The sequence below is a fragment of the Schistocerca gregaria genome, chromosome 2 (assembly GCF_023897955.1).
Source record: "Schistocerca gregaria isolate iqSchGreg1 chromosome 2, iqSchGreg1.2, whole genome shotgun sequence".
Taxonomy (NCBI): Eukaryota; Metazoa; Arthropoda; class Insecta; order Orthoptera; family Acrididae; genus Schistocerca; species Schistocerca gregaria.
Genome location: NC_064921.1, coordinates 702,238,092 through 702,310,180, shown reverse-complemented (window position 1 = coordinate 702,310,180; position 72,089 = coordinate 702,238,092). Strand labels below are relative to the sequence as shown.

The 72,089-nt window shown below is 43.7% G+C and overlaps 2 protein-coding genes and 1 pseudogene across 2 annotated transcripts; 2 read left to right on the top strand and 1 right to left on the bottom strand.

Annotated features, from left to right (window-relative positions):
* The first annotated feature begins 9,222 nt into the window (after positions 1 to 9,222).
* LOC126336332 (cuticle protein 21-like) lies at positions 9,223 to 11,679 on the top strand. The gene is made up of 2 exons (XM_049999895.1): positions 9,223 to 9,261; positions 10,956 to 11,679. Exons 1-2 carry the CDS (start codon positions 9,250 to 9,252, stop codon positions 11,592 to 11,594), a joined length of 651 nt encoding a protein of 216 aa, XP_049855852.1. The 5' UTR covers positions 9,223 to 9,249; the 3' UTR covers positions 11,595 to 11,679.
* A 771-nt stretch (positions 11,680 to 12,450) lies between these two features.
* On the top strand, positions 12,451 to 12,568 carry LOC126337349 (5S ribosomal RNA; annotated as a pseudogene).
* A 13,991-nt stretch (positions 12,569 to 26,559) lies between these two features.
* On the bottom strand, positions 26,560 to 63,108 carry LOC126335941 (cuticle protein-like). The gene is made up of 4 exons (XM_049999418.1): positions 63,073 to 63,108; positions 60,076 to 60,676; positions 28,715 to 28,773; positions 26,560 to 27,263 (listed from the first exon to the last, which is right to left on the bottom strand). The coding sequence occupies exons 1-4, from the start codon at positions 63,082 to 63,084 to the stop codon at positions 26,649 to 26,651; spliced, it is 1,287 nt and encodes a 428-aa protein (XP_049855375.1). The 5' UTR covers positions 63,085 to 63,108; the 3' UTR covers positions 26,560 to 26,648.
* Positions 63,109 to 72,089: the final 8,981 nt, after the last annotated feature.

The following is a 72,089-nucleotide window of genomic DNA, read 5'->3' as shown; positions in this document are numbered from 1 at the left end:
CTTATCTTACGAAGCCTCTACTAACTTACTGTGAAGTACTACACCGTAGCTTTCGTAACTGAAGCTACATTCGGACACCCCGGTCGGCCCGTGCATAACAGTGACACAATTCATATTCACCGAGCGACGAAGAGTTGTGGTTCTTAGGACAATGGGTTCCTGTTCAGATGGGATGCCGTTTCAATCGCGGTCCGGCCCAGAAAATTAGCTTTTCCAAAAATCACTTAAAGCTAAGAGCAGGAGGTTCCCTTAAAATGACGGGGCCGATTTCTTTCGCGCATCCTTCTCCATGTCGAGCATGTACTATGTTGTCGAGACGTTAAACCCTAATCTTCCCTCCTTAGAACACTATGTCATTATAATGAGAGGTAAAAGACTGATTATACACTCAAGAGCCAAAGAAACTGGTACACCCGCCTAATGTCGTGTAGGGCCCCGCGAGCAAGCAGAAGTTCGGCAACACGACGTGGCGTGGACTCGACTAATGTCTGAAGTAGTGCTCATGGGAATTAATACTATGAAACCTGCAAGGCTGTCTATAAATCCATTAGAGTACGCGTGGGTGGAGATCTCTTCTGAACAGCACGTTGCAAGGCATCCCAGATATGCTCAATAATGTTCATGTCTGGGGAGTATCGAGGCCAGCGAAAGTGTTTAAACTCAGAAGAGTGTTCCTGGAGCGACTCAGTAGCAATTCTGGATGGATGAGGTGTCGCACTGTCCTGCTGGAATCGGCCAAGAACCATATAGGATGCTTACATACGTGTCGCCTGTGAGAGTGGTATCTAGACGTATCAGGGGTCCCATATCACTCCGAATGCACTCATCCCAATCCATTAGAGAGCTTCCACCAGCTTGAACAGTCCCCTGCTGACATGCAGCGTTTATCAATTCATGAGACTGTCTCCATACCCGTACACCTCGATCCGCTCGATACAATTTGAAACGAGACTCGTCCGACCACGCAAAACCTTTCCAGTCATCAACAGTCCAATGGCGGCGTTGACGGGCCCAGGCGAGATGTAAAGCGTTGTGTTGTGCAGTCATCAAGGGTACACGAGTGGACCTTCAGCTCGAAAGCCCATATCGATGATGTTTCGTTGAATGGTTCGCACAATGATACCTATTGATGGCCAGCTTTGTAATCAGCAATAATTTGCGAAAGGGTTGCACTTCTGTCACGTTGAACGATTCGCTTCAGTCGTTGTTGGTCCCGTTCCTGCAGGACTTTTTGCGGCCGCAGCGATGTCGGAGATTTGTTATTTTACCGGATTCCTGATATTCACGGTACACTCGTGATATGATCGTACAGGAAAATCCATCCTTCATTTATACCTTGGAGATGCTGTGTCCCATCACTCGTGCGCCGACTATAGCACCACGTTCAAACTCACTTAAATCTTGAAAACCTGCCACTGTAGCACCAGTAAAAGACCTAACAACTGCGCCAGACAAATGTTGTCTTACGAATGCGTTGCCGTCCGCAGAGGCGTATTCTGACTGTTTATTTATCTCTGTATTTGAATAGACATGTCTATACCAGTTACTGTGGCACTTCGGTGTATATTGCAATAAACAATGCTGTCTGAAGACCATTACCTTCAAATTATGGGCCGTAGGTACCTCAAAGAGATAGCAGTATAACTGTAGGCTGCCTTTCCCAGGCACGTGACAGTGCTATGTCGACCCAGACAATACCCAACCGTCTCCATATGTAGTATCTGATCAAAAATATACACAACTTCAATGTAATGGGGATTTCAGCATTAGATGTCAGCAGAGGCGGACCCGCCAGTATGAAGTGCTACGGTGGATATTGTGTTGTCAGTAGAGAAGCAGTTACAGCAGAACTGGTCGGCCAGAAGAGCTCAGTGACTTCGAAAATGGACTATTCATTGGATGTTATCTGAATAACAGATTTATCAAGAATATTTCAACCCTCTAGCAAAAGCCACCAAAGTCGACTGTTGGTGATGTGAATGTGGTATAGGAACTCAAACAAACAACAATAGCTAAACCAAGATCAGGCAGAACTCACGTAATGACTGACCGGGGCCGCCGAGTATTGAAGAAAATGGTTGTTTGAAATCGCATTGAATCAGTGAAAGGAATAATTCGTGAGTTCCAAAGTGCTACCAGCAGTGCTGCTAAGATAATAATTATGAATAGGGAAGTAAAAGTAATTGGGTGCAATAATCGAGCAGGTCCTCTTAAGCCAGAAATTTCTGTTGTCAGTGCTAAGTGACGCTAGAGGGGGGCGTAACTGGGGACGCTACGAGCCAGTGGATGACTGGAAAAAGAGTGATTTGGAATGATTAATGAATAATTAACCTGTGGAAGTCCGATGGAAGGGTTTGCGTTTTGTGGATCCCTGGAGGATGTTGCCTGCCTCCATGTGTAGTGCGAACAGTGGAGTACGGAGAAGATGGTGTTACGACAGGGGAGTATTTTTCGTAGTTTAAGGTGTGGTCCCTTTATTCAACTTAAGAAAATTCTAAATGCTGAAGGATGAGAACATGAGAACATATTTTATAGCATTGTGTACTGCTTTCGGTAGAGAAACAGTTCGGAGACAATGGTTGTTCGTATCACACCCTGTCATAAAGCAGCATTTGTCAGCAATTGTCTGTGAACAATAACATCCTTCAAATGGACTAATCTCCCCAGAGTTCCGATCAGAACCGAATGCAACACACTTGGAATGAGTTATAACGAGACTGCGCCCCAGACCCCAATGTCCAGGATCACTGCCTTCTCCGGTTTCGGTTCCTGTGGAAGAATGGGTTGCAATTCCCCAACAGATATTTTAATACCTCATTAAAAGTGTCCCCAGAGGATTTCAAGTCGTCCTGAAGGCTGAGGATGGGCACATCCCATATTAATGTCGACTATAGATGGCATAATTTTGATCAAGTAGTGTAATCAATTTGGGCTCTAGGCCACCATTACAAACGTTCGAGTACCATCGTGTGGGCGGAAGGTGATGCAGAGAAATCTGGGGTGGAATGTGGTTCAGTGATGTTTGGTTCTCTTCAGTGAGGATCTTAGGGTTTGTGTGACATCTTGTCATCGTCGTAGAAGAGTTTCGAGGTGGGAAGAAACCAATAGATACGTCGGGCAAGTTGTCTCACGGATGGAGCAGGGTGGTGAAGCAATCGTGTTTTGGACCGATATCGCATGTTGAAGTTTGACGTCTCTCATCTATGTGGCTGCGTAGTTTCAGCACAGTATCCGTCAAATTACTGTCCAGAACTTAGGTCTACTTCTAGGCCTGTCAAGACAGGAATGCACGAGGACGTCGCGCACATCTCGTGAACACCTCCCTCCAGGACTTACGGATAAACGTGCTGACATGAACCTGATTGAGCATGTTTGGAACCATCGGGAACTCGCAATGCGTCATCGCAGCAACTGTCCTGGAACACCGCATGGCCTCAGGAAGTAGCAGTTGAAGAGTAGGGAAGACTTGGCCAGAATGACTTTACTGTCTTGTTGACACCGTGCTAAGTAGAATCTAACTATGTTAAATGAGTGGGAAGGATCAACACGATATCTCACAGATGTGCAAAATTGTGCGCTTTCGAATAGACTGCATTTATTACGGTTACACAGGGCCCAGTCACATTAATATGACCGCCACCTGTGTTCGACGTCAAGGTGTAATAACAACTCAAAGATTGCAGGTGACAACACTAGCAGTGAAGGGTACATAAAGGACGTCTGGGTGACACGGAAATTGTACAGTCGTTGAAGCAGTGCGGCAAACGGACCCGATCATTGCTTTCGGGACAAGACAGGAAGCATTTCCGCATACTGCCGTGGTTAAAGTATACCGTGCGTGGCAAAATAGCACTATCCACAATCGGCGCCGAGGCAACTGTGGTGTACCAAGGGCCATAAATGACGGGAATGAGCGACGGCTGCGGAGATGTGTACGGGCGAATAGACGCGCAACTGTTGCGCAACTGACCACCCAGATGAAGCAGTGTCTTTGTCCTCAAGGATCGTTCAGCGAAGTTGCTATGTATTGGCCTATGCAGCATGCACTTGGTTCATGTAACCATTCTGGCGATGACGTAGACCGGAATTTGAGAGCGACAGTACGCCAGTACCTCAAGTACAAGTGGCCTTTTCAAACGAGAAGGAAGGAGGGAGAGTTGTGGTCTGGGGGATGTTTTCTTGGCATCCCCGGGGGGATCTCATCATTCTGGAGGGCACAATGGATCAACACAAGAACGCATCAACTCTTGGGGATCTCGTCCACCCCTACATGCAGTTAGTTTTTTTCTCAGCACGATGGCATCTACCAGCAGGACAGTGCAACATGTCACACAGCTCGCAGTGTAGGTGCTTGATTCTAAGAGCAGCAGAATGAGTTTACCGTACTCTCATGGCCTCCAGACCCCTCAGATTTATACCCAGTCGAGAATCTGCCACACCACCTCGATCGGGCTGTTTGCGCCATCGATCCTCATCCGAGAAACCTGGCGCGACTGACCACAACACTGGAGTCGGCATGACTCCACATTCCTGTCGGCACCTTGCAGAACCTCACTGACTTTCTGCCTGCAGGTCTCGCAGCGATCCGCGACGCAAAATAAGGTTATTCATGCTTTTGACAGGTGTCCACATTAATGAGACTGGACAGCGTAGCTCTGTTTACATTTTACAGTAAAGCTATTTTTTTCAGATTCGTAGGAATTATTCTTTCGTTTCCTGCTCCCAGTGAATGAAAGATAACTCACGTTGACAAGTACGTAATGGAAACGAAACTTTTTTGAGCAAATTATGGAAATTCAAGTCGGTATATTAATCACCTCACTCTTCTTTATAAATACCCAAATATTTTTCAGCACCTTTGTGTTCTCAGTATTAGGTAATTTTATTCACTTCTATAAAATGCAAATATGTCTTAAGCACAAATTATCCTAACGAAATCAGAGCCAAACAAGGTTATGTTTGTTGCTATTGCATAATTTCTATTTTTCTGCGTTCTAAGTGGTTCAAATGGCTCTGAGCACTATGGTACTTAACTCCTGAGGTCATCAGTCCTCTAGAACTTTGAACTACTGTACTTAAACCTAACTAACCTAAGGACATCACAGACATCCAATCCCGAGGCAGGATTCTAACCTGCGACTGTAGCGGTCACGCGGTTCCAGACAGTAGCATCTAGAACCGCTCGTCCACACCGACCGGCTGTTGCGTTCTGTAGGGCCCTCTTTTCATTACTGTGTATTGGTAGATTCTCATCTACTACTAACTGATTTGGCTTATAAGCCTGGCTGACCTGAAAAATGTTTGGGCATTTATAGACAGTAGTTGCTTGCATCGTAGGCGGACCAAAATTCCCATAATTTAGTCTGCAAACATGACTTTTGCTTGAGCTTCAAAACCAAAAGATCATTATTTTTTTGACCAGTTTATACACTTTATCTTACGCCAACTGACTCATTTACAAATATATTTGAGTTGTTTCTGTATTTAACCGATGTAAGCTATTATATGTTGGTCTATGCGCTTTTTTATTAATTTTGTCCATTAAGTGGACCAACAGCCGTGTCATCCTCTGTCGACTGGCGACATCAGATGCGGTTACAGAGGGGTGTGCGTGCTATCAGCACACTGTTATCCCCGCTCTGTTGCTAGTTTTCGTGACCTGGAGCCGCTAGCACTCGGTCAAGTAGCACCGCAATGGACGTCGCTAGACCAAGAGTGCCCCCTCCCCCTTGCAGTAGGGCACAGTGCATCTCAGCCCGGACGGTCATCCATCCGAGTGTCAACTACGCCCGACGGTGTTTAGACGGGAACCAGTGCATCCACTGCGGTACATCCTTTGACTAGTAAGACCTAGTACCCAACTAAAATGGCAACGAAATACACACCTGGAAATTGAAATAAGAACACCGTGAATTCATTGTCCCAGGAAGGGGAAAATTTATTGACACATTCCTAGGTTCAGATACATCACATGATCACACTGACAGAACCACAGGCACATAGACACAGGCAATAGAGCATGCACAATGTCGGCACTAGTACAGTGTATATCCACCTTTCGCAGCAATGCAGTCTGCTATTCTCCCATGGAGACGATCGTAGAGATTCTGGATGTAGTCCTGTGGAACGGCTTGCCATGCCATTTCCACCTGGCGCCTCAGTTGGACCAGCGTTCGTGCTGAACGTGCAGACCGCGTGAGACGACGCTTCATCCAGTCCCAAACATGCTCAATGGGGGACAGATCCGGAGATCTTGCTGCCCAGGGTAGTTGACTTACACCTTCTAGAGCACGTTGGGTGGCACGGGATACATGCGGACGTGCATTGTCCTGTTGGAACAGCAAGTTCCCTTGCCGGTCTAGGAATGGTAGAACGATGGGTTCGATGACGGTTTGGATGTACCGAGCACTATTCAGTGTCCCCTCGACGATCACCAGAGGTGTACGGCCAGTGTAGGAGATCGCTCCCCACACCATGATGCCGGGTGCTGGCCCTGTGTGCCTCGGTCGTATGCAGTCCTGATTGTGGCGCTCACCTGCACGGCGCCAAACACGCATACGACCATCATTGGCACCAAGGCAGAAGCGACTCTCATCGCTGAAGACGACACGTCTCCATTCGTCCCTCCATTCACGCCTATCGCGACACCACTGGACGCGGGCTGCACGATGTTGGGGTGTGAGCGGAAGACGGCCTAACGGTGTACGGGAGCGTAGCCCAGCTTCATGGAGACGGTTGCGAATGGTCCTCGCCGATACCCCGGGAGCAACAGTGTCCTTAATTTGCTGGGAAGTGGCGGTGCCGTCCCCTACGGCACTACGTAGGATCCTACGGTCTTGGCGTGCATCCGTGCGTCGCTGCGGTCCAGTCCCAGGTCGACGGGCACGTGCACCTTCCGCCGACCACTGGCGACAACATCGATGTACTGTGGAGACCTCACGCCCCACGTGTTGAGGAATTCGGCGGTACGTCCACCCGGCCTCCCGCATGCCCACTATACGCCCTCGCTCAAAGTCCGTCAACTGCACATACAGTTCACGTCCACGCTGTCGCGGCATGCTACCCGTGTTAAAGACTGCGATGGAGCTCCGTATGCCACGGCAAACTGGCTGACACTGACGGCGGCGGTGCACAAATGCTGCGCAGCTAGCGCCATTCGACGGCCAACACCGCGGTTCCTGGTGTGTCCGCTGTGCCGTGCGTGTGATCATTGCTTGTACAGCCCTCTCGCAGTATCCGGAGCAAGTATGGTGGGTCTGACACACCGGTGTCAATGTGTTCTTTTTTTCCATTTCCAGGAGTGTATTTTAAGTGATGTGTGCGTAAGGGATGGAAGACGCTTTAACACACTGACGACCGGCGACACCACAGTGGTGTCTTGCGCTAAATAGCCGTCAACGGCAGGCGACACCACAGTGGCGTCGTGTGCGTAGTATCTCTCAGTGGTCGGTGACGCCACAGTGGTGTCTTGAGCATAGTATCGCGCAGGGGCTGGTGACAGCACTTTAGTATCTTTTTCATTCTGTTTGTGTTTTGTTTAGGTAACAATAATTGACACACGTCAACAAGTTGTGCACTTTCATCATAGCAGACGAAAGAGGCTATACGATTATTTACGATGAATGCGCGGACGTCTTGTCTGACGTTCCGGACGACTTGGCCGATTGGGAAGAAGATATTTGATATCAAAATGAAAGTGAAGCAGAATCGTCGGAAGAAGAATTCGGCGAACGCTACGGTTGCCAACTGATTCGGATGAATCAGACGAAGAAGACAGATTATGATTTACTGAGGACCAATAATAAATCTGAAGGATCTTCGGGTCCACAGACATTCCCCAAAGATGCACAGAGCGTCGTGGATTCGTAGAATTATATATTGGGAACGATCTATTTGACTATATTAGAAAGAAATCAACAAGTATTACAGTCAAAGTGGAATTGAAGAAAACTTGAAAGAAAAATGCCAAACTTGTCGACGTTACGGGACTCGAACTTAGAAAATAGTTTGGGCGTGCTATCCTTATGGGAACTGTAAAAAAAAGCAAGGATCGATGGTTGCTGGTCAACGAATGAGTTGATAGACACACTGACATTTCGCAAAATGATGTCCCGCGACCGATTCAGACAAATATTATCACTTTTACGTTTCGTAACTGATTATTTTTTTCCAAAAAGTTTAAAGAAACGTTTAATCTAAGTCAAAACATCTCAACTGATGAAAGTTTACAATCCGTCGAAAACTACGAATAGGGCATACTCATTCGGCTGCTGTGTGATTCGAGTACGGGACACATTTCCTCATTCAAGACATATTCCGGGGTTGGACAAGTTTTAGCGAAAAACATGGTTAATTATTATAACAGAGTAGAACTTGCAGAGAAGTTACTTGAAAAGAAAATTCGAGTTTGTGGAACGATACGGCAAAGTAGAGGATTTCCGGAAAAATTAAAGCGCCCAAAAGTCAATGTGTTTGAAGCTTGTCGTCAACCGAAAGGTGACAAGCGACCGGCGACAAGCGAGGTAATTCGAAATAGCGCTGCCGGCGCCAAGCGAGTAAATTTGTACGAGACGTGCGGACGACAAAGTGTTAACACTATACGTTGATTGCTGCTTCTTGCTTCGATGATATGAAACAATAACTACGATATTTCAGTCGAAACAAGGTACCGGCTTTGTATAATATACACTATGATTCAGTAAGAAATTAATAAAATACTTCTAGTGCGGATGTATCTTCATCCGTAGTATTTTCGTGCTTTTCTTCTGCATTTGAGTAATTTCGTAAAAACAAAGATGGAATTCTAGAAGTGCATTATTTATTAAACATCCACATAACAAACAAAAGAAAAGTCAGTTCGTTGTTTCAATTCCATCATGAGGTTTAGAGGCATTGTTTGGAATTAGAGGCGACCAGATTGTAGTAGATTTGTTCATGTACAGACATGAATTACATCAGTGCTAAAATGCTAGCGGAAGACGTGGAGCTATAGAAAAGCTATGTCAGTTAATAGAGGTGAGGAACGGCTGTTCGCAAAATTCTGTGTTGTCACTTGTGAGAACGTAGGAGTTAACAAGCAGCAGCAGGGCAGGGTCGGGTTTTGCTTGGATAGCAGGAAAAGTGAGACAGACCGGGCTGGAGCCGGCATGACTGGCTGGTCGCCGCAGGGTGGCGCTGCGCTATATAAGCGGCCAACAGCAGCCATCTGGTCACAAGGCGCAGCTCCCCGTCTGCCACAACCGCACCAGCATGGCTTGCAAGGTGAGACAACCTCTCTCTCTCACACACACACAAACACAAATCAGCTAGAGTAGCTCCATGGCATAGACACATGTGTTTGTTACATAATTGAAGATGCCGTAGCTGGTAAACGTTGTCTGGTTTTCTTACCTCAGCACAAAAAATGGTTCAAATGGCACTATGGGACACTATGGGACTTAACTCCTGAGGTCATCAGTCCCCTAGAACTTAGAACTACTTAAACCTAACTAACCTAAGGACATCACACACATCCATGCCTGAGGCAGGATTCGAACCTACGGCCGTAGCGGTCGCGCGGTTCCAGACTGTAGCGCCTAGAACCGATCTGCCACTCCGGCAGGCTAACTCCAGTATTTATTCGTAATGAAATGTATAGAACGGCCATAATATCCGCCGAATCTGACAGTACGGTGTGTAGCTCTCTATAGTGTGCAGGGAGATCGTATTAAAAAAATCCTGAGAAATTTGTAAAGACTGTCATACGATGAGTGCTTACTGAGGACACACACAACTGGCCTACATCATAAACAAATGTTTTTCCACGCAACGGTATGGACCGTTTTACAAGTAATCCACTCATACAAAGATCCATAATTGCAGAACTTAACTGCGCGTCAGTTAGAAAAGGTACACTTTCATACTTTTCAGCACTACATTATCGCTGTTGGAAGTATTACGTACCTTTGCATCTCCTATCACACACAGCTCTTCCAAATCTTGCAGAACATTGTGACTTCATTCCAACTTATCTTACGAAGCCTCTACTAACTTACTGTGAAGTACTACACCGTAACTTTCGTAACTGAAGCTACATTTCCAACAGACTTTTAACTGTGGTTATCACATACAAATTTGTGTCTTGTATCAGATGCGCTTTGCTTCATAATCCAAATAATGGTTCAATGGCGCATCCGGCCATCGTGATTTAGGTTTTCCGTGATTCCCTAAATGCACGGCCACCTTCCTTCCCTATGCTTCCCTAATCCGATGAGGCCGATGACCTCCCTGTTTGGTCTCTTCCCGCAAACAATCATAATCCATCTGTATTGCAATTTTAAGTGGCAGATAAAAGAGCCTAGAGAACCGTGTTACAGAAGCTGTCCCTACCTTTAGGAACTTTTGGGTGTAGGATGGTATAGATCAGATTGTAACACTCGAGGTGATAATTAACTATTAAATATCTTCCTTGACCAAGGATCAATTTCTTTCTTCTTTCTAGTCACCTCGTCAAGTGCACGTCTGCATTTTTCCTCTACCATTCTCGTCCCAACAATATGAGCAGCCGCGTGTGGTAGCCGCGTGATCCGAGGCGCCTTGCCACGGTCCTCGCGGCTTCCCTCGTCGGAGGCTCGAGTCCTCCCTCGGACGTGGATGTATGTGTTGTTCTTAGTGTAAGTTAGTTTTGGTTAGTGTGTAGGCCTAGGGACCGATGACGTCAGCAGTTTGGTCCCATAGGAACTTACCACCACCACAACAGCAAAGTGGTCGTTGCTTGTCCTAAAATCAACAGAAACAAGTAAATCTCACATCAGATTAATTTTAACTGAGTTAAATACTTGCTTTGTTGGAAAAGTAAGAGAGCAAAACAGCTCCATTTAAGAACACCCGTAATTAGTGCTGTGAAATAAGACCTTTGTCACCGGACGGAAGGTTATGTATAAAAGGCAGCAAACCGATAAGGCATTTCCTTTCAGCTTGTAGTGTTGGCAGCCCTGGTGGCAGTCACCAGAGCCGGCTACCTGGGCGCACCCGCCGTCTACGCACCTGGAGCTCCCCTGGCCGCCCGCGCCTATGCCGCCCCCGCCATCGCCGCCGCTCCCATTGCCAGAGCCTACGCCCCAGCAATTGCTGCCGCCCCCATAGCCAGGGCGTACGCCCCTGCCATCGCCGCTGCCCCCATCGCCAGATACGCCGCCGCCCCCATCGCTAGATACGCCGCCGCCCCCGCCGTCAGAGCCGCCCCTGTGGCCGTTGCCGCCTCTGCCGCTGTCGCCGCCGAGTTCGACCCCAACCCGCAGTACAGCTACGGCTACAGCGTGCAGGACGCGCTCACCGGCGACTCCAAAAACCAGCACGAGACGCGCAGCGGTGACGTCGTCCAGGGCAGCTACAGCCTGGCCGAACCTGACGGTTCCATCCGCACCGTCGAGTACACAGCTGACCCCGTCAACGGCTTCAACGCCGTCGTACACAGGGAGAGCGGTGCCCACCCCGCACCGGTCGTCGCCGCCGCCCCCGCCATCGCCGCCGCCCCCGCCATCGCCGCCGCCCCCATCGCTAGGGCTGCTTACGCTGTCCCTGCGCTGGCGTATGGCAAGGCTTACCACGGCTAGATTCCCGATGCGTCGTCTTTCACACTCATAACCATAATGTACAAATTTATATATTCGTAATTAAACATCAGTATCAAAAAAAAAATCCTACTCATATCAATTATTATCCAAGATGTAATTCTAGATTTGAGGGAGAAGCCACATTTCCTACGGAGTCGTTGAAGACATTTCGCCATGAACTTTCAGAGCACTGTTTCTTGCTAATGTAAACATCTGCATGGAAGTGGTTAGTTGCTTTCACCATCCATGAAGCAAGGCTCACAGCTGTTGCGTACAATATCGCAGGCTTTATTCCATTGATTACTGCAATACCACGAACTATATTTCACTGTTTTATTCTCTCTGTCCTCGCCTGTACCAAATCTCCCATTTTTTTTCTTTTTTATAACCTCCTCGTCCCGAGCACATTTGCATTTTACTTGTACTATTATCTGTTTGTCAGGATTGTTCCCACGTCAGGAAAGTGGACATTGCTTATATTAAAATAATCCTCTACATACATTTCATATTGTTGTGTCTCATATTTCGCAAAAAGTTCACAACCAGTATGAATGGTAAAGCATTCAGCAGTATCTATAGGATCTATGCTGCCCTTTGCATGGCCACAATCCGTGCCGATGAACGAGCCGAGTACAGGAAGGGTGACTTGGATAGACAGTGCTGATAACAAAACTGAGACGCAAAGGAACATAGTCGCTCAGCAGTACTTCATTACTGTGCTTCCTGATCTCAACGAGCTTTGGTTCATCTCAAAGACACTAAACCGTCAACCTGTTGGGTTTACTAATTCTGAGGAAAAATGTTCAAATGTGTGCGAAAACTTATGGGACTTAAGTACTAAGGTCATCAGTCCCTAGGCAACGGCCATATCATAGTGGATACACCGGTTCCCATCAGATCACCGAAGTTAAGCGCTGTCGGGCTTGTCCGGCACTTGGATAGGTGACCATCCAGGCCGCCATGCACCGTTGCCATTTTTGGGGGTGCACTCAGCCTCGTGATGCCAATTGAGGAGCTACTCGACCGGCTAGTAGCGGCTCCGGTCAAAAAAACCATCGTAGCGACCCGGAGAGCGGTGTGCTGACCACACGCCCCTCTTATCCGCATTCTATGAGGATTTCATACACCATCGTCTTGACATAACGTCAGAGGAAAAATTAAAGAGATATGAGATCCCGCAATCTTGCTGGCCATGGGAAAGGACCTCTCCCTCCAATCCATCTACAAAGGTGCATGTTGCTCAGGTGCACTGTCGTGCTGAAACCACATCCTTTCAAAGCGACAACGGGCACAGTTTCCACGAACTCTGGCAACGTGTCTGGCACGAACACCAGGTAACGCGGACTAGTCGGTCGGGGAGGCAGCAAATGCGTTTACAGAATATCGTTTCTGCTGGCCACCGATGTGTGTCGCGTGGCGATTATCCTCATTCCAAACATGTCTAATGCAGCTGATGAAAACAACATCAAAAGTCAAAGAGATCTCATCCGCGAATAATATACACTGTACGAAGTTCGGCGCTGCAACACTGCGGTAGATAATCTTTTGACAGCCGTGAACGCGGGGCTCGAAATCCTTTTGTCACAGTGCTTGGACACGTTCTTTGTAATAGGATGTAATACCTGTTACACCAGTATTCTCCCCACTGTATCCTTCGGAGTGCGCGTTTCATGAGCAAGTTGTATTGCCGGGTGATCGGCTACATCATCCAACACCATCTTCTGAAAATCTGATTTTCGGACGTGTGTTTAGCGAGAACGTTGGGCGGCTCTCTATGCGTGAACGATCCCGTCTCTCGTAAGGTGATATCCACGGAGGTAAACTTCTTCTCCAATTAGGATGGTGCCTGCTAGGAAAGGGTTCTCTGTAATTTAGACCGGCCGGGGTGGCCGAGCGGTTCTAGGCGCTACAGTCTGGAACCGCGCAACCGCTACGTCGCAGGTTCGAATCCTGCCTCGGGCATGGATGTATGTGATGTCCTCAGGTTAGTTAGGTTTAATTAGTTCTAAGTTCTAGGCGGCTGATGACATCAGCAGTTAAGTCCCATAGTGCTCAGAGCCATTTGAACTATTTGTAATTTAGTGGTGCTTTACGGCACTACCTCATGCTCCACCATACATTAAACGCACGTGTGCCATCTCTTGTGACGAGTAACGTTCCATCTTTGACCACGCGTCATGCAGTGTACACAGAAAGTCACCTCACCATGGACGTGTCACAAGTTGTCTGATGGAATGGACAACTGACTCCAGGGATAATGGTGTGCGTGTGACACAGATTAATGCCCTGATGCGATGTATGCAATTGTCACATGACACACATGCAATGAGCTAAGTTGTGTATAGTATGTATGTTTGTTGGTCAGGGGTGTACGCTGTGTTTATCTACATCTACATGGATACTCTGCAAATCGCATTTAAGTGCCTAGAAGAGGGTTCATCGAACCACCTTCACAATTCTCTATTATTACAATCTCGTACAGCGCGCGGAAATAACGAACACCTATATCTTCCCGGCCGCCTGTTCCAGTGTACAACAGTCAACTGGAATCTTTGCGCCGCGCGGGGTGGCCGCACGATTTGAGGCGCCATGTCACTGATTGCGCAGCACCTCCCATCGGAGGTTCGAATCCTCCCTTGGGCATGGATGTGTGGGTTGTTCTTCGCATTAGTTTAAGTTAGTATAAGTAGCGTGTAAGGCTAGGGACCGATGACCTGAGCAGTTTGGTCTCTTAGGAATTCACACACATTTGAACATTTTTTTAAATCTTTGCGACGATGCGGCAGAACAGCAAGCGCGACCTGCGTTGTTCTTCTACAGTATACTCTGTGTGTGTCCACAACACAATAAATATGCATTTCGGACCATTGGTTCCCTTCCTCAGTATCATCGACTGCGGACCCACCATCATCTGCTTCAGTTTCACCCAAAAGATTTTAGGTTCCTTGTATAACTAAAAAAAGAATTTTAACAACGTTGGTTAAACACGAAACATTGTGAAGGATTTGGCCACGACATTTTCGAAGGAAACAAATTTTCGTTCAGTTTCTTGAGATACATGTAAACTTAGAAAAACCTGAGTCAGTTTTCCTGGCCGGAAACATAAATTCAGTGTCCTATGATCAAGCAATTTGTTTAAGTTCGATGTAGCCATTTTCTTCTTAGAGTTCTTTATTCACTTTTTCGTAGAAGATGTTAATTTTAGATAAAGATAAGAAAACAGCTAAATTGATAAAATATGCAACTAATACCAAGATTTAAGTGTTTACAGAGGTATCCATAAAGTATCCAGCATTTAAAATGTTTAAAAGCATAATGCTGGGACTAAAAAAAAAAAAAAAAACAGGAACCCAGAAAGCTGAACGCTTAGAAAGTCACAGAAAGTTCACGAAAATTAAAGACAGGCTACAATGGTTGTTACAAATACATATCAGGATAAAAAACGGAATTTCCTTAAATACAAGTCTTTCAGATGAAATTAGGTGTAAACTACACCATCTAGTTTCCAGAATGAGATTTTCACTCGGCAGCGGAGTGTGCGCTGATATGAAACTTCCTGGCATATTATGACTGTGTACCGGACCGAGACTCCAACTCGGGTCCCGTGGCACAGTGCAGCTAACAACAGAGCTGCAGTTTCGTTTGTAAACTGTGACGGCAAAATGAGATGAGACGGGCCATGGTTCGATGCATATTACTCTGCGAAGCATTAGAGATTAAGATTGTTATACCTGCCAGTGCTTTAGTTGTTCAGTGCTTACATTGTGCAGACCAATTATACCTGTCCCAGCTAACCAGAAATCATACAGTATAAGACCTGGACAAGTTAGAGACCACTTTTGTTGGAAAGACTGACTGACGAGATATTGATTTCCACATGCCAGTTATAGTAGCAGCTAAACAGGATGTGCGACGTGTCGAATGCCTCGATACTTCTTAAATGTGGCACCATGCAATGAAGCCAGTTTCTTAACATCATTTCTTATCTCAGTTTTGTATACGGTGTATGATTATTCGAGCTACTGTACCGTAAGGGATGAAGGTTGACTGCCAAGGAAAGTGTTACTATCATTTTCATGGTTCAGAAAGAAAACTGATTTTATTGCACTATAAAGTGTCTTTACAAGTTTTGTGGTAATTAAATAATGTGTTCCATAATGTGCAATTTAATGTCTATCCTCGCTGAGGGGAAACAACCAATCCACACTGGCGAGTCGGCCACCCAACCGAATGGTAGCGTCGTGACGAGGGATGAACTGGAATCTCGCAAGGTCTAATATGAAATAGTTTTACCCTAAAGCGCAGTATGCGAACTGGCAATCGGAACCCAATACCATCCCTCCTGGCTGTTTGACCGAATTTGCATTCCAAACAAGCAGTAAGGACACACTCAAAGCATCAGCTAGATACCAGTTCTGCTCCAAATCTTCCAAACTCCAAACAGGATCTCCTACGGTACAATCGAACACTCTTCTTCAGAGAAAGGATCAAGCAAAGAGTTCGATTTAACCACAACCTCAGGGATGTTACAGAGATACATTTTTACCTTTCAGCAGGATGTAGTCTGTCGTGGACATTTGTGACAAGTTACAATGGCAGATACCCTGGATCGAGACCCACACCAGCGTTAAAAATTTCCATCATAACAAAATAGCCCTTTTGTAACAGTCTGTACCTTGTCCCGAATCACCGCCACATCCAGTCACAATCATTACATAGATTTTTGGTAGGTAATAACGTGTTCCTGTTCTTCACCAGCGCGGAAAGCCTCCGCTGTTTCTTTGCTGTCTAAATTGGGACTCAGACCTGCCGAGAACTATGATCCATGATATACAGCGTTCTGTGTGTGTCAGTGAGCTAACTGCTAACACTCTCTCCTGCAAATTTCCTTCACTTCACCTCTATCTTCTGAAATTATTCGTCATCAGACTACCGGTTTCGGTCTATAATGACCATCTTCAGATTAGGATAAGTTTTTACAAAACAGATCTGAAGATGGTCATTATAGGCTGAAACTGGTAAACAAATGACAAAAAATTTGTGGCCATAGAGGTGAAGTAAAGAGAACTTATTCCATACTAGGGTCACTGTTCAATTCGCGATCATGTCGCAGCTTGTGACTCCCTCCCGTGACAAGTGATATTCGACGCGAAAGTAGCTTGATGCCTCATATACACACGATCTGCTTGACAGTTCCTGCGCACAATACTCCATGATATCAAATTTCCAGTCGCTACAGGAGTGGTACACCCTAGTTTGGGTACGTCGCCCTCCATTGTTTCTTCGACTGCACAGCAACTAGTGGTAATTACTTAGTCGCCTCACAGCTCTTGCACACCCTTCATTTTCGGTTCGGCCTGCCGTCATTGTCACAAGCTATGGACAACAGAAGAACGACATCTCATCAGCTTACCAGCATATTATATACCAATGAGGTCCGTCCTATAAACGTTGCCTCGACGCTACACTACGAGTCCGAGTACTCTAATTGACATTTTTTACTATCATGGCACAACTACAGCCTATTCTCAAACACGTTGTTGCCTTCTACGTGCTTATGACATAAGCAGATTACAGCACTGCTGGCTTCAATGTAGAACTCTTGTGCAACACTGCCTGATGGTTGTTGCACGTCGTCTTGATGCTGCTAGAACTGTGGTGTCCAGCATTGTGCTGGTTGGAAACAAAGCGTTGATTGGTTTATATTGCCAGAATTATTTCTTGTGTGTGATGTTTCGATAACATTTAGAAATCACAATATTTCATGTCTCTGGTTATCTACCTTTACCATCGAACGAATTAAAACTGCCGACGGCGGTGGTTTCGCGGTTCTAGGCGCCCAGTCCGGAACCGTGCGATTGCTACGGTCGCAGGTTCGAATCCTGCCTCGGGCATGGGTGTGTGTGATGTCCTTAGGTTAGTTAGGTTTAAGTAGTTCTAAGTTCTAGGGAACTGATGACCACAGCAGTTGAGTCCCATAGTGCTCAGAGCCATTTGAACCATTTTTGAATTAAAACTGATGTTCATGTCAAGGCAGACCTTCTTCCAATCGGCTACCGCACCATTTAGCAAGGCTTTACTCATCATGCACAGTGCTGGCCATTCATTGCAGTTCTAACGCCGTGAAGACGACGTGCAACAAACATTAAACTCACATAAAGTGTGTTACATCCTTGGATATTCAAATGATTAACATTTCAGAACAACCGAACAAGACCGAGCAAGGTGGCGCAGTGGTTAGCACACTGGACGGCGGTTCAATCCCGCGTCCGACCATCCTGATTTAGGTTTTCCGTGATTTCCCTAAATCGCTTAAGGCAAATGCCGGGATGGATCCTTTGAAAGGGCACGGCCGACTTCCTTCCCCATCCTTGCCTAATCTGATGAGACCGATGACCTCGCAGTTTGGTCTCTCCCCCCGAAATCAACCCCAACCCCAACCGAACATGGATGGCCGGAGTAACGCTATCTACAATTTTCATATAACGAAAGATAACGCAGTGAGTTTGTCATTCAGATGTCACAAACACTTGTGAGAAGATAGTGTTGTGCCTCGTGTAAGGAGGAGGAACGTCTACCAGCACTAGACGAAATTCAACAGCGCCAGGCTCGTGATCCATCGAGAATGCTCTTAATGGATCCGCGATATTGCTGTTCTCGTTGGTCGGAATCCCACGAGTGTTATGTGAAAACGGGTGGAATGGGTCAGAAGGATCATACTCAACAGCATGCAAGATCTCAACTGGTTCCGGTGCGTGGAGCCCGAGAGGGTAGGTATAGTTGTTCGGCCTTGTCGGATCGTACAGCCACGTTACGCACTTTGAGTAGGCGAAGTGCGCTTATCTGCAGCAAGACAAGAAACTACAAGAACACTGCAACGACGTGTGGAGCACCACCGACCAACAGTTTGACGACAGTTGTTGCCGCTTCCCTCGAAGCGGCAGGAGTGGCACCCAGCTGGGTACAGACGATATCCTATTCTGTGTACAGCATTACGATAGACATATGCGTGTTTAGCCGCTCAGACAAGAACGAACGTTGCCAGACTGCATCATTCGTCGTAGCCATACAGGAACAACACGTGAGGTGATGGTGTCGGGTGCCTCTGAGTACACAACAGGATCGCCTCTAGGTCGCACATGTAATCTGGACAGCAAGTGTTTCATTTCCGACACCTTAAGGCCAGTAACTGTGCCATGCATTTGGGGGCTTCGTGACGACGACTTCCAACAAGGTAACGCAAAACTGCCTGTTATCCGTGTTGTCCAGAGTTACCTTGGTAAAAAAAGATGTCGTGTGCCTCAATGACTATCTACGTCCTCCAGCCCTCTATAACAATACATTCACGTTTGTGCGTTAACCTACGGCTATAATTGGCGGTGGAAATATATTTGCAGAGAAAAGCACATAATGATATATATCGTATTTTAGGCCAATAGACGTAACTAGTTATTGTAGTGGTTTTGAATATCTTTACTTGTCAGGGCTAAATGACTATTAAAAATATAATTGTTTTTGGATAGCTCGGTATCAATTTCCTAAGGGACCAAAGTTTACCATGCATTTACCAGTAGAATAAGGTGCAAAGAAACTATTTCGCCGTATGTAACTTCAGTCCGATTTCGACGAAACAATTTGTGACTGTGAACCATCAAAATTTGCAGAAACATAAATGAAAATTAAATCCACATGGTCATGAAGTAGTGAGACATAGGTTCTATACTAAATAATTAGTACATATACAAGTTTCATTTAACTTTGAATTTATGGCAGTCGATATATAACGATCTTTTAACAGTTCCATATACACGTCGCACAATATAGCTTCTCACATGAATCTACTGCTATGCAGTACGGCACTTTCACATTACACTAAAATAATATTTTTAAACAATAATAATACAGTGGCAAGACATGCGTGTCCGTCTCAAATTACGAGAGACAGAAGACTGAGTAACTGTTCATCGAGACTATCTCGTATATCAAAAGAATGTGTAGAAATGTTCTTCTTTTGCCCGTCTTTCGCTCAGCGGCTTTCAAAGTCAATAGCTCGCTGTATCTCTGACGGCGCTTTCACAATAAATACGTCAAATCACAGGACGTTATTTGCTAACTGTAAATGTTGCCGAGTGACTGTTCGGTTAGTGAATGATTTAAAATGGCATGGAGATCACATAATGTTACACCTCTCACCCACTGGAAATATCAGTTCTTGAATTACTGGAAGACTACTACGCCACCATTCGGCAGCCAGTGAAGACCGATGATCCCTGGAATAGGGTTGAAACAGCACTGAATGACGTACCCGTATCTATCATCAGTTAGAATCGATGACCAACCAAGAGGGAGACATTGTTGCTGCTAGAGGTGGCAGCTCAGTGTGAAAATTTCGCACCCTGAAACTTATAGCTCAAGGCTGTCCTACAGATTAAGTTGTGTATTGTCCTCACTGTACACTAAGCAGTGGTAGTCAACGTGGTCCCTAAAGCCCACCAGTGCACGTTCCAGGAGGTTCGTGGTTGTCTGCAGGCGGTAGGGATTTTAAAAAATCTTGATTAGATTTTCATAAAATGTTTACGTAAAGTGCTCGTAAGTTACTCTTATTAGATGCTGTAACTCCCTGTAACTCTGCTTTATAAACAAAGTTAAATTCTATCCTTACTTTACAAATCACCATTACTCTATAAACGGTAGGCTGTTAGAAAATTTTACCATTGGGAGAGATACAAAAGTGGGTGGTAGGTAAAAGAGGTTGGTTACCATTGCTTTACATAGAGTTTAAGAACGACATTTTAAAATCTGGAAGACAGGTTCCTTACACCAAAACAAGACCCCTGGTACAGAGCCGAGTGGAGGTTCTGAATCAGAGGCTCAGACGGTTCTGCGACCGTGTTGGCTGCAGATTCTTCGACCTGCACCAAAGGGTAGTTGGGTTTCGGGTTCCGCTGAATAGGTAAGGTGTCCACTACACGGGTAGCAGGGGCTGTGTGACGTGAACAGGCCGGTTTTTTAGGTTAGAGATTCTCGGGAAAACACAAGAAGCGCTTCAGTCACAAAGGGTGCAGGTTGAACACAGGAAAAACGTAGATGCAGGAATAACTGGTATAACAGTTGTAAACTGTCGTAGCTGTATTGGGAAAGTACCAGAGCTCCAAGTGCTAATAGAAAGCACTGATGCTGAAATCATTATAGGCACTGAAAGGTGGCTAAAGCCGGATATAAGCTCTGCTGAAATTTTTGCGAATAACCTAAAAAGTGTTCCGAAAATATTGGCTAAACACGGTTGGCGGTGGCGTGTTTGTTGCTGTCAGAAGTAGTTTAACTTGTCGCGAAATTGAAGTAGATACTTCCTGTAAGTTAGTATGGACAGAGGTCTATGTTGGCAACCGGAATAAAATAATATTTGGAACCATTTACCGGCCTCCCAATTCAGATGATACAGTTGCTGAAAGGTTCAAAGAAAACTTGAGTCTGATTTCAAACACGTACGCGACTCATACGTAACAGTTGGTGGTGACTTTAATTTACCCTCGGTATGTTGGCGAAAATACATGTTTAATTCCGGAGGTACGCATAAAATATCATCCGAAACTGTGCTAAACTCATTCCGTGAAAATTATTTCTAGCAATTAGTTCATGAGCCTACACGAATAGTAAACGGTTGTGAAAACACACCTGACCTCTTAGCAACAAATAATCCAGAGTTAATAACGAGCATCAAATCCGATTCCGGGATTAGTGAACACAGAGCTGTTGTAGCAAGACTGAATATTGTAATCCCCAAATCCTCGAAAAATTAGCGAAAAATATACCTATTCAAAAAAGCTGATAAAAATTCACTTGACGCCTTCCTGAGAGACAATCTCCACTCATTCCAAATTAATAATATAAGTGTAGACCATATGAGGCTTAAATTCAAAGAAATAGTGTCGGCAGCAATTGAGAGATTCATACCAAATAAATTAACAAACGCCGGAGCTGATCCTCCTTGGCACACAAAACGGGTTAGAACACTGTTACAGAAACAACGAAACAAACATGCCAAATTTAAACAGACACAAAATCCCCAAGATTGGCGATCTTTTACAGAAGCTTGAAATTTACCGTGGACTTCAATACTAGATGCCTACAACAGTTCTCACAACGAAACTTTGTCTCGAAACCTGGCAGAAAATCCAAAGAGATTGTGGTCGTATGTTAAGTATGTTAGCGGCACGAATCAATCAATGCCTTCTCTGCACGATAGCAATGGAGATACTATCGAAGACAGTGCTGCCAAAGCAGAGTTACTAAACACAGACTTCCGAAATGCCTTCACAAAATAAGGCAAAGTAAATGTCCTTGGAGTAGTGAAGCAACTTAAATCACTTAATAAAAGCAAGTCTTCTGATCCAGACTCTATACCAAATAGGTTCCTTTCGGAGTATGCTGATGCATTAGCTCCATACTTAACAATCATATACAACCGTTCGCTCGACGACAGATCCGTACCCAAATACAGGAGAGTTGCACAGGTCACACCAAAATTCTTGATAGGTAATAGGAGTAATCCACTAAATTACAGGCCATACCGTTAACGTCGATATGCAGCAGGATTTTAGAACGTATCATGTGTTCGAACATAATGAATTACCTCGAAGAAAACGGTCTATTGACACACAGTCAACATGCGTTTAGAAAACATCGTTCTTGTGAAACACAACTAGCTCTTTATTCACATGAAGCGCTGAGTGCTATTTACAAGGCATTTCAGATCGATTCCCCATTTCTGGATTTCCGGAAGCCTTTACACACTGTACCACACAAGCAGCTCGTAGTGAAATTGCGTGCTTATGAAATATTGTCTCAGTTATGTAATTGGATCAGCGATTTCCTGTCAGAGAGGTCACAGTTCGTAGTAAAGTGACGGAAAGTCCACGAGTAAAACAGAAGTGATTTCTGGCGTTCCCCAAGGTAGTGTTATAGGCCCTTTGCTGTTCCTTCTCTATCTTAACGATTTGGGAGACAATCTGAGCAGCCGTCGTCGGTTGTTTGCAGATGAGGCTGTCGTTTATCGACTAATATAGTCATCAGAAGATCAAAACAAACTGCAAAACGATTTAGAAGAAATATCGGAATGGTTCGAAAAGTGGCAGTTGACCTTAAATAACGAAAAGTGTGAGGTCATCTACATGAGTACTAAAAGGAACTCAAACTTCGGTTATACGATAAATCAGTCTAAACTAAAAGCCGTAAATTCAACTAAATACCTAGGTATTACAATTACTAACAACTTAAATTGGAAGGAATACATAGAAAATGTTGTGCGGAATGCTACCCAAAGACTGCGTTTTATTGACAGGGCACTTAGAAAATGTAACAGACCTACTGAAGGCCGGCCGGAGTGGCCGAGCGGTTCTAGGCGCTACAGTCTGGAACCGCGCTACCGCTATGGTCGCAGGTTCGAATCCTGACTCGGGCATGGATGTGTGTGATGTCCTTAGGTTAGTTAGTTTTAAGTAGCTCTAAGTTCTAGGGTACTGATGACCTCAGCAGTTAAGTCTCATAATGCTCAGAGCCATTTGATCCAACCTACTAAGGAGACTGCCCACAATATGCTTGTCCGTCCTCTTTTAAAATACTGCTGCGCGGTGTGGGATCCTTGCCAGATAGGAATGACGGAGAACATCGAAAAAGTTCAAAGAAAGGTAGCTCGTTTTGTATTATCGTGAAATATGGGAGAGAGTGTCACAGAAATGATACAGGATGTGGGATGGACATCATTAAAATAAAGGCGTTTTACGTTGCGACGGAATCTTCTCACGAAATTCCAATCACCAACGTTCTCCTCCGAATGCGAAAATATTTTGTTGACAGCGACTGACGTAGGGAGGAAAGATCACCACGATAAAATATTGGGAATCAGAGGTCGTACAGAATGATATAGGTGTTCATTCTTTCCGCGCGCTGTACGAGACTGGAATAATAGAGAATTGTGAAGGTGGTTCAATGAACCCTCTGCCAGGCAATTAAATGTGATTTGCAGAGTATCCATGTGAATGTAGAAGAAAGAAATGCGCCGCCACTTTGGACTCTTAAGTGCATATCTTAAGAGCTACGAGCCCTAGTTCATCTTCGTTAGGGAAACACATTTCTACCGAACTTGTCGCTCATAGATATAAGGTACGCGGGTTAGAGCCCATTTCTTACTGGACTTTTTTGCTTGTTTTTGTCCAATTACCTCCTTCCAACATATGGAAAGCAAACAGCTTTCACAACAAAGAGGACGAACACGTGAAAATAGTTCTCCAGTTCTGCATTTACGCATTTTGGAGCCCATGTTTAATGGATTTTTCCTTGTTTTTTTTTTTTTTTGTAACTAACCTATCCCCAAATATTTAAAACTCCATTTTGTAACACCCTGTATATACACAACTAGTAAAATTTACTTGTTTTTTCCCCTCATTGTGTGGCAATACCAGTGTATATCAAAAACGACGTGAAATCAATAATACTCAGGAAGTACACTACTGGCCTTTAAAACTGCTACCCCAAGAAGAAATGCAGATGAAAAACGGGTAATCACTGGACAAACATATTATACTAGAACTGACATGTGATTACATTTTCACGCAATTTGGGTGCATAGGTAGTGAGAAATCAGTGCCCAGAAAAACCATCTCTGGCCGCAATAACGGCCTTGATACGCCTGGGCGTTGAGTCAAACAGAGCTTGGATGGCGTGTACAGGTACAGCTGCCCACGCAGCTTCAACATGATACCACAGTTCATCAAGAGTAGCGGCTGGTGTATTGTGACGAGCCAGTTGCTCGGCCACTATTGACCAGACGTTTTCAATTGCTGAGAGATTTGGAGAACGTGCTGTCCAGCGCAGCAGTCGAACATTTTCTGTGTCCAGAAACGCCCGTACAGGACCTGCAACATTCGGTCGTGCATTATCCTGCTGAAATGTAGGGTTTCGCAGGGATCAAATGAAGGGTAGAGCCAAGGGTCATAACACATCTCAAATCTAACGTCCATTGTTCAATGTTCCATCGATGCGATCAAGAGGTGATCGAGACGTGTAACCAATGGCACCCCATACCATCACGCCGGATGATACGCCAGTATGGCGATGATGAATACACGCTGCCAATCTGCGTTTACAGCGATGTCGCCAAACACGGATGCGACCATCATGATGCTGTAAACAGAACCTGGATTCATTCGAAAAAATGACGTTTTGCAATTCGTGCACCCAGGTTCGTCGTCGAGTACACCATCGCAGGGGCTCCTGTCTGTGATGCAGCGTCAAGGGTATCCGCAGTCATCGTCTCCGAGCTGATAGTCCATGCTGCTGCAAACGTCGTCAAGCTGTTCATGCAGATGGTTGTTGTCTTGCTAACGTCCCCATATGCTGACACAGGGATCGAGACGTGGCTGCACGATCCGTTACAGCCATGCGGATAAGATACCTGTCGTCTCGACTGCTAGTGATACGAGGCCGTTGGGATGCAGCACGGCGTTCCGTATTACCCTTCTGAACCCACCGATTCCATATTCTGCTAACAGTCGTTGTATGTCGACCAATGCGGACTGCGATGTGGCATCTTCTTCCTGTCGGTTAAATTTCGTGTCTGAAGCACGTCATCTTCGTGGTGTAGCAATTTTAATGGCCAGTAGTGTATTACGTACTGGGCATGGTATGCGCAACTAAAATTTCTGTGTTATAGATCATGCTAACATTTTCACCTTTGTCCTAACGGACTCTTCCTCATGTGTTCTGTTCAAATTTTTTTCGAATAAGAAATTGTCATCCTAATTAGCTTGCAGTCCTCCTCACTAGTACACTGTAAAGCTTCGAAATCAGTGGGCCGCAGGCTGTGGTCTCTCCTGCTCAGTCGCATTACTGTCTATCCAGAAATTTTCAATTGTTTTCTGCACGCAATCATAGTGTCAGCAGGAACAGGTGGCGGCCGCTGGTTCACTACAGACACTTCTGTCCTGGTGATGCTACTACAGTCACCCAGCAACAATTACAGTGTGTTTCAAAATGACGTTTTAAAATTTGGGAACTGGTTCCTTATACAAAAACAAGAGAAAAGTGTCCAGTAAACATGGGCTCCAAAATGTATACCTTGAGATCTATGGGCACTTCTTCATCAGAAGACGTGTTTCCTGTAGCGAAAAGATGAAGAAGTGCTCGTAACTCTTAAAATATCCACTTTAGAGCCCACGTTTATTGGACATTTTTTTTGTTTTCATGGAGGGTACCTGTTCTCAAACTTTCAAAACGTCCTTGTACACCACCCTGTATAACACAATGAATGGAGGTTTACCTTCGTCTCAGCAAACACGGTATACAGTATCATTGTATCGATATATATTAATGGACTTACTACACGTTTTATCTCACTTAAGAGTAAACGTAGTTTATCTGACGGGGACGTAGCTATAAAGAGGTGTTGTCTGTTCTTTCGGACGTGTCGGGAAGAATAGATTCCACATGTATATAATTAAGGCGAGGACAGCTAATGATCTCCTCAGTGTAGATGCTCACTAGGTTCGAGCTCATACAGCAACTGGCGAAATACCGCGATTAATGAGCTTAGTGCGCAAGGGGCGCTACTTCGTAGTGTGTGAATAAGTTGAGAATTTCGCTCTGACAGGAGCCCTGCTAGGGTAGTCCGTGCATTGCAATAAGCACTGTGCCCGACTGGCTCAGTGGTCAGAGCATCTGCCTTGTAAGCAGGAGATCTGGATCGAATCCTGGTCCGGCACTAATCTTCAACGTTACCCATTGATTTAAATCAGTTTCCATTCGCAGCCAATGTCTGAAATTACTTTGTGGCCTTCGTATCTTCAATTTTGTTGTAAATTGTGATTCGCAAAGCAAGGATCAAATATGTGTATAGATTGAGAATACTGCGTATATAAGGAGATAGGAAGTAAAAAGAGATACTAAAAACTATAAAAAACAAAACTGATTAGTTATTAATGTGTATGTATTGAAGTGCACTTATGACTACATACATTTGTACAAAATGACAGCGAAGGAACATAATCATATCATAAATCAACCGTGGTAGGCACCACCATAGGCCAGGGCGGGGGCGTAGGCAGCCCTAGCGATGGGGGCGGCGTAGGCAGCCCTGGCAATGGGAGCGGCGTAAGCCCTGGCGGGGGCGGCGACGGCCACGGGGGCGTGGGCGACGGCGACAGGCGCGGCGGCGGCAGGGTGGGCGCCGGCCTCCTTGTGCACGACGGCGTTGAAGCCGTTGACGGGGTCGGCGGTGTAGTCGACGGTGCGGATGGAGCCGTCGGGTTCGGCCAGGCTGTAGCTGCCCTGGACGACGTCTCCGCTGCGGCTCTCGTGCTGGGCCTTGGAGTCACCGGTGAGGGCGTCCTGCACGTTGTACGAGAAGCTGTACTCGGGGTGGGGGTCGTACTCGGCGGCGACGGCGGCGGGGGCGGCGGCGACAGCTGGGGCGTAGGCCCTGGCGACAGGGGCGGCGTAGGCCCTAGCGACGGGGGCGGCGTAACGAGCGATGGGGGCGGCGTAGGCGGGGGCTGCAGCGTAGGCGGGGGCGGCGTAAGCGCGGGCAGCGAGAGGTGCACCGGGGGCGTAGACGGCGGGGGCGCCCAGGTAGCCGGCGTGTGCTGCCGCCACCACCACGGCGAAGATAATGAGCTGCACAAACAAAGCGTGCATAGAAATTTTTTGTCCATACCTACCAATACCTCATTTATGTCGTATCAAGCAAAAATGTAGAGCCTGAACTTATCCACTTCAAAACTGTGTTATGCAATACAATTGCAGTAGGAGGAAGATGAAATTTAACTGTCGCTATAGCATCAAGATCGCTATAGGCACGGTAGGAGAAATACTGGGAAGGAAATGACGGCTACTGATGTAGGATACACTTCTACCATTCGCCCAAAATCTTTTAAGAAAATTACTAAAAATTTAAATGAGTTTGTCTGAAAAGGGATTTGAACGTCACTCCCTTAAATTCCAAGTTCTTTATTTTTTACAGTACCTTCTTTTTATAATAATCTTAATCATTTTGACAAATATATTTCGGTGGTATAGAAAGAAAACATACAGGCAAGCAGGAATAAAACTGTGATGACAAGAATAACTCGACGAAAAATCTGAGAGAGCAACAAACAAAATAACCAACATGAAAAATATTCACTTCTATTTTGTCACAAATTGTGCTGTGGACAGGTTACTTGCAAGTTTACAAACACTGTCTCACTTTTTTTTTTTAAGCTGTGTTGCAGTATCAGCTATGGGAACCGAGTAAAATGCATTTCTTATGGCACGAAACAAATAAGGATTAGAAATGAACTACCTGTTACTTACTGTTCCCTTTTGCGTACGTATGCACGGAAAATACGTGTATCTAAGTCATAAGAGTGGCAATATAGACGCTTGTTTCATGTGCTGCATTTGCACGCATTATATACTGACTACGGTGTTTTGTCGTTTTGGCTTGTTCAAGAATGTGATAATTACCCGTGTTCACAGAAACTGAACAAAAGAAATTAAACCCAACCATGAATTTTCGTCGCTTCTTCATTCTAACCGGTTCTGACTGTCATTCTCGGACGGGATTAAACCGAGTGCAAAGCTTTTTAGGGTTCGTTACACATATTTCTTCAAGCTGTTTATTTTAAAACAATTCCTGAGTGCAACGGATCTTTCAGTAAGTAACGCGTTCAGTACAGAGCTTCATGGGTCGATTGCTATCATTTTACTACTCTGCGAACACCGTTACGTTCTGAAGTTGTGATCTTGCATATGATGCAGTTGAAGCATTCTTACGTTACTATGTTTAACACCAACTGCAAGGATTCCGAATTTCATGAGGAAGAAAAGCTTTGTTTTCTTGGATCAGCCTGACAAACCTATGTCCTGCCTAGGCTGTTATTCAAGTGTCTCCTTCGTGTTGTGGTGCATGCGTTGAATATAAACTGAGAACTTATAGAGATGTCGCAGCACGACAGACGGGACAGAGACGCGGACCGCCCGCGGGCAGCGCCTGAGTCAGTCATTGAGATTCTGGCGGTGGCTGCCTTTTGGTTAGTCAGTTCCCGCAGTGGAGGAACGCGAGAGAAAGCTGGGCGTGGTCTCACCTTGCTGGCCATGCTGCTGTGTTGTGTCGCTCGCTGTCTCTGTCCTGTCACTGCGCCCGCTGGCGCTTATATAGCCCCACCTTGTCCCACGCTGTCCCGTGATTGGTCGTCAAAGGTTTCAGCCGTTCACCGAACAAAACCCGGGGTGCCCCTTTGCACTTTTCGCCCGAATACTTTCAATAACAGACCTATGTCTCTGGGTGGCACAGTTCTCTAAGCAAGGCGCGGAACTTTCGCCAGTGATTGAGCGATGATTGATGAAATATATTTTCCTTACATTTTTAACAATATGTTAATTGTCAGAATGAATTTTCGCTCTGGAACAGAGTGTGTGTTGATATGAAACACCCTGCAAGATTAAAACTGTGTGATGGACTGGGAATCGAACCCATCTTTGACTTTTGTGGGTTAGTGCTCTACCTACTGAGCTACACAAGCATGACACGGCACCTCTCCTCACATTTTACTTCCCCCACTAGCTCAACTACCGTTTAATCTACAGGGAAGCTTCAAATTTTTTATTGTTATCAGCCGAAAATAAAATTCATTCAGCTTTGGAGATGTCCTCAGAGTCAACGTTCATTGTTGTACGTTGCCAATTATGGAGCCTGAAACCACGAAAAAATATTATTGGTTGTACTTAGCCGTCACGAGGCCGACACTAAACTGTTCTGTACCGTGACAACCAATTAATGGGAAAACTCCGCTTGAGAACGGGGATATGGTTCCAAAATAGTTTTGTGAATAAACAAAATTTAAATAGCAAAAAATAGTTTAAATGGCTCTGAGCACCATGGGACTCAACGTCTGAGGTCATCAGTCGCCTAGAACTTAGAACTACTTAAACCTAACTAACCTAAGGACATCACACACATTCATGCCCGAGGCAGAATTCGAACCTGCGACCGTAGGGGTCGCGCGGTTCCGGACGGTAGCGCCTACAACCGCGCGGCCACAACGGCCGGCAAACTGACGATTCCTAAATTACAAGTGACGTTAGCGCAGTAGCTACGGTGCAGCTTGAATTGACAATTGTGAACAACAACAGATGTGGTGTCGACCAAACAGCCGTGAGCAGGTAGTGTTCAGTAGTGAACGTGCGGCCATAGAGTATGAACGTTGTTGTACGTCAAGTCACAAAGGAGAAACACTTCTATATCAAGCGTTCAGGTCGTTCTACAGAAGGTTTGAAGAAGAGAAAAGTGTGTGCAAAGTATGTCCCGCGCACCCGAACAACTGCCATGATTTAATTGAAATGTAGACAATTCTGCGCTGGAAAATATCATCATGCGTGATGAGACTCGGTGTTACCAAAACGAACCTATCAAAAACGACAGAGTGAAGAAACTCACGTGTCATAAATGACATTCACACCAATGTGACACGCGAATTGAATAATATCCAACCAAAGAAAGAATGACTTTTCGGACAGATTCACATGGTTGTAGCAACGTTCTATCAATTGTACTCAAGCGAGGGGGCGGGGAATGGGTGGGGGAGGGGGGGGGATGGATGGGAGGGGGTGGGGGGGAAACGCTGGCAGGACTATGTAGATCACCTGGAGCGCTGGAACCACCTTTAAACTTTTCTTTGCTTTTTATTGATCAACTAGAAACTCCTTGGACTGACGTCTGGAAAAGACGCCTCCTAGGTTAAGAATTCCAGTCTTTTCCTGTATACTCGTATTCATATTCTCTCACAGCTGTTTCCATTCGTCGGTAGTTTTAATGTAGAACATTTTCAATGTGCAACTGAGAAATGTGAAGGACACCTCATTTCCATTGAGGGAATCTCGAAGTTATGCCATGCATGTTATAATAGTTTTATTTTTCTTTTCTTTATTGCTAGCCAGGGTACTGGCAAAAGTAAAGCTGTGAGGACGGGGCGTGAGTCGTGCTTGGGTAGCTCAGTTGGTAGAGCACTTGCCCGCGAAAGGCAAAGGTCCCGAGTTCGCGTCTCGGTCCGGCACACAGTTTTAATTCGCCATAAACTTTCATCTCAGCTCACACTCCGCTGCAGAGTGAAAATCTCATTCTGGAAACATCCCGCAGGCTGTGGCTAAGCCATGTCTCCTCAATATCCTTTCTTTCAGGAGTGCTAGTTCTGCAAAGTTCGCAGGAGAGCTTCTGCAAAGTTTGGAAGGTAGGAGGCGAGGTACTGACAGAAGTAAAGCTGTGAGGAGGAGGCGCGAGTCGTGCTTGGGTAGCTCAGTCACGGGCACGGTAGCTCAGCGTGTTCGGGCAGAGGGTAATTTGCCCTCTGTAATAAAAAAAACTGAGTTAACAGATCAACAACGAACTTAAATGGATGCGCCGGCACGGTTGCTCAGCCTGTTCGGTCAGAAGGTTAGCTGCCCTCTGTAATAAAAAAACTGAGTTAACAGATCAACAACGAACTTAAACGGATGTCTTACCACGTCCGCCACGAGCAGATGCAACGAACAAAAGCGAACAAAATGAGATTTTTAAAAAAAAGTTGGTAGAGGACTTGCCCGCGAAAAGCAAAGGTCCCGAGTTCGAATATCGGTCCGGCACACAGTTTTTATCTGCCAGGAAGTTTCAAAAGAAAAATTGTTAGAGAAAATGAATTGAAATCACTCTTAATTGGGAAATGAGGTTTCCTTAGAAAGCAAATATTTGTTGAGATGATTCTTTACCGTAGTTTCTGAAAGCGATCGCAGATAATGAGAGGTTCCATTAGCACCACGATACATTACGGCCAGCTAAAAATTTCACAGATATTCCGAATTAAGGTGAGACATTTTCACAATAAAAGAAAATATCTCCATACGAAAGTAGTGGCACAGAACGGGGGAACAGTGTTTCTTATATCAACATTAAGAGCAACACAATCAGCATCAAATTAAAGTGTCAATATTCTGAAGGAGTTGAGAATTATTTGAGACTAAAAACTCAACGATATAATTTAATGCTGCGATTAAATTTATCGCTTTAAACAAAAGAGAGTAATGTTCACATTCTTCGATAGCAAGATTTTTAAAAGTTTTTACTCATAAGTATATGTTCACCTGTAAAGTTTTTGCCTCTCCATATTAGTCTGAGCTGAGCCGATTTGTTAATTATTCCTTAGTTTCGAGTAGGACTTCTGATAACTGAGTTGACATAAGTCTTTTACGCCTGCGTTGCGTGTTGTGAAGTATACACATAAAAAAAATGTTTTGCATCGCCTCGGTTCCGAGAGTTCCAGAACCTGTACAGAAAATTGTAATAAAGGTCAACATAAATATCATTTCCTCCGTTTCTCAAATGGTTCAAATGGCTCTGAGCACTATGGGACATAACATATGAGGTCATCACTCCCCTAGAACTTAGAGCTACTTAAACCTAACTAACCTTAGGACATCACCCACATCCATGCCCGAGGCAGGATTAGAACCTGCGACTGTAGCGGTCGTGCGGTTCCAGATTGAAGCACCTAGCACCGCTTGGCCACCGCGGCCAGCGTTGATATCTTTAGGCGGGTTTAGTGACATCTCTGAATAGTCAAAGGAACTGTGTCTGTGATACAATATCCAAAGTCAACGTCTATCTTCAGAAGTTCTGGCGATCGAGGTGATGAAAAACCTTTCTTTGATGTGTGTGTAAGAGAGAGTGGGACTGTGTAGTAGGGCTTAATTTAATTTTAAACTTTCATTAGGGAACTATAAGGACTCGCAATTATCCTGGAAACTAACGTGAAAAGTTAGGTGTAACGATTTGAGAAATCTTCTGTTATAATCACTGTAGATATTTCTGGTATGCTGGAAGGCAAGTGTACGGAACAGTAGCGGGACTTCCTGTTAAAACACAGTGTGACGTCTTGTGCAATGGCCCACTCTGTTGTGATATCTTGAAGTAAATAGGACTCTGGTTTACAAGCCGAAACTGTACAGTGGCAAAAAACTGTAGAGACAGATAAAGACTTGAGCACAGAAAGCAGGTTCAAATGCATGTAATGTGCAGTAGCTCGCCCAAAACAGACTAGCATGTAGAGCAGTGTAAGACTATTCTCTCGACTGATGACTATAACTGGAACAACAAGAACTGAAAGCAACAACACACGATATGACCAAAGTAATCGAAACACGATAATAGCACTAGTACAGGAGAAAAGGCAGTTTTCTTCCACACAAGAAATCTATAAGCATGAAACATTGCATTCCTGAAACACTACGTTCAGAAGTCGAGGCAGAATATCAAGAACTATGGAAAATAGAAGTTATTGTAAAATAAGTTTCTTGAATTGAAGATGGGGCATATAGTAGGAAATGTATGGAAAATATTCGTCAGATGGAGACTAATTTGCTGGGGTATAAAAGGATTGATAAATTATAGATGACTGTTGAATAAGACAATAGATATCGTAGTGGAGTGGGAAGACCGTTGGTGTAAACTATGATTACAAAGTTTACTAATGATTAAAATCGTTGCAGAAATCATCGATTACTTGTTAAGGACTTGGCACATCTTGAAATGTCAGAGTAGGACTTCGCTATGCTATCATACTAAAAAAAAAAAAGTAAAATGAAACACGGAACACATTTAAGAAACAGTTTATGCAAAAGAAAATCGCAATTCAAATTCATCCACTCAAAGGGAACCATTACTGTCAACTTTTAACACTAGCTTATTGATGCTGATTGACATGTCCTCATACTAACATCAGTATCTTTAAAATCAACTTTGATGATTATCATATATACGGAGATATTTACTAGCAAACTTTCTGTATAGCGGAAGTAATAGCTTACGTTTATAGAATATAAATATCTGTTGGCTGGAGAAAAGGGCCTTTCACGGGGATTAGAGAAAAAAGTGGCTTATAGACAGTTCAGAATGTCTGCTTTCTTTTGCGAATACCATTCCTGTGAGTCTTTTTCCTCGGATATACATAAAAAGTAATATTTTATATCAGCTATCTATTTATTGATGTAGTAAATTTTCTTGAGGTGTTGCAGCTTAATTTTCAATACCTAAGTGGCTTATTGCTTTCCAATTTTTATGTGTTGTTCGTTCTGTCCCTTTGCTTTCTTTGCAGGCCCAGCCAGATTGCGTTTCAAATCCAAGGGATGTTTCCTTTGTTTAATTACATTTAATTCTACTTTGAAATTTCTCTTCTTTCACGAATAAGTATATTTGAGTATTCGCCAAGTGTGGAATATGTTTGAAAGCAACGTTACATCTGAGTGCTAGTTCTTGTTTTTCACTGAATTTACATTTCCTCTTTGTATTTTATAGCACATGATAAACTGGCTTAGCAGCATGTAAATCACATTTTCTTCACTGTTGTCCTCTTTCCTACATTACATTTCGTCATAATGTTTTTCTCGTTCACATTATCGGAACATTCCTTCACTATGTTTTAACTGGCCATTTTAAGACATTTAATTACAAATTCTATGAATTACACGAGCAGTAGGGAAAAAGAAAGCTGTCCGTTCAAAGTCTGGATTCCTTGACGTCTTTTACTATCTTGGATACAATTTCTACCGTCGCGAACACTACACAGTTCCTAATCAGTAGCCAAACTAAATATACAGTTTGCACAGATTTTGCTGTTCCACAAATTAATTTTTTAATACATAGCAGCAGAGTTTTAGCCTCGCTTGTACTCAAGCTCTAAATACCTTTCTCGGCCTAAAAACTAGTAATGGACTATTACACGTCCTCGGCATCTCTCGGCCGTCGCGGGATGTCAATAGTTTATTCATATTTTAATGATTTAAGCTCTTCGTTTCATACGTTAAAAATTATTCACAGCCTTTTTTATCCTTATCCTAAATTTAATTTGATAATTAGTGGCCGTAATATTTGCAGCCAGATATACTATCTCATACTGCGTTCCACGTTATGGACTGCAGTTCTCACGGCATTCAATTTCCACCCCATCCTGGCCCCAACCTACACTGTCAGATGTCGTTCTGAAGGGTACGTTATTTTAAAGGGAACGCTCTAAATCCATCGATAAAAGTTCTGGGATTTTTTGAATATTTTTTAAGTGTTTTGGTATAAGGGACCCGTAGTGTCCGGTCGCTCGCTACAGAGGAACAATGTAATTATGGTCTATTTGGTTTATTATCCCAGTTACCTTTGTTTCTGTGAAAACACCTTCATAACAGTGTGTTGCAGCTCGGGTACGAGAGGGGCCGATGACGAAATCCGAACGCTTGCGGGTACCCACAGGCTCAGCAGCTCCGTTCATCGATGGGGCAATAACCGGCATTTCGAGACATTCCGAGGCGCTTGACGGACCGCTCAGCTGCAACGAGACCTGCTCTGTATTGTATAAAAGCTGATCAACCGAACATGTTTGGTTGCCGACATAGTCGGGCTTCGAATCGACGTCCGTTCTGTGTTAGTTACCGTTGTGAGGTCGCCAATGGTCTTGCTGCTGCATGCCACCGCCGGATGGGGCGAGGGTCGAACCGAAGCCCTTCTAGACACCGAGCGGCAGTGCGCCTGCCAGCACTCACAATCGTTTCAGCTGGGCGGGACGCATCCGCGCCGCCAGCAGCATAACAACATAAGGCTGCCGCATCTGACGAAGCACTGCTGAGATATGCCGACAAAGCAAGGTTTCGGCACTACAGGGGCAGCAGCAACTATCGTCATCTGGCGAGGAACTTAGAAGTACATAGCTTCAGTACAGCGAAGCAGCTTCAATCACCTTATAAAGGCAAGGCCTCCGGCCCAGATTGTATAAAAGCCAGCTTCCTTACAGAGTATGCTGATACAGGAGCTCTATACTCAGCAATCTTATACAGCCGCTCGTACGACGATAAGTCCGTACCGAAAAACTGAAAAGTTGCAAAAGTCACACCAACACCCAAGAAAGGAAATAGGTGTTCGTGTATGAGAAAATCAAACATCTGGCATGCAACTTCGATACTGTTGATGTATCTGCTCATGTGGTACATGAGGATCCCGTCGTTTCTGTCTTGTTGATCGCTGTCTTTGGCTATTTGAAATACTGCCATGTCACTGCCTTTGTTCATTTTTGATGGATTTCACTAAACTGCATTATTCCACGTTTACATGTGCTTGGAACATTTTGAAAAGTACTGTGTTATATGGTACTATCCACTGATTATCTATTTCCAGTTCGTCGCTGCCTCGTATTCGTATTTATACTGTGAATCCACCGGTTTTGGGTGATCGTCTTCTGTATTTGGGATAGCCATCAACTCCGGTTTGTGTGTCGTCCAAGTACGGCTTTGGGATTTTTTTTTTTTTTAGTTTTTCCTTCACTGATACGTAGCGAATAAGATTTAATTGCCCGCATGGTCATGTTTTTCAGTACTGTGTAATACTGTTCCTGACTTTTTTGTGGTCTGGGAAATTCAGCTTGGATGATTTTGTCGATATCTGTGGTATAAATTCTGTCGTGTAGCCTTATGAGATTGTGTGAGTGAAGCAGTCCTCGTTTTAGCCATTCGATTGTTTACATCCAGCATCTAACGGTTCCAAAGATGTGATATTTTGAGATTACTTTAATAAATCTCATTTGTTTTTGTCGGAGATCTCGGTCTGTTACGCTGTGTCGATACATGGGGGGCTTGTCTGTATCTTAGTTGTTCTTTGATTTCTGGCCACGACGAGTTGCATGTGAATGTTATGAAGAAGTCAGAGGTCCAAATTTTCTTATGCAGATCAAGGCATCTTGAGTGTATTCGTTCATGTCTCGGACATCCTACCTCTAATGTGTGATGAAGATAAGATTATGATTCTTCCAATGCCGTCAATGTTTCCATCATCTGTGATTACGTCTCGAAAGTGGATGTAATCTTCCGTGCGTAGTTTCTTCTGATGCAGTCTTATGTAGGGTATCCGTTCCACTTCCATTTTTGCATCCATTTCCACCACGAATTGTTGGACTAAACGACGAGTGATGAAAATGTGATTGTATGTTTCATTGTCTCTGATGATTTACCGGTAAGCCTAGAAATCCTTGGAAGTGACTGGTTTGTTTGTTTATAAGCCTGGTTCAAATTGGATTTGTTTCACAGTAAAACGATATCCATTCACTCCGCGCAGAAATATTAGCAGATATTCGAGGGAATCATATGAACGGTGTGTCTCTCCAATGCGCTGTAGTCCTTCTCTGCTTCACGGTGCAATTATGTCACGGCTTGTGCTTTCATTGTTCACAATTACGACGGCGACTTCGTCTATCTGAGGTGCATAAACCGACGTCCGTGTTCTCCAGGAGGTCTTTTGGCAGCTCGTATTATAACTTTGTACTCATCAAAAATCATTCGGTATAGTGCTGTTTTGAATATGTAAATCAGATGATTGTCTTTGTGTAATCTTGGACTACTTCTCGCCTCAATCCACTGATATTTGTGCATCATTGACCAATTTCTGTTTCTTTATTTCCGATAAAATATACTTGTGGAAATTTATTTTCTTCACTGGGTAGTGGTATTAATGAATCCATGTTGTGATAGATATGTCCTTGGATGGAAAAAATCATCATCAATTTCCTCTCTGTTAGTGTTGATCAAAATGATACCGAAAGAAGTCATTTGAAAGCAGGCGTTGTACACTTTTACATTTTGAAGAAAGTGTTTTGATTCTCCAGTTTCCCCGGTTATGCAATGAAAAAATTCCTACGGAGTTGCTTCCAGTGGTGGTAATCGGATTTTTTCATTCATGCAACAGAATCCTGGAGTTTCCCTGCTGAACTTTCTCGCGTTTCAAAATTGATGGATGTTATGTTTTTTTCATTAAGACGTGTTTATATTTGTTATATGCTTTCGTCCGGTTTTAATGAATGCTTCATTTGTTAGGTTGTACTGTTTACTTGTCTCTGTCCGCGCTTCTCGTAGGGTGGCTTGAGTTCGCAGTATTTTATAATAAGATTGTGTCGCCATTCTTGATTCTCCAATCCATTCATTCCGTTGTTCTTCGGTTTCTCTGCTCCTCACGGCGCTCGTTCTCGTTCGTTGGGAACTTAAACGTGCCTCGTGCTATTCGTCTGTTTCGCTTTCTCTTTGTTCTTTTTGTTTTTGCCGTTTTGCTTCATAGTTGACAAGATCTCCTCCTCTTTCACGTTTGGGTATTGTCTAAATTATGAATCAAATCAGCTTTTTACTAACAAATACAGTACGTACACTTTACACACTTTTCACACTTTATTGTCGATTTATATTCAGTCGCTGTATCTCTTTGACTACTCACAATTCACTGTTTTTTTTTTTTTTAATTCACTGCACTAGCTTTACGGTTTCCCCCTTCATCACCGATAAGAAACTGACTCTCGAGGCCTCAATGGTTCTTGCTTTAAACACCCCTACTAATGGGTAGCCCCACCATTTGCGAATTTCAGAACTTGAGAAAAAGGCCATTTGAATCAGAACGTTCCAGAACATTCACAACAATCGAAAGTGTTCTGGAATCTTCCACAATGATCTAGAATGTTCCGGGATGTTCCCGAAAATTCTGGAATCTTCCAGAATGTTCCAGAACATTTCAGATCATTCTGGAACATTCCAGAACATTCTTGAATGTTGCGGAATGCTCTCGTATATTCTCGAATGTTTTGGAATGTTGTCGAATACTGTCGAATTTTTTCAAATGTTCTAAAAATTTCTAGACGGCGAAACTTCCCAGCCCTTATTTCTCCAAAAGCACGTCATCCTTTCAATTTTAATTTATCGTTTATGAACACGTTAAAATAAAGCAATATTACCGCGGGTGCTTGAGATACGAGAATGTTGTTGTAACACGGCGCTAGTGACCCGATGTTCACTGTCATGTTTCTTAGTTAGAGAGCGTAATTAAATAGTAAATCCCGACGGCTGCGTTACATCTTGAACCATAATACTCCCTGAACAACCTCAGACATTTTGTCGGGTAGTTCTGGCTCGCCCTGTATACGCAAGTTAGCACCCCTTACTGGAGAAAATAATCCTCGACTGTGTAATCGGTGTGATCACAAACGTCGAAAGTGAGGAGAAGTAAGTAAGCAATTGCCAGAAGCGATTTAGGTAAATCACGGAAGACTTAAACCGACTTGACTGGTATTCGAATCATGCGTGTCAGAGGCCAGAGCCTGTAATTAACACGCTATCTCTTTCAAAAAGTTTATTTGGAACTTAAAATTCGTACGAAATCCATTAGAAATACTCGGAGTAATGATTTCTCTTCCACCAGATCATTGTACACTGTTACGAAGTATTTACTTATTAACACTAACCTATTCTTGGTAATAGGCTGTCTGCCCTCAGTAACATTGCTCCACCACATCTGAGACGACAGGAACCAGTGACCTGTGAGTGGGATAAGATTAATAACTTTGGGCTATCCCAAAGGCTCGCAACGGCCGTACAGCAGTGGATGCACCGGTTCCCGTCAGATCACCGAAGTTAAGCGCTGTCGGGCGTGGCTGGCACTTGGATGGGTGACCATCCTGACCGCCATACGCCGTTGCAATTTTTCAGGGTGCACTCAGCCTCGTGATGCTTCTCGACCGAATAGTAGCGGCTCCGGTGAAAGAAAATCATCATAACGACCGGGAGAGCGGTGTGCTGACCACACGCCCCTCCTACCTGCATCCTAATCTGAGGACGACACGGCGGTCGAATGGTCTCGATGGGCCACTTATTGCCTGAGGACGAAGTGCCTGCCCTTCCCAAAGGCTACCTGTCTAGGAAATTGTGCGCAGTTCACCCAGAATGCGTCTCAAGTCAAGGAAACTATTCTAGGCAGCTCGTGATATCCAACCACTCAAGGATACATGTAAGAACAACACCAGCATTCGTCGTCGCGGTCCTGAAGACCCCACATGTATGTGACGCTTGCAGCCTATAAGAACCTGCTGGCAACTGAACAGAATCCGACGGGTACCCGGAGGAACTAAATCCTTCATGCACAAATTGGAACTTTCAGAGTCCCTATTGTGTGAATGTGAAGCTTCACAGCACGACGTTGACGACATTGTAGAGGAATGTTCCAAGAGATGATTCAGTGGAGGCTGGAAGGATATCGTCAATGGCTCCCCAACAACAATGGTATGGATCAAGTCTTTTGACACCACTCTGTAAGATCTATTGAAACCAGAGCTCTTAATTCTCTAAGTCTGTCTGTTGTGTATTTATATCCATACGATAAATAATAACAATAATCTATTACTGAAGCATAAGAGTACTCATGCCTTCTACGAATGCCTTCTACGCCTAACGATTCAACGAATCTGGCACTGTTCACTTTCAGCTTTCCTATATCAATGGAGCATCTGCCACGGTACTTCTTGTTTGTTACCATGCAGCGCGTGCACAATCCTATCCAACGAAATGGTTACCTGGCTGTAGGAGCACAGTTGTCTTTCCCTGTAATTCGAAGGAAAAATGAATGGAAATTATCATGTTCCCAGTGTTAAGTTGTCCGGTTGTTTGACGATTTTATGAAGTGTTCATTGTCTCATTAATAGTTTCGAGCTGTATTTATACGTCATTCGATTATTTCTAGACAGCATTACGAACAGTATATTCCGTGGGTAGATGTATCACAGTAATACCTTCCTTATTCATGTGGCTATCAAGCTTGGGGTCGATAAAAAAATTAAAACCCCATTCAACGATGATACAAATCTATCTTATGCACTTCATCAGTAACATACGATGAATTAAACTGGCTGCAGTCCATTGCTGAAGTATTGTCTCAGAGTTCAGTTGTGCTATCTAAATGTTAATAACTTAGAATCCTGTATTCATACCGCAATATTTATTTCGTTAAAACTGTTCGCAGTACAAGTTCACAGTAACAACATCCATCGAAAATATTTTTCCGACTATTGTCAATTTAATACTTGAAAGGCATTCTCAGAAATCAAATAGTGAATCAAAAAGGACTGATGTAGAAATTTACTGATACAACTTATAGAAACAGTATATGTGTCATTTCTGATGCGGCAAACATCGCACGGGTAGTCAGCTTCTTCCCACACACGTTGCAGCAAATCGGGCGTAACTTGTGAATTGGCAGCGTAGAATCGATTTGATTTTTCAGGTCAATTAAATTGTTTTGTAGGCGAGGAACGTACACACGGTCTTTAATAGACCCACAGAGAAAGAAATCCAGTGGTGTCAAGTCTGGGGAGTGAGGTGGCCATGTGACTGGCCATTCACGGCCGATCCACCGACCTAGGGAGCGGTTATCGAGGAAACCACTTACTTCAGTGAGGAAATGAGGTGGCGCCTCGTCTTGCCGGTAGTAAACCATCCCATCTCGGTCATCTTCATCGATCTGTGGAATTAAAATGTTTTCAAGCATATCCAGATACACAATACCAACGACAATTTTCTCCATGAAGAAAAGCGGCCGTACACTTTCAATTTCCAAGGGGCACGAAACACGCTAACTTTGGTGCTGTAATGAATGTGTTTCAGGGTTGCATCTGGATTTTCGCTCCACCGTATTCTGCGTTTGTAGGGGTTCCCCAAGCCACTGATATGAAATGTCGCCTCATTGCTGAAGATTCTTGTGTTCAGGAATGTCTCGTCGTCCTCTAACCGATGCAAAATTTACGCACAGAATTTTCCGGGAGCGACGCTATCTGCATCACGAATATGCTGCGCCATTGTGAATCTGTGAGGTTTCAAGTGCAAACATCTACGCAGTACTCGCCAAATAGTCGTTTGTGGAGTGCCAGTCTCGCGAGATGCATGTCGCGTTGATTTTTGTGGTCTGCGAGCAAAGCTCTCTCTAACTCGTCCGAAATAATCATCAACACACGGACGGCCTGGTCACAGTGAACAACCCGTCTCAACCAAGTTCTTGTACCAACAGTAATTTACGGGGCTGCTTGGCAGTTCTTCAGCAAATTCGATGCGAAATTTACACCGAACAGCTGTTGAAGAGTTCGTTTCATGAAACTAGAACAGGCAAAGCACGCTCCACTCCATTTAAAGTAATTATTTTAACTGTGCACTTCGTTGCACTCCTGGTGGCAGAACGCGGTATGATGCACTACTTGAATAAAAATTTAAGCTATTTACTACAATGGCACACCTATCGTTTCTGTAAGTTTATATGTCATTCCAAAGTTTTAAGGTCCATTTCTATTCACTCTGCCTAAATACACACATCATAGTAAACTTAAGTCGCTTGGCTACCCTTGTCATTTGTATTAGTGTTAACGCAGTTGAATTTTCCTTCGTGTATTAAATTAGTCGGAATGTATAATAACGTGGGAGCAACCACACTTGATTCTACTATTTTTTCCACAACTCGATCTGCCACATCAGCAAGAAAGATTAATGTAATTTTTATTAAATTTAAAACTACTGCGAAAAGTTGTATAAAACGTTTCATATTAAAGGAATTTCTGTGCTGATTCCACAGCTGAGATTTTGGGAGGCTGTTATATTTCCAAAGTTACGAATAATATAGTAAAACGACCCATATTTTATTAATTTTAATTCAGCTGATTGTCTTACATTTGTATGTGGAAAAGGTGATCTTTTGTCCTCCAGCATTAGTTGAATGAACATTACTTCTGAAAATCATTGTTCAATTGAATCTTAATATTGCATGACAGCTGTCATTATTAAATCATAATAAAATTTTGGAATTAACCGAGTGACTAGATCCCCAGTGATACCTACTATCCTACTATGATTTTTTTTTTCATTAGGTCTTCTGACTGGTTTGGAAATGCCGCCAAGAATTTATCTCCTGCTCTAACCTGTTCATCTCAGAGCCGTAAAATACTATCTCTCCGTTGGTTATTCCATCTTTTTCTGATGGCCACCTCCCTCAAGGCATACTTTCCTGAAGATCCGAGTAGGGTACAAATTCGGAATATTTTGCCAATGGAGAGATTACCACACTTTTTAAATTACAGGCCACATTTCCTGGGATAAACATTATGTAGCTTTAATGCAGTGCTTTCTATTGCCTTCCACATTCTGATGCCACTGATCATTCCTGATTCTTCCACCTTTCAGTGGCAGTTTCCCACCCAAAGGGTAAGCAGTTGCCTTGAACCTCTGTCAGGTCCTCGGCCCTCTTTGAGAAGACCGTACCCCGGACGAGGGCGACTTCTTATGCCGGAAGTCTGCGGAGGCCATTTCTAATGATAGTTATTGGAATTTGAGCAGTAGCGAGGTTCGAAGAACGAAGACATTTTGATTATTAGTCATAGACGCTACTCTTGAACAATGGTGATTAACCTCTAGTTTTTACAGATGGCCAGTTCACGGTAGCAATATATGGGGAGATAAATTAAACTGGTTTCAATATTGGAAATATGGATGTCATACAGGAGTCTTAAAATGCAATTTTAGAAAGACTGTATGGGATGTGTGGAATCAGCAAGCAATCAGCAGTGTTGTGCTGTTGTTATAAACATATTTTACGTACAAAAAAGAAAAACAGAATTTACGTGATATCAGATAAGGTTAGAATAGTTGGTCTCTACATGTCCCAGACTACTTTGCTTCAATGATCGATATTCGATAATTAGATTAAATCTCAACCTGTCCTCTCAGTCTCCTACAACCAGTCAATAAATATATTTTCTTGAAAAGGCATTTATAAATTACACACTTTATGATTAACACCGGTTTTATTCTGTCTTGAGTTTATAGAAATGTTCCCTACGTCGATCTAATGACCACTCAAAGTACATGAAGATACATCATTCACATTTTTCATTGAAGTACGCCATTAATTGTGCTATTCTTTTCGGCCGCCGTAAAGAAAAAGATACTGTTGCTTATTGCACAATGTTAATCACTGAATAAATCGTTGGACCCCTGTTTGCACCATCGTTCAAGTCGCCTCTAATTCTACTTGTTCACATGAGCTGACCCCATAGAGTTAGTCCACTTGCCTACGTACCTAGTCTGCAGACACCAAAAGCTCACTCCATTCTCTAGCTGACGAGACATCCCCTTGTCACTTGTGACCTTGGGTTAAGCATAGATGGGCAAGCGTAAGATCCGACACATCTTAGATGTATCCTTAACTGAGTGTCAATAAGAGAAAAGTCACTACTAATATAATCTTTTGCAATTGATATGGTCATCCTGTTTGAAGTACAACTGTAACAAAATCATTAACAGAGATGGACTACTCAGAGAGTGAGTCCTGTACTTATATTCTCCATGGACAACAATAATTTGGTCAACTGCACCTGAGCTCTCTGTGAAATAAGCTATTTATTTATTAATTACCGTGTTGGTTGTTTTGCATGGATCAAAAAGTTTCAGTGAAAAGAAATAGCGGTTTATCTTGTGGTAGGAAAGTAAAATGAGTTATGAGAAGTGACAATTCATTCACTTATTGGTTAAATTAATGTTTATATTTTGTTTTATTTCTTTTTAATCCTTACAAATGGTTCAAATGGCTCTCAGCACTATGGAACTTAACTTCTGAGGTCATCAGTTCCCTAGAACTTAGAACTACATAAACCTAACTAATCTAAAAACATCACACATACCGATTCCCAAGGCAGGATTCGAACCTGCCACCGTAGCGGTCTCACGGTTCCAGACTGTAGCGCCTAGAACCGCTCGGCCACTACGGCCGGCTTACTCCTTACATCTGAGAGGTTAATTTTCGCCCTGTATCACGGCTGATGAAGTATGACAGCTGATGAATTGCCGTGTAGATTCCGCTTAATAATATTACGCACTTTTCAGATCGTTAAGTCGTATTTCACTTCGATCATGTCGCCACTGAAGCTTCCATCAACGACCAGAACTTACCACTTGTTTTGCCTGCGTAGGCTCCCGTGTACCGTGTTATGATGATTAAAATATTCTTACGGGTCTTGTACCGCGTCGTTGTATCAAATACTTTAATTATCAACTTAAAACCAACGTTTTAATCGTATTACAACAACCCTCCTGGGGACAAGATAGGTTTTGGTTGAGGAAAGATGGTTCCAGTTGTTGCAAACGATTGGTGTCAATATATCATATCTTTGAAATTGTGTTGGCACTAGAATATAATAGGCTAGTCACGTCGTTAGGGGGGGGGGTCGTAGGAAGGAAGCTACTGGTGGGTTATCCGGCTTCACAGTGAGCAAATCAGCGCTTGGTTTCTGGTGGACACATTTTCTTCCTGGTGTGTGCGGAAATACACTGACAGTTCCCCTGTAGCTGTTTGTTTATTTAGTTTCTCTCGTCCGTGGCCGGTGAGGCTTCTGCCCCGCGACCACTGGCGGCCTGTTGAACTGGGATGATCGGCAACCAGGACGCTGATGAAAGTGTGTAACTTTCCTCTCTATTGCTGTTGTCAGACTGCTTAATGATTTGAGTCACCGCTCGAATTTCACATTGCCGCGTCCATGACCCTTTCGCCATCACACGGGCTTCCAGGAAAAAGGTAAGCTGTCCAAAGTCACAGCAGAGTTTCGATATCGCCGATTTGCTATGCTGTGCTAATCGCACAAACATTCACGTTCTGCTATTTGTGTGCTAATGGTCTCCCTGGCTCTCCTACGGTAGCAGCTGCGTACTCACAACGTAGTTCATGAACTCCAGCAGTATTTGGTTTGTAGACTGCATTCTTGTTTGAACCTATCATGTTTTGGAACCTGTGCGGAAATTCAAACCTCGTCGCCGGAGGACGTTGCCTAACTGTTCACTGACACCCTGCAAGTATGGTAAGTGCACTAGCGGAATCTCCTCTTCATTACGCTTTTGTCGACAGCTAAACAAACAGCTACAGAGGAACTGTCATTGTATTTCCGCGCACATCAAGAAGAAAACGTGCCCACCAGAAGTCAAGCGATGATTTGCAGACTGCCGCCTATCACTGAGAAGCCGGCTAGCCCACCGGTTGGTTCTTTCGCATGCTTGCCTTTCCGTCATCACTGGCCTGTTATATTCTAGGGCCAATAAAGTTTCAAAAATGTGGCGTGTTGACACCGATCGTCTGCAAAAAACAGAGCTACCTTTCCTCCACCAAAACCAGTCTTGCCCTAAGGAAGGCTGTTGTAATTCGGTCAAAACGTTGGTTCTAAGTTTATAATCAAAGTATTATATATAATGACGTATTACAATACCCAGAAGAACTTTAAGCATCATTTTTTGTAGTCGTAGCAGTCTTCTGATATGTTACATAGATTAAACAGAACCCCACTCAACAAGAGAAACTAACTATGGAAGAGAAATGAGTACAATCATACAAATATGTAGGAATAATGGGTATGAACACATGTAGTACACAGGCTCAATCAAAAATTAAATACACAAATACGAAACAAACACAACACTTCTAGAATACAAGAGAACTCACAAGCTGCAACTTACAAACACACTCAACAAACACACACCATGACAACACCACACAGAAAAGAACCAGATGGTACACCATGATTTACGCACATAAATTAACACACAAAATTGCTAACCTCCTAAAGAGGCAAGGTTTTCAAATAGCATATAAGACTGGGAAAATCCTTCAGTCACACCTAAGCCAACTAGCTACCAAGATAGATACACTCCAGCAATCAGGAATGTATAAACTTGAATGTCAAAGTTGTGATGTAATAAACATAGGCATGAGATGCAGGAATTTTAAAACGCGGTACAAAGAATATAGCAGGTGTTGGAAGTACGAAACAAACAATTCCACATTTTCAGAACATTTAGAACACCACAGCCACCATCCCACAAACATAGAACAAGAAACGATAATAATGAGAATAAGAAATCATGACAAACATCTTATACAAATACAAGAAATCTTCCACATTTAGAAATCCGTCGCTGAAAACAAATATGAGATAAATGAACAAACACACATCAGTACAGGATCCGTTCCACACTTAATAAAGTGATAAGATAAAATCGTCCCGCTCACACAAACAGGAAAAATAATAATAATGTAACTAGGCTGTTTAGGTTCTTGTATTGGTAACTCCGCCGCCACATAGCGCTCTCTTTGAAAATCACTGGCTGTGCTGTGTGCAGTCTGTGGCTGGTTTGCATTGTTGTCTGCCATTGTAGTGTTGGGCAGCGGCAGCTGGATATGAACAGCGTGTAGCGTTGCGCAGTTGGAGGTGAGCCGCCAGCAGTGGAGGATGTGGGGAGAGAGATGGCGGAGTTTTGAAATTTGTAAGACTGGATGTCATGAACTGCTATATACCGCACATTATGACTTTTGATGATATTAAGGTAAATACATTGTTTGTTCTCTATTAAAATCTTTCATTTGCTAACTATACCTATCAGTAGTTAGTGCCTTCCGTAGTTTGAATCTTTTATTTAGCTGGCAGTAGTGGCGCTCGCTGTATTGCAGTAGTTCGAGTAACCAAGATTTTTGTGAGGTAAGCGATTTGTGAAACGTATAGGTTAATGTTAGTCAGGGCCATTTTTTTGTAGGGATTTTTGAAAGTCAGATTGCGTTGCGCTAAAAAAAATATTGTGTGTCAGTTTAAGCACAGCATTGTATAATTTTTCTAAGGGGACGTTTCAATAATAATATATATCTCGCCCCCCTTCGCCTTCTGAACACAAACACACACACAAAAAGCCTACATAAAATGTTTTATATCACACCAAAACATACACACACACACACACATACACACACACATACACAAACACACACACACACATACACATACACACAAATGCACACATACACACATTACAGTTACTGCAAAAGGTACACTTGAAAGCTGGCAATAACATTAGATCTTTGGCAAAAAATTCGACAGTCGGCAACAGAAACCAAAAAAGTGCACAAAAGCAAGTGTTCAGTTCCTAGCGCTGTGAAATGTGGGAAGAAAACCGTAAGTGGCATTTATAAGAAGAGGAACGGTATGAAAAATGGAACAGAAGCGTAATATGTAGAAAATCGTCCACGCAACTTGTAAGTACAGTTCAAAATATTACTACATATTAGGAAAAACCAACCACCAGAACTGTTTAAAACCTATAGGTACATTGCCCAAAATGTAAATGGTTCAAATGGCTCTGAGCACTATGGGACTCAACTGCTGTGGTCATTAGTCCCCTAGAACTTAGAACTACTTAAACCTAACTAACCTAAGGACATCACACACATCCATGCCCGAGCCAGGATTCGAACCTGCGACCGTAGCAGTCCCGCGGTTCCGGACTGCAGCGCTAGAACCGAACGACCACCGCGGTCGGCCGCAAAATGTAAACTAAATAGTAAAAATATGTATATATTCCAGGCCACCGAAGATGACTTGCACAGATTAAAGCCGAAAAGCGTATGGCACGAAATTTGTGTTTCATTCAGTTGCAGTCAGACGGTCTAAAAAGAAAAAATTATCAATATAGCGTAACCGTTTGAAGAGCTTTCTCGACAATTGCAGCTAATGATTTTGTCACTCCCATCGCTCGACATAACTGCCATCGAACATTTATCGGATATAATCAGGAGGTCAGTTTGTGCACAAAATCCTGCACCGGCAACACTTCCGCAATTCTGGGCAGCATGGCTCAATATTTCTGCAGGGAACTACCAATGAGTTGTTGAGTCCATTCCACGCTGATTTATACGGGGCAAAAGGAAGTCCGACGCGCTATTAGGAGGTGGTAAACTAACGTCTATTGCGACACAACAAAGTTTTCAAAGCCTCCAGACCATGGCCCGGGAGAACGAAGAAATAGTGAAAGATGTGGTTACCACCAAAGTGAGAGCTTTGAGAGCTGGTTGAACGGATCTACGTTGTGAGTTCGCAAATTTGGTTGAGAACTGTTGCTTCAGTAAACTCGCCATTGGTTTCGTGCATCCCCATGGTTGAATGCCAGACAGAAATTGTTACATCTTGAAGCACAAGATGGATACCTATCAGCCTTTTTGGAGATGTTCATCATATAACGAGTATAAAATGAGTAAAACTTTTGTTTCAAGCGTAACTGATGTCCGCCACCAACATCAGTGCGAGACTTAGCCTTTGTAGGCGTGACTGGACAACTGTATTCGTTATGGCAGGAAAGCAAACAGCCACCGAATGTAATCTTGAGGGTGTTTGCCGTACCTGAAACATATGTCGTGTCTGTCCGTGAGTGTTGCTGGTTGGAGGCTCGTATCAAAGTACTCTTCTTCCCATCGCACACCAGACAATTTCCATGAGTAACAAATTAAGGGGCAAGTCAGTCTATACAAGGATCCGTACATTCTCGAGGCGTCTGTGGAGCGAACTGTAAAGTGTGTTCTTGCATTATCCTGCTGGAGTATGCCATCTGGTTCTTTGAATCATGACGGCTATAACTGAAAAATCACCACACCATGATTCTCGGTGTTGGGGAGATAACGGGCTCGAGAATCCTGTGACGTTCCACTCTCACCAACTCATCTATTGAACTCCACAGAATGCTATACAGTGACCGAGTCGTCGCTGGCTCTGCACCACGCACGTCTCTGTTGTTTTGTGACAGGCCTGTTCACCGAACTGTTCAACTGTGTGTGAAATCTTATGGGACTTGACTGCTAAGGTCAGCCGTCCCTAAGTTTACACACTACTTAACCTAAATCATCCTAAGGACAAACACACGCACCCATGCCCGAGGGAGGACTCGAACCTCCGCCAGGACCAGCCACACAGTCCATGACTGCAGCGCTTAGACCGCTCGGCTAATCCCGCGCGGCTATTCACCGAACTGCTTGTGTGAGATGGCTCGTGCACAAGCCTCCGCAGTGAACAACCGACCGGGTGGGAAGGGGAGAGGAAGCGAAGAGGAATCGGAACAAAGAAACTCGGCACGAGAAACTCAATTCTACAGCCGCCAATATTAGTCCTATATTAGTCCTACAGAGATGTATCGCTTCACGGTGGCTAACTAATGGTTTTCGTGGCAAATTTGTTTGCTCACACTGATGCACTGATGAGAATAGACAGTGAAATTAATCTTATGTATCTTGTAATTGACGATGTGCAGAACATGGGGCAGCTAAGTAAAATGAAAATATTTAGGTGCAAACACTGAAATAATCGTAGCTGCAAACTTGCAAAGTGAACATTTATGCTGGAAAAACTTTTATCCATGTCTATAACAGTTAAATTGTTACGAAACTTATAAACAATCCTGCATGAGCAGCGCCTATTAGATGTAGGGGGTCCGACAGCTGATCAGTTCAGTCATTCCACCAGAAAGGAGATGCACGGCTCGTGTTATCTACAATTCAACAATGCCTAGACGGTCAATACCGCGGTTCGAACGCATCCGCATTGTTACTTTGGGCCAGGAAGGGCTCTCAACAATGGAAGTGTCCCTGAGTCTCAGAGTGAATCAAAGCGATGTTGTTCGGACATGGCGGAGATACAGAGAGAGACAGGAACTGTCAATGACGTGCCTCGCTCAGGCCGCCCAAGGGCTACTACAGCAGTGGAAGACCGCTATCTACGCATTATGGCTCGGAGGAACCTTGGCAGCAACGCCACCATGTTGAACAATGCTTTTCGTGCAGCAATTGGACGTCGTGTTACGTCTCAAGCTGTGGTCAATAGGCTGCATGATGCGCAACTTCACTCCCGACGTCGTTGGCGATGTCCTACTTTGCAATCACGACACCATGCAGCGTGGTACAGATGGACTAAACAACATGCCGAATGGACCGCTCAGGATTGGTGTCATGATCTCTTCACCGATGAGTGTCGCATATGCCTTCAATCAGACAGTCGTCGGATACGTGTTTGGGGGCAACTCGATCAGACTGAACGCCTTAGACCCACTGTCCAGCAAGAACAGCGAGGTGAAGGTTCCCAACTGTTTGAGGGTGTAATTATGTGTGGCCGATGTACACCGCTGGTGGTCATGGAAGGTGGTAATAATGGCTGTACGATACATGAATGCCATACTGTGACCGATAGTGCAACCATCTCGGCAGTGTATTGGCGAGGCATTCGCCTTCATGGACGACAATTCGCACCCCCATCGTGCACATCTTGTGAATGACTTCCTTCAGAATAACGACATTGTTCGACTAGAGTGGCCAGCATGTTCTCCAGACATGAACCCTATCGAACATGCCTGGGATGGATCGAAAAGGGCTGTTTATCGACGACGTGAACCACCAACCACTCTGAGGGATCTACCCCGAATCGCCGTTGAGGAATGGGAGGCAATCTGGACCAACAGTACCGTGATGAAGCTGCAGATGGCATACCACGACGAATACAGGCATGCGTCAATGCAAGAGGACGTGTTACGGGTATTAGATGTACCTGTGTTACAGCAATCTGGACCACCACCTGTGTTGGCTCTCAGTTCTAGGGGACTGATGAGCTCAGATGTTAAGTCCCACAGTGCTCAGAACCATTTTGAACCACCACCTATGAAGGTCTCGCTGTATGGTGGTACAACGTGCAGTGTAGTTTTCGTGAGCAATAAAAAGGGCAGAAATAATGTTTATGTTGATCTTTATTCTTATTTTCTGTACAGGCTCCGTAACTCTCAGAACCGAGGTGATGCAAAACTTTTTTTGATGCGTGTGTTAAGTATTGTTCATTTGTTGCAGCATTCTGAGTCCGAAATCTAAGAACTGGGGTTAGACACAGCTTTGTTCTTTAACTGTTGCCTTATTTAAATTGTTGCTAAACTAAGATATGTAATATTACTTAAACTTGAAAAGTTCAGAGTGGTGTTTGTAATCCTTTAAGTCTCTCTGATTTTAATTGTTTTTCTTAAATAAATATGTTTTGATGAACAATGGTGAATGATGTGAACTCCAGTCCGTTCAGTCCTTCCACTTAATTTCCTGTTTGCCTGCTGGAGGTTTGATAATGCATAAGAAATAAATGGAATTTACTTGATATAAATATCAAGAGGTCTGATGGCAACCCAGTTCTAAGCAAAGAATGGAAGGCAGAAAGGTGGAAGGAGTATATAGAAGGTTTATACAAGGGTGATGTACTTGAGGACAATGTTATGGAAATGGAAGAGGATGTAGATGAAGACGAAATGGGTGATACGATACTGCGTGAAGATTTTGACAGAGCACTGAAAGACCTGAGTCGAAACAAGGCCCCGGGAGTAGACAACATTCCATTAGAACTACTGACGGCCTTGGGAGAACCAGTCATGACAAAACTCTACCAGCTGGTGAGCAAGATGTATGAGACAGGCGAAATACCCTCAGACTTCAAGAAGAATATAATAATTCCAATCCCAAAGAAAGCAGGTGCTGACAGATGTGAAAATTACCGAACTATCAGTTTAATAAGTCACAGCTGCAAAATACTAACGCGAATTCTTTACAGACGAATGGAAAAACTGGTAGATGCGGACCTCGGGGAGGATCAGTTTGGATTCCGTCGAAATGTTGGAACACGTGAGGCAATACTGACCTTACGACTTATCTTAGAAGAAAGATTAAGAAAAGGCAAACCTACGTTTCTAGCATTTGTAGACTTAGAGAAAGCTTTTGACAATGTTGACTGGAATACTCTTTTTCAAATTCTAAAGGTGGCAGGGGTAAAATACAGGGAGCGAAAGGCGATTTACAATTTGTACAGAAACCAGATGGCAGTCATAAGAGTCGAGGGGCATGAAAGGGAAGCAGTGGTTGGGAAAGGAGTGAGACAGGGTTGTAGCCTCTCCCCGATGTTATTCAATCTGTATATTGAGCAAGCAGTAAAGGAAACAAAAGAAAAATTTGGAGTAGGTATTAAAATTCATGGAGACGAAGTAAAAACTTTGAGGTTCGCCGATGACATTGTAATTCTGTAAGAGACGGCAAAGGACTTGGAAGAGCAGTTGAACGGAATGGACAGTGTCTTGAAAGGAGGATATAAGATGAACATCAACAAAAGCAAAACGAGGATAATGGAATGTAGTCGAATTAATTCGGGTGATGCTGAGGGAATTAGATTAGGAAATGAGACACTTAAAGTAGTAAAGGAATTTTGCTACTTAGGAAGTAAAATAACTGATGATGGTCGAAGTAGAGAGGATATAAAATGTAGACTGGCAATGGCAAGGAAAGCGTTTCTGAAGAAGAGAAATTTGTTAACATCGAATACAGATTTAAGTGTCAGGAAGTCATTTCTGAAAATATTTGTTTGGAGTGTAGCCATGTATGGAAGTGAAACATGGACGATAACTAGTTTGGACAAGAAGAGAATAGAAGCTTTCGAAATGTGGTGCTACAGAAGAATACTGAAGATAAGGTGGATAGATCACGTAACTAATGAGGAGGTATTGAATAGGATTGGGGAGAAGAGAAGTTTGTGGCACAACTTGACTAGAAGAAGGGATCGGTTAATAGGACATGTTTTGAGACATCAAGGGATCACAAATTTAGCATTGGAGGGCAGTGTGGAGGGTAAAAATCGTAGAGGGAGACCGAGAGATGAGTACACTAAACAGATTCAGAAGGATGTAGGTTGCAGTAGGTACTGGGAGATGAAGAAGCTTGCACAGGATAGAGTAGCATGGAGAGCTGCATCAAACCAGTCTCAGGACTGAAGACCACAACAACAACAACAAAATTTTGGTTAGGGTCAACGTGTTTATTGCTAGGTATCGCGATCAACTTTGTTTCTACAATCGATTACCGATTATGAAATTGTATCACAAGATTCTTCCTGGCGTCCAGTATGACTGAACTCATCGATTCCGTATTCGCGCCACAGTCATGGTATCCTGACTAACACATGCGTCAATATCTCCGAACGATAAACCGCCATCTCGACAGACCACGGTACTAGCGCTGTGTTCGGAAACGATTTTCCTTCTTACACGAGACATAAGCTACGGCTGTCGAGTTCCGATAGTTATTGGGAAACGTTTCTCCTTTTAACGGGAGGGATAACATGACCTTCTAACAAAAATACAACACTGAAATGTGAGTGGTCAATGAGAAGCCCTCTGCATAACCTTTACTTACATACAAAACGTAAATGGCATTTCCCTTCCCTGACTTGTGCAGTTGCATTTAAATGCTAATCATTTCCTTATTCAAGCGTAAAGGTTGAGGCAGTTCTGACAGCCTATCGGAAATACATTTAGAGTGAATAAATATATAGAGATGAGATTTTCGCCAGGTTATAGTGGACAAAATGTCGAATTTCCTACCGATCGCAAGTAATTTTTATCGTTTATAGCCTCCGAATAACGACACCAACTTCGTTATTCTTTCTTTTTTCAAGAAATTATTTACTGTATACTGTGGCATTTTGAAGAATCTGATAGGTGTCATATATAATTTTGGTGTATGAATCGATTGTTGTAGCCGGTCGGAGTGGCCGTGCGGTTCTAGGCGCTGAAGTCTGGAGCCGAGCGACCGCTCCGGTCGCAGGTTCGAATCCTACCTCGGGCGTGGATGTGTGTGATGTCCTTAGGTTAGTTAGGTTTAATTAGTTCTAAGTTCTAGGCGACTGATGACCTCAGACGTTAAGTCGCATAGTGCTCAGAGCCATTTGAGCCATTTTCGATTGTTGTAAAGCTGTATTGCAGAAGTTAGGTTAGTATCTTTGATGTGCGCGAGGGCGCAGTGGGTCAGACAATGTTAAGCTGTATTAGAGTGAAGAGCAATGGCAATATTATGTTTAAAATGTAAAGCATCAATTTATCAACTTGTTCCGTCAATATGATTATGTCAAGATTGTAACAGAAACTGATTTGTGGAGGAGGAAGTCTAATGGAATGTCACGTGATCAGACTCACTTGGAACCATACTGAGAGTGGCTCGATTTGAGAGGTAGGAAAGTGTATTGTTTGGATGTTAAGACTTCATTAAATTTAAAATCAGCCTTGAGTATCTTTTTCACAGTATACAAAAAAACCTGTGAAACATGGTAATAGTAAAGGGAAGGCAGGATTCGGTTACGATTGTGGACTGGGCCGTGATCCGTTACTATTGGTTCCTTTTACAATTGCACGCAATTTATTTTAAACCAGTAATTCCAGGCTCAACAATAAATAAAAAGTACCACACGCTATTAATGAAGGAATAAACAACAGTGTAAATAATAGTGTTTTCAGGGAGTTAAAATTTAGCAAATCACCATTAAATACGGATACAACAGATAATGTCTTAAAAGAAAAGCACTGTGATCTGGGCAGAAGGCCTTACACGCCAGGAATGGCAATAAATTAAGAATTGATTAAAAATCGCTGCAATTTACAACTTACAGGTATTTAAATATTAAAGTAAGTCGCCGCAAACACAACAGAAGGCATCAGACGCCAGGAATGGAAGTAAATAAAGTTTTAAGGCTTACTGCTAAAATACAAATACCAAATTAAAAGTTTAAGGCTAATGATCACAATCACGGCTGAAGGTCTTACACGCCAGGAACGGCAGTAATATAAAAAAATTAAAACCTGCTATAAAACAGCAAATACAATAGCAAAAGTTATTTAAAAAAAGAAGTAACTAATCCAGACGGTGCTCCAGGAATCGACCTCAGAGAAGGTCCAGCAACAAACACTCTCACGAGCGATGAGATAGGCACCGAAGAGTTGCATTCATTTCACATGATGGTAACTCATACTAGTGGCAGCCTAACGAATGACTAATGATAATCTTGCTGAGGCTACCTGACGTCCGATAAATCAAATGAGACGATGGAACAATACGCCAGAGCCGGAACCGGCGGTCTGCACTACGTCCACAGAATACTGTGTTTAGAGCGCCCGGAACGAGAAAGGAGCCACTACCAACAGAGTAGAAGAATCACCAACCGGCCTACAATCAAGAAAGCTGTCAAACTACACGCCTTAACGGACAGCAGACGCAAGGCGAGGGAACATACACTGCCGTTACATACACTAATCCCCAGGGCAGGTAAACGGGGCATTAGCGGCCACCAGCCAAGAAAAATTACCGCTGGTTGAACTTGGGAAATTGTAACAAGTGGAACGCAGTAAATAGTAACAAGTAGTCGAGGAAAGCTTATCAGGTCCGCCTTCCCCAAGCACTCCATTCACTGCTCTTCTCCTCAGCGACACTATGAGTAGCAACACGAACGCAAGTCACTGGAGAATCGCAAAGATATCACAATGGTGGAGGTATCCCTACTTGGACTGAAATGCACTCATCTTAAAGCTTGCTGGATCCGGTTTACAACAAAGTCTTCCGCCCTCGTGACCACTGCCCTTTCATCTGGCAGTCCATACGCGCCACCAGCGGTCCCGGCGGGTTCTGGCACTGCACGGACCTGGCTCCTCCTTAGTCCCCAAATGAACTGCCACACTCACACGACCCGGAAAAATAACGACGTCGCCGAAGTCGCCCCACAGATTGGGCAATAGTTACTACATATCGATAACCGCCGCTGCTGCCACTAGCAGACAGGCAATGCTTGCGAAACCGAGTGGCGCCAGCCAACACGAGAGGAAGACAAACAACCGCAACCATGACAACTAAATGATACCGTCTGGCCTCCAACAGATGGCAGAAACCTACAAACAGCACCAACGCGAGCTGTAGCACGCCTCAACCCTAGTGTTGTCATTTATGCGCATATTTCATTTCTTTACCAACCTTTCTCTTACAATTTTAAGTGGGTCATGAAACAAAGTGCATTCGAAATATCAGTTCGAACTGCAACTAACAGAGAACTCATTGCACCTCCCTAGTGCTTCTCTAGTGTAGATACAGTAATTTGCAGCTTTAGCATAGCAGTGCACAAGACAGAGCAGTACTGCCACTCGTTGTCCATATTTGCGCAGAACAAAGGTAAGGACAAACTATTTTGATTTTTTTATTTATCCAATCAGGACCAACTTATGTCATTTAGAGAGAGTTTTTGTGATAAGTTTTGCAAAACTAATTACTGTTGGTTTCATGTGGAAGTTCATTTTTTCAGGCAGACAAAATTCTTGGAGTCAGGTTGCTATCTTTCACAGTATGCAATCATTACGATAGATAATTAATTATTATTATGCTGCAGTTTTGCTTTCACATACAACACAACAAGTTTCATTACGACAGTTTTTTTTAACTATCGCAGCTCAGATCTTACAATCAGAAACAGTACGTCAGTCCTATTTTTTTATCATTTAAACAAAACTTTCACTATTATATTTTTATTTATATATTTTATTTATATTTAAAGAGAACTTTCACTATTATTTTAATTATTTAAAGAGAACTTTCGAAGTTTCTAAGAGTACTTCAACGACATAACATGTACGAGACTTGACGAAATAGTATCAAGATAACAGCGCCACATACCATTGCTCCGCTGCCAGGACAGGATGTTCCACAAACGTTTGCCCTATTACACAAAATGTAAGCAAACACGGTATGGTATGGTATTATTCTTGTGTTTACCAGTGCGCTTGAAGTCCATCAGTCCGTGTCCTCTTGTTTTAACAGTCAGATAACTTGCTCGTAAAGCCATTGGGGCGTTCACAATATACATGAGAGTCGAAGAAGAAAATATCATACATATCGAACGTTGCCAAACTACTCGTATTAGAGCAGCTGTGCTGTTGTATGCTGAAGAATATCCAGATCGCGCAAAGCACTCTTGATCTGCCTCTGCAAACATTACAAAAAAGTTCTAGAATCTGGAAGTGCGGGAAATAAAGTACACCAAGGACAAAGAAGAGCAACTAACCAAAGAAATGAAACTAACATTTTAGCAGCAGTAACACAGAATGCAAATGTCACTAAGAGGCATCTCGGGCGTATTAGTGGGATCAACAGAATGAGTGTACTGCGAACACTACATCCCACTGTATTTCATCCTCTTCATATTTTGCTACATCTACCAGTTTCATAGCAAAGACTTCCGTCATTGGTTACAGTTCTCCGAATGTTTTCTACGAAAAGTGCAAAGTTATGCGGCATATCTATGCAAAATTTTTTGTAGTGAAACAACACCGTTTAAAAATCATAAGCAACTCAAGAGCCGCAATAGGAGTGGATAAAAAACTTACGTTTGGTACATGTTTTTTAAGACCCGCATCATTGGGCCCTCTTCTGTTGATGGGAATCTAGACACATTCTACTATCTCGAGATCTACGATACTTTGCTGGCGCAGGGATTGGAAAATATTCTATTGGACATAACAGTAATCAATGTGATACCAACAAGATAGATGTCATTCCCATTCTGCGCATATAGTGACAGACCCTCTTAAGGAAACGACTGGTGAGTATTGGAACAGTCGTTCAGGAAACGCAAATTGGTCTTCACACTCACCAACTTTTGTCTGTTGCGAAAATCAAAACAACTGTCTGTGTAGCAGTGCTTAAGGTCGACATTTTTAGTACTTGGTACAAGAATCGTGACAATAAAATTATGAGCCTTACCTGAGTTACGCGTTTGCTGACATTTAGTGTAATAGGGCAGACGTTTGTGGAGCCTCTTCTGCTGTCGGCGGACAGTGGTAAGCGGCGCAGTTATATTGATACCATTTCATCAAGTCCAATACATCTTACGTCGTTGAAGTTCTCTTAAAAGCGTCTTCTAAATTCCACAGGAAAAGTATATAATACCATTAGAGAAAAAAAATGTCGGTGTCGTAACTAGAAGATTATAAACGATAAGAATTACTTGCGAACGTCAGGACATTTGTCATATTGTTCGCTGTAACTTGGCGAAAACCTCACCTTGATATATTTACGCATTGTGGATATGTTTTGGGTAACCTGTCATAGCTGTCTCATCCTGTACATTTTACTACAGCTTTTTACTACAGCTCGGTGTTTCTTGCATATCTTCTTCATGATATTGCAGTTTAAATAGTTAGCAATGTAAATATATGGAAAGGTTTCCAAACTTCATTAATAGGTTACAGAATGGAAACATTCAAACGATTCTCTCGATATGACTGACATTCATAGTAAACCACCAGAATTATCTATTTGGCTGGCAATAAAAAGATATCGTACTATCAAGAATCCTATATACGATATACTACGCCGTTGTAAAGCTTGATCCATGTACAAGTCCCCATCCATGGAACCCACTTCAAACCAGCTGAATCACCGTCAGCTGCAGTAACGTCAGAAAGTTTCAGAATGTCGTTCGACATCAACTCCACGACCCTACTTTTAGAAATCCATCATGGACATGATGACGCCTTCTAAGAAAGTGCCTGAGAAAGAGCGTTCGATTGCCAGTCAGACATTATTCAGCTACGTCCAACTTTATTTCTTCCTCATCTGTAACGGTGCTGACGATTTTGAACTCTAACCTTTCATTCTTCGCCGGCCGCCATGGCCGAGAGGTTCTAGGCGCTACGGTCTGGAACCGCGCGACCGCTACGGTCGCAGGTTCGAATCCTGCCTCGAGCATGGATGAATGTGATGTCCTTAGGTTAGTTAGGTTTAAGTAATTCTAAGTTCTAGGGGACTGATGATCTCAGCAGTTAAGTCCCATAGTGCTCAGAGCCATTCTTTTTTATTCATATTATAAAGCCAGCTCTTCACCACCAAATATTTATTACATACATTTATGTAAAGGAAGTCATTCAGTCTATGTACTTCAGCAAAAATTTTATTTGTTTCCCCTAAGTATATTCTTTTTTTCCGTTGTAGTTGTAGGACTCCTAATATCGTGACAAATGATGGGCTGGGCTTCCGAGTCACCAGTGTGGGCGATACTGAAAAAAAAGATACATAGATCTAACGAGTCATTCACTGAGACAACTGATTAGGAAGTAGAATGTGCGATAGAAGTTGGTCTGAGTGTTTGAGAGGGGCTGCGTGTCGGACCTAGATGGAACTTGTTAGTTACACATATTGTGAAATACGTGAGCGTTGCAGTTGTATCATATCAAATATTTTGGGAACAGTGGATAAGAGGAAATACGTATCGCCAATGAAAATGCTCTCAATATGAGATATACCCTACAAACAGGTACGATCGTAGACTCTGAATGAGCGTTCGTTCTCACAGACATCCGGGGTGTCGTTGGGCCCTCGTTTTGTTTTAGCTTCACACACAGTGTGCAGAGGCAATGATCGTGACAGAAACACATGCCGCATATGGAAAGGTTGACACTATTTGCGTATCTAATGTCGTGTTGCGTGCTTAACTGTCTAGAAAGTGAAAGCATAGTAGTGTTGATTCTACGGGCAGGAACGGTTCTCGCGTCTTACTCCTCACAGCAGTGTCCCAGACTTAAACGTCTCACTATGTTGTCAGAGTGAGGAATTCCAATCAAGCCATTAATATATTGTCCAGCTACACTTATACCTCGCCATCAACGAGTTTTCGTACATCAGAATTCGTTACTTCGTCTCAGCGGTATGGCGTACTTGTATCTACTTAGCAAAGATATTGTACATGAGCAGTTGTTCAGTCATTTGCAGGAACAGGGATTAAAATAGGAAGTAGAAGTAATAAGATAAAAGACTGTAACATTAATATTTGTATAGACATATAATGACATGCATGAATGGATACAAAAATTTGTACAAAGTGAGGATGAGTAGTTGGTTGGTTGGTCCATGTCAGTCTTTAACCATGGTAGGCACCACCGTAGGCCAGAGCGGGAGCGTAGGCACCCCTAGCGATGGGGGCGGCGTAGGCAGCCCTGGCGATGGGAGCGGCGTAAGCCCTGGCGGGGGCGGCGACGGCAACGGGGGCGTGGGCGACGGCCACGGGGGCGGCGACGGCGGGGTGGGCTCCAGCCTCCTTGTGCACGACGGCATTGAAGCCGTTCACGGGGTCAGCCGTGTAGTCGACAACGCGGATGGAACCGTCGGGTTCGGCCAAGCTGTAGCTGCCCTGGACGACGTCTCCGCTGCGGCTCTCGTGCTGGGATTTCGAGTCACCAGTGTGGGCGTCCTGGACGTTGTAGGCGAAGCTGTACTGTGGGTGGGGGTCGTACTCGACAGCGGCGGGGGCGGCAGCGACAGCTGGGGCGTAGGCCCTGGCGACAGGGGCAGCATAGGCCCTAGCGACGGGGGCAGCGTAACGAGCAATGGGGGCGGCGTAGGCGGGGGCAGCGTAGGCGGGGGCGGCGTATCCTCGGGCAGCCAGAGGCGCACCGGGGGCGTAGACGGCGGGTGCACCAAGGTACCCGGCGCTAGCCACGGCCGCCATCACGGACAGGATGATCAACTGTGAAAAGTAGAAGCTATTTATCTTCATTGTCACTGACACTTTGATGAAGCAGTATGTATAATCTAAAACTAAAACTCCGTCCAAACAAGTCCTCGAAGGAACACCGCTAAACGGTACCGACCGACCGCGGTGTCATCCTCAGCTCATAGGTGTCCCCTGTTGCGGATATGGGGTGGGGGGGGGGGGGAGGGTGATGTGGTCAGCACACCTCTCTCCTGGCCATTGGCAGTGTGCGAGACCGGAGCCGCTACTTCTCAATCAAGTAGCTCTTCAATGAGCCTTACAACTGCTGAGAGCACCGTGCTTGTCAAGTGCGCTCGGCAGACTGGAGGGTTACCTATCCAAGTGCTAACCAATCTCGACAGTGCTTAACTTCGGTGATCTGACGAAAACCGGTGTTACCACTGCTGCAAGGCTGTTAGCAGTACGTGTAATCTACTTCCTTTATGTACTTTGTATAGCTACTTCGTCTAATAATCCTCAGTTCTAATTACTACAGAATCACATACATTTAGGTATCATATACCAAGCACGAAGTAACATTATAGGCTAGAACTATACCACGACGTTCTTCCATGAATTATAGAAAAATAAATGTGAATAAAAGAATCGTGAGATGAATCCTAAGACAATCAGTACTGTTATCTATTGCAAAAGAAAACTTAATTCAAACGCAACGACCAGAAGTATGCAGACAGACACCCGGCATTTTTTAGATATCTAAAGGTTTGAACGTATCACTAGTTCTTCTCCAGGTCATGCGAACTCTAATCATTATGATTCGGAACTAACACCTACAGGAGAATGCCTGCAGTTGATGGTCATCACTCGGGTTACATCTTTCACTGAAGTTTCTTTCATTTGAATTACGCCAAAAGTGTGGAACATGAGCAGTTTAGTGAATTTTGTTACAGTATATAAACTGGATCGTGAATTCGGTAGACGTCGGTGGAAATCAATGTTCAATAAATTTGAATAGAGAAAGGATCCTACTGTTAAATGATGCTACCGCGAATATGAAGAAGCCCAGGAAAGCAGTTAAATTTTTTTATCGTAACCTAAAGTATGTTCCTGGTTTAGCGCATGTGCTACATCGTGTAGCTGAAGCAGTATGTCTAAAATAGGACAATGTGTATACGTTGATATCCTTCACAAACTAGGTAAATAGACGCACAACATACAACGGTTTGACATTGCAGATAGCATTAATTAAGCCATACGTTGACGTTTTTGCTGTTGAAGGTATTTTTCAAAATATATATACATGTTGCCGCATTTAGAGCTATACTCTCAAATTTAGCTTTGTCTCCACAACCTATTTTAATCTGGTGGGGTACCTAGATAAATGCCGCCATCTTTTACGGTAAGGACTGTGATGAAGTTAAGTCGGTAAGAGTCCGTTATTTACTGAAATTTGTTTATGTGTCCATCTGTTTACTTCGTTCTATAGAAAATAATTAAGTTATTTTTTTCTTTTCGGTCCTGGGTCATAGACGCTTTTGGAGCCAATAATGAAGCTTACATTAAATATCCGGAAGTGGCATTCAAGAAAACAGATTTGAAGCAAGATCTGATTTACAGCAAACCAAATTTTGAGCATTTGTTTCGAGAAATGACAAAGTTGGGATTCTCAGGTAACTGGTAGAATATATGATAATGGTTGAAGAGATTGAAAAATCAAGAAATGAGTTGCAGCAAGAGATAAGATTATCGGATAAAATCCTGATTTTAAGTTTATGAAGTTGACAGAAAAATATTTTGTGGCGAAAACATAAAAGACTTTCACCGTGATCCGACTTTATCCGAAATTTTTTCAGTTAAGTATTCACCTGTCACTTGTTGTAGTATAGAACGGCCATTCATTTTTCAAGTACGTAAATGTTTTGTCCGATAAACAAAATAGCCATAGTGAAGAAAATTTGGTTAAATTGATTTTCTCGCACTGTTTTAGAAGGTAATGAAAATAAATGTAGAACTGAATTTTCATATCGCATGTATTTAATATTTTGTTGTCCCATTACGCATGTTTAATGATGTGACATTGCATGTATGTATGCAAGTTTTACGACTAATAGTGCCTGAAAATTCTGGTTCTGATAATACTACTTCCACATTTGAAAAGATTTGTAAGCTAAGGAAAGAAATGGCGTGAAAGATATCCATCCACTGCTATTGCCCAGCGTTTCCACGCCTCTGTACTGCACGTGTCGGGTAGCTTGCTCGTCCTGCCCAACGAATTGCTTCCCTTAAAAATAAGTCACTGCAAGAGTTTTGGTATGAACAGAACACAGTCCGCTCTAGACAGACGCACGTGGCCCAGGTGACACTCCGCGCCCTTTCGGCGGCCCCAGGGCAAACGCCAGAGAGAGCTGCTACTGTACCGGTTGGCTCACCTTACACGCCATGTTGCTGCTGCTGCTGCTGTTCCCTTGCTGTATACCTGCTGCGCCGCCGGCCACAGCTTATATAGTCAGCCGTCGCCGCCTGGTCCCCCCTTGGGCATAAAAGTCGTGGCCATTCACCGAGCAAAAGTTGACACCCGTCGCCCTTTCCTTGTTGCAAAACTTCGGCAGCTAAAATGAGCGATGAATAGAGGCGTAGCAATTCTTTAGCATTTTTCACTCCACTGTTTTTAAACATGACAAAATACGTAAAACTGTTTTTACTTCATGTAGAAAACAAAAAAAAGTGCTAAGAAATACTGGGAAGAAATACTTTTACAGTCTTCTCTAATCAAGTCTCGCAAGTGGTATCGAAGACAGTATCAAACTACACTACTGGCCATTAAAATTGCTACACCACGAAGATGACTTGCTACAGACGCGAAATTTAACCGACAGGAAGAAGATGCTGTGATATGCTAATGATTAGCTTTTCAGAGCATTTACACAAGGCTGGCGCCGGTGGCGACACCTACAACGTGCTGACATGAGGAAGGTTTCCAACCTATTTCTCGTACATACACAGCAGGTGACCGGCGTTGCCTGGTGGAACGTTCTTGTGATGCCTCGTATAAGGAGGAGAAATGCGTTCCATCACGTTTCCGACTTTGATAAAGGTCGGATTGTAGCCCATCGCGAATGCGGTTTATCGTATCGCGACATTGCTGCTCGCGTTGGTCGAGATCCAATGACTGTTAGCAGAATATGGAATCGGTGGGTTCACGAGGGTAATACGGAACGCCGTGTTGGATCCCAACGGCCTCGTATCACTAGCAGTCGAAATGACAGGCATCTTATCCCCATGGCTATAACGGATCGTGCAGCCACGACTCGGTCCCTGAGTCAACAGATGGGAACGTTTGCAAGACAACAACCATCTGCACGAACAGTTCAACGACATATGCAGCAGCATGGACTATCAGTTCGGAGACCATGGCTGTGGTTATCCTTGACGCTGTATTACAGACAGGAGCGCCTGCGATGGTGTACTCAACGACGAATCTGGGTGCGCGAGCGGCAAAACGTCTTTTTTACGGATGAATCCAGGTTCTGTTTACATCATCGTGATGGTCGCATCCGTGTTTGGCGATATCGCGGTGAACGCACATTGGAAGCGTGTATTCGTCATCGCCATACTGGCGTATCACCCGGCGTGATTGTATGGGGTGCCATCGATTATACGTCTCGGTCACCTCTTGTTCGCATTGGCGGCACTTTCAACAATGGACGTTACATTTCAGATGTGTTACGACCCGTGGCTCTACCCTTCATTCGATCACTGCGAAACTCTACACGACCCGTGGCTGTACCCTTCATTCGATCACTGCAAAACTCTACATTTCAGCAGGATAATGCACGACCGCATGTTGCAGGTCCTGTACGGGCCTTTCTGGATACAGAAAATGTTCGACTGCTGCCCTGGCCATCACATTCTCCAGATCTCTCACCAATTGGAAACGTTTGGTCAATGGTGGCCGAGCAACGTGCTCGTCACAATACGCCAGTCACTACTCTTGATGAACTGTGGTATCGTGTTGAAGCTGCATGGGCAGCTGTAGCTGTACACGCCATCCAAGCTCTGTTTGACTCAATGCCCAAGCGTATCAAGGCCGTTATTACGGCCAGAGGTGGTCGTTCTAGGTACTGATTTCTCAGGACCTATCCACCTAAACTGCGTGAAAATGTAATCACATGTCAGTTCTAGTATAATATATTTGTCCAAGGAATACCCGTTTCTGCATTTCTTCTTGGTGTAGCAGTTTTAATGGCCAGTAGTGTATTACCGCGTAATCATCACACCATTTAAATGACTTACATAGTAAATCGTCAGCTCGAACGTATTCAGATCCTCTGATGACTTGATAATAAGCAAAGCCGGTAATGCCACCATTTCTGTGACCATAACCTGAAATATATGATAAAAAAAATTACGAGAGAAACTCTGTGTTTCTGGCTATATATCCTATTCACGTAGGATCAAATTACAAGGTCTACATTTTATTTACGAAATAGTGTGAAAGCTATTTTTAAGTGAACCTTCCTTCAAAAAGATTGTTGACATTCTTCATAGAGAAACATCGTACTCTTATCGGTAGATTTCTTTCATTATCTAACCAGTAAACCGCTCACCCCACAAACTTTGAAGGCATGTGTGTTAATTTTTCTTGTCTTATATTAAAGACACATAATGTGTATCCACAGTATATGTGGTCCGTAATTGAAATAATGTCTTAAATCGCGCTCGTAATCTTTGAATTGCTTAGACATCCGCGCGAAACCTCGACAGAGATGAGCGCCGCGTAGAGATGAGTCAGAGGTGATCTTTGCTCTGCGAAGAAGCGCGCCAGATTTATCTTTCAATCGCGAGAAGAGGAGAGGAGACAATCAATTGAACTTTGGTGTTAGATGTGAACAGTCGAGTTTCGGTTTTAGTAGCAGCAAGGGCCAAACAATGGAGAGTTTTGCAGTTATATATTATTCCGGAGTGGAAAGGAATTGATTTTTACATTGGTACGATTATATTTGTACAGAATGCATTTCAACTAATGATTAAATTTGTTTTATTTGCGGCAGGGGTTTGATAATGCAGCATTCTTAGTTCGCCAGACTTTCATACGAGAAGTCTTTTTGCTTTTAATTTTTTGTTAGGAATTATCGATAATTAGATTTAAGAATTTGAATACTGAATTTTTTAAGGAGAGGTTATACGTGTGATATCCCATTTTTGTAATTATTAGATTACTTTTGCGTGATTTCAGAGAAAGCTTAACTATTTTTGACATTTCATTAAACTCTATGGAGTCAAACGAAATGAAATTGGAGTTAAGTTTATTTAAACCAAAGCCATTGTACGCATCATGAGAGTCAATTAATTTTCAATTTATTTAGAAACCATTATCAAAACTTATGAACCAAGAATGATAGCAATGTTTTTGGAATACGCATTGCACCTCTGCGTTTCTCTTTAGTTAGATTTCGCACTTGTTCTTTATACATACTCGCAGTTTTTGTTACCAAAAGCTTCAAGTTACCTACAGATTCAGTCCGCCCCCGGTAGCTGACTGGTCAGTGCGACAGACTGTCAATCCTAAGGGCCCGGTTTCGATTCCCGGCAGGGTCGGAGATTTTCTCCGCTCGGGGACTGGGTGTTGTGTTGTCCTAATCATCATCATCATCTCATCCTCATCGACGCGCAAGTCGCCGAAGTGGCGTCAAATCGAAAGACTTGCACCAGGCGAACGGTCTACCCGACGGGAGGCCCTCGTCACACGTCATTCATTCATTCATTCATTCACCTACAGATTCGCATTTACATTCAAATCAGGGTTCACTTTCACTGTAAAGAACATATCGAGACAGATAACTTTCAACTTCAAAGAATCAGTCATCCATCCACTACATGGGCCCAGACGTCTGTTTAACAAATGAGCTAATTCGTTAAATAATAGACGTTAAGCATGTAATGGCTGCTTAAAACTTCCACCATATGAGGTCATCCTCCTTGTGCCAACGGTCTTGACAAAGACGGCGGAGGGGCGGACAGAGGTTTAGGCACTCTTTTCGACTTAGGGTGGGAAAATGCCCCTAAAAGGCGGAACAGTCAGCAATGATCAACGGCAACATGATGCAGAAGGTAATGGAAACCACTGTATTAAAGACACATAATGTGTATCCACAGGATATGTGGTCCGTAATTGAAAAGCTGTGATGATGATCTCTATATTGGCAAAATATTCCAGACTACTAAGGCTGGCTGTGTGGCCGAGCGGTTCTAGACGCTTCAGTCTGGAACCGCGCGACCGCTACGGTCCCAGGTTCGAATCCTGCCTCAGGCATGGATGTGTGTGATGTCCTTAGGTTAGTTAGGTTTAAGTAGTTCTAAGTTCTAGGGGACTGATGACCTCAGAAGTTAAGTCCCATAGTGCTCAGAGCCATTTGAACTATTTTTGACCCAGACTACCAAGCCACTACGATACCCGGGAAGGGATTGCCAAGGAGCAGGTGACCACGCGAAAAAGATTCAATAACCAACAAAAGGATTACTTTCTACGAGTTGGGGCGTAGAATGTCAGAAGTTTGAACGTGATAGGGAAGCCAGAAAATCTGAAAATGGAAATACAGAGTCTAAATCTAGATATAATAGGGGTCAGTGAAGTGAAATAGATAGAAAACAAGGACTTCTGTTCAGACGAGCTTAGGATAATATCAACAGTAGCAGAAAATGGTATGACGGGAGTAGTATTTGTTATGAAAAGGAAGGTCGGGCAGAAAGTGAGTTACTGTGGACTTCTCAGTGATAGGATTGATCAGATCAGAATCGGCAGCAAACCAACACCATCAACACATGCTGAACTCGCAAGAAGGAGATGCAGGGACAAAGAAAGTAAATGAGGATACTTAACAGGATATTCTGTGCGTAAAGGCACATGAATATCGATTAATCATGGGGGGGGGGGGGGGAGCTAATATACAATTGTAGGGGAAGGAGTTAAAGACAAGGCTACCGGAGAATATGGGGTTTCAAGAATCACAAGAGGAGTAGACTTACTTGGAAAATGCCGGGAGATACTGGACTATTCCTGTTCGATTTCATAATGATCAGGCAGAGATTTCGAAATCAGATATTGGATTGTAAGACCTACCCGAGAGCAGATTTAGACTCAGATCACATTTTAGTAATGCTAAAGAGCAGGCTGAAGTTTGACCAGTCAGGAATATCAGAGTGCAAAGAAGGTGGATATGGAAATATTAAGGAATAAAGAGAATTGCTTGAAGTTCTCTGAGGCAACAGATGTTGCGATTTTAAATAGCTCAGTTGGCAGCTCATTTGAAGAGAAATTAACATCTCCAAAAAGGGGAAACACAAAAGCCGGTGAGGAAAACATAGCTACAAGAAATGAATCTGCAAAGACACCGTGGGTAACGCAAGAAATACTTCAGTTGATCGACGAAAGAAGGAAGTACAAAGATGCTCAGGGAAACTCAGAAAAACAGAAACACAAGTCGCCCAGGAATGAAATAAGCAGGAAGTGCAGGGGAGCTAAGACGAAATGGTTGCATGAAAAATGTGAAGAAAATAATCATCGGAAGTACTGACTCAGCATATAGAAAAGTCAAAATAACCTTCTGTGAAACTGAAAGCATGAGCGGTAACATTAAGAGTGCAGTGGGAATTTCACTGTTACATGCAGAGGAGAGAGCACATTGAAAGCGTCTGTGAGGAAGAGTATTTGTCTGATGACGTGATGGAAGAGCATCTACATCTACATCTAGATTTGTACTCCGCAAGCCACCCAACGGTGTGTGGAGGAGGGCACTTTACGTGCCACTGTCATTACCTCCCTTTCCTGTTCCAGTCGCGTATGGTTCGCGGAAAGAACGACTGTCTGAAAGCCTCCGTGCTCACTCTAATCTCTCTAATTTTACATTCGTGATCTCCACGGGAGGTATAAGTAGGGGGAAGCAATATATTCGATACCTCATCCAGAAACGCACCCTCTCGAAACCTGGCGAGCAAGAAGAGCAAGCAGAAACAGAAGTCGGCAGGAAAGAGACAAGGGTCCAGTACTAGAATCAGGATTTATAAGAGCTGTATATGACTTAAGACCAAGTAAAGCAGAATGGATGGATAACACTCCATCGGAATTTCCAAATAGATTGCGGGGGCCGGGGGGGAGGGGGGTGACGGTGAGGTGGGGGGGGGGGGGGGGGGCACTGGCAACAAAACGACTATTCACATAGGTGTTTAGAATGGATGAGACTGTCGAGATACCATGAGACTTTCGGAAAAGCATCGTCCACACAGTTCCGACGACTACAAGAGCCGACAAGTGTGAGAAGTATTGCACAATCACTTAAGACCTCTCCACCTCCTTAGCTGAGTGGTCAACGCGTCTGACTACCAACCGTTGGCGCCGGGTTCGATTCCCGGCCGGGTCGGCGATTCTCTCCTCTCAGTGACTGGGTGTTGTGTTGTACTCATCATTATTTCATCATCATCGTCACATAAGTCGCCCATTATGGCGTTAACTGAAAAGACTTGCAACTCGGCGGGAGAACTTCCCCACGTGATGATTTCCAGCCATCAATGCTATACGTTGGTTTCATTTCATTCGCTTAACAGCTCATGCGTCCAATTTGCTGACAAGTATACAGAATAATGGAAAAGTAAATTGAGGGCCTGTTACATGACGATCAGTTTGGCTTTAGGAAATGTAAGGGCACCGGAGACATAATTGTGACTTTGCGGTTGATAATGGAAGCAAGACTGAGGAAGGGTGGAGGCATTTTTATAGGATTTGTCGACCAGGAAAAAGCGTTCGACAATGTAAAATGACGCAAGACGTTCAGAGTTTTGAGGAAAGTGGGGATAAACTATAGGGAAAAACCGGTAATATAAAATACGTAAAAGAATCAAGAGCGAACAATAAGAGTGGAAGGGTGTAAAACAGGGATGTAGTTCGTAGCCCCTACAGTTCAATATACACATAGAAGAAGCAATGACAGAAATAAAAGGAAGCCTCGTGAGTGGTATTATAAATGAAGGTGAAAGTATATCAGTGATAAGATTCGATGATGACACTACTGTCCTGCTGTCCTGTTGAATGGAATGAACTGTCTGGTGACTACAGAATATGTTTTGAGAGTTAATCGAAGAAGCACAAAAGTAATGAGAAGTAGCAGGATTGGTACAACTGATAAATTTAACTTCAGAATTGGGAATCACGAATTATAGAGATCTGGTACGTCTACTAGTATCAAACATAGGCCTTAATTCGCGTATGAAATTTCTAAGAATGTAAGTCTGGAGCACAACATGGTATGGTAATGAAACATGGACTGTGAGAAAACCGGAACACAAGAGTTGGGTTGTTTGCCGAAGGAGACCAAACAGCGAGGTCATCGGTCTCATCGGATTTGGGTGGGGGGAGGGGGGGGGGGGGGGAAGGAAGTCGGCTGAGCCCTTTCAAAGGAACCATCCCGCCATTTATCTAAAGCGATTTAGGGAAATCACGGAAAACCTAAATCAGGATGGCCGGACGCGGGATTGAACCGTCGTCCTCCCGAATGCGAGTCCAATGCGCTAACCACTGCGTCACCTCGCTTGGCCCGGAACAGAAGATAATCAGATGTTGCGCTACAAAAAAATGTTGACAATTAGTTGGCCTGGTAAGGTAACGAATGAGGAAGTTTTCTCCGAAATCGGTGGGGAAACGAATATGTGGAAACACTGACAAGAAGACAGGAACAGGATGGTGGGACATCTATTAAGAGATCATGAATAACTTCCATGGTACTAGAGGGAGCTGTTGAGGGTAGAAGCTGTAGTACTTCTAGTAAGTAATTGAGGACAAAGGTTGAAACTGCTACTCTGAGTTGAAAAGGTTGACACCCGAGAAGAATTTATATGCGGGCTGTGTCAAACCAGTCGGAAACTGATGACTGAAAAAAAGTTTAGAAAAGGTTGGAAATTATGTTTAAACTTTGATGGTAGTCGATATGTGCTCTCATTATCAAACATTGGATGAGTATAGCCTGCATATTTTGCGCTGATCTTTTAAGCAAGAGCACGTTTTTCGCGAATCAAATTGTTAATGGCGTTATATTGCGTGGACTATGTTCGATGTAATTTCACAAGTACATTTAGTGATATACTGAAGCGTCAAAGAAACTGGTACAGGCATGCGTATTCAAATACATAGATATGTAAACAGGCAGACTACGGCGCTGTGGTCGTAAACGCCTGTGTAACATAACAAATATATTGTGCAGTTGTTAGATCGGTTACTGCTGCTACAATGGCAGGTTATCAAGATTTAAGTGAGTCTTAACGTAGGGTTACAGACAGCGCATGAGCGAGGGGGGACAGCATCTCCCAGGTAGCGACGAAGTACGGATTTTCCCGTACGACCATTTCACAAGTGTACCGTGAATATCAGGAATCCGGTCAAACATTAAGTCTCCGACATCACTGCGGCCGGAAGAAGATCCTCAAGAATGGGACCAACGATGACTGAACAGAATCGTTCCACGTGACAGAAGTGCAACAGTTCCGCAAATTGCTGCAGATTTCAGTGCTGGGCCAACAACAAGTCTCAACGTGCGAACCATTCAACTAAAAATCATCGACATGGGCTTTCGGACCCGAAGGCCACTCGTGTAGCCTTGATGACTGCACGACACAAAATGTCGCCTCGCCTGGGCCCGTCAACACCGACATTGGACTGTTGATGAATGAAAACACGTTGCCTGATCGGAGGAGTCACGTTTCAAACTGTATCAAGCAGGTGGACGTGTGCGGGTATGGAGATAACCTCATGGTTCCATGGACCCTGTTTGTCACCAAGCGACTGTTTAAGCTGGTGCAGACTTTGTAATGGTGTGGGGCATGTGCAATTGGAGTGATATGGGACCCCTGATACGTCTAGATATGACTCTGACAGCTAACACTTACGTAAGCATCCTGTCTGATCACCTGCATCCGTTCATGTCTATTGTGCATTACGACGGACTTGGTCAATTCCAGCAGGACAATGAGACACCTCACACGTCCAGAATTGCTCCAGACTGGCTCCAGGAACACTCTTCTGAGTTTAAACACTTGCGCTGGCCACTAAACTCCCTAGACATGAACATTATTGAGCATATCTGGGATGCTTTGCAACATGCTGATCTGAAGAGATCTGCACCCTCTCGTACTCTTACGGATGTATGGACAGTCATGTAGGACTCATGGTGTCAGTTCCCTCCAGCACTAATTGAGACATTAGTCCAGTCCATGCCACGTCGTGTTGTGATACTTCTGCTTGCTCGCAGGTGTCATACACGATATTAGGCAGGTATAGCAGTTTCTTTGGCTCTTAAGTGCAGTACACACATCAAGAAAAGTTTTGCATCACCCCGCTTCCGAGAGCTCCTGAAGATAGACTGTGGATATTGTATCACAGACACAGACCCTCTGACTGTTC

Coding starts and splice junctions, on each gene's coding strand:
- LOC126335941 (XM_049999418.1), bottom strand. Junction 28,774..60,075: donor CTACGGTGGTGCCTACCATG/GTTAAAGACTGA, acceptor TATAAGCGCCAG/CGGGCGCAGTGACAGGACAG. Junction 27,264..28,714: donor ACAGCAGCATGGCCAGCAAG/GTGAGACCACGC, acceptor TTGTTTGTGCAG/CTCATTATCTTCGCCGTGGT.